At 47.9% G+C, this 71,257-nt stretch overlaps 1 protein-coding gene and 1 long non-coding RNA gene across 8 annotated transcripts; one reads left to right on the top strand and one right to left on the bottom strand.

Moving 5' to 3' along the window:
• Nucleotides 1-18,471: 18,471 nt before the first annotated feature.
• On the bottom strand, nt 18,472-29,933 carry LOC308548458. 6 transcript variants are annotated; one of them, XR_013997607.1, is made up of 6 exons: nt 29,589-29,933; nt 27,298-27,465; nt 25,981-26,127; nt 25,133-25,220; nt 24,527-24,592; nt 18,472-19,953 (listed from the first exon to the last, which is right to left on the bottom strand). It is a non-coding gene; the product is annotated as an uncharacterized lncRNA (long non-coding RNA). The 6 variants fall into 6 exon arrangements; XR_013997608.1 differs by having other exon boundaries at nt 25,981-26,104; XR_013997609.1 differs by having other exon boundaries at nt 25,126-25,220; nt 25,981-26,104; nt 27,298-27,346; nt 29,589-29,930.
• Nucleotides 29,934-31,560: 1,627 nt separating this feature from the next.
• On the top strand, nt 31,561-50,523 carry IRX5 (iroquois homeobox 5). 2 transcript variants are annotated; one of them, XM_081119982.1, is made up of 4 exons: nt 31,561-32,276; nt 33,332-33,737; nt 33,948-34,727; nt 50,412-50,523. In XM_081119982.1, the coding sequence occupies exons 1-4, from the start codon at nt 32,028-32,030 to the stop codon at nt 50,474-50,476; spliced, it is 1,500 nt and encodes a 499-aa protein (XP_080976108.1). In that variant the 5' UTR covers nt 31,561-32,027; the 3' UTR covers nt 50,477-50,523. The 2 variants fall into 2 exon arrangements, with proteins under 2 accessions (XP_080976108.1, XP_080976109.1); XM_081119983.1 differs by lacking the exon at nt 50,412-50,523 and having other exon boundaries at nt 33,948-34,999.
• The last annotated feature ends 20,734 nt before the right edge of the window (nt 50,524-71,257 follow it).

Below are 71,257 nucleotides of genomic sequence, written 5' to 3'. Positions count from 1 at the left end.
CTTCAGCTGTGAGAATTTCATGGCCCTGGTGGCAAACAGGAGCGAGAGGCCCAGAGTGGGCCATGGGCAATATCTGGAGAGCACTGAATGGCAATGGGCTCTGTTAGCAGGACTGGGACTAGGTGAGGCACCCAGAATGCAAAATTCAGGAAGGCACTCTCTCCGAGTCCCCTCAGGCCTGCGGACCCCGGAGTGAGTGTCCCCTCAGGGCCTCCCTCGGCTCACCCGGGAGCAGCCTGGCTGTGACATCCACTCTCACCCACAGGTCCAGGGGCTGTCGCCGCACTGTTTGCCGCTGAGAATCGCTCGCCAAACAGAAGGGGAATGTACCTGGGGGAGGCTCACTGCTTGAGGGCTGGAGCAGAGGGAGAAACAGCAAGACAAACGTGAAACAGTGCCAGGCTCTCCTGACACTGGGAAGGAAAGGGAATCGCCAGGCACCCGGGCTGGGAGGCTAACCCAGGAAGGCGTCCTCCTGGAATCAAGGAACAGTGAAGGCCGATTCTCATCCACTGAAGGCAAACTCCACCAGGAAGATTCAGCAAAACCAAGCCTCCACTCCATGAAAAAACAAAGCATCGAAATATATAAACAAATTCTTGACAATACAAAAGAACTTCTGCAAACCACAGCTCTCAGAGGCTGGCAGGCGAGGTATATGAAAAGAAGAATGCAGAGTATTGGAAAACACAGTTAGCAAGTTTGATTTAACAACTAGACCTAAGATACTTTTCCTAAGGAGGGAATGCACTTTCTTTTTAAATATACATGGCATGTTTACAAAAATTAACAGTGACTACAAAGGAAATCTCAGCATATTACTCAAGGTGGAAATCATACAGGCGCCATTCTTTAGCTATGTATAAAACAAACAAAAGAAATGTAAACTGAGTCAAACATTCCTCTGAGAAAGCAAATGGGTGAGAACTTAAAATTTCTTCAAAAAAAGACTTAATAGATATCAAAATATACTATAAAAATTTCTGCAGTCACAATTCTGCAGAGGATCTCCTTCCCTCCACAAGAAAAAACCTGACTACTGTTCAGGGTTATAACCTATCGGGACTGGACCTGGTCGATGGGGGTCTACAGAGGGTCGCAGAAATTGGGAGATTTTTACTTTTCACCTTTGAAGTAGTTTTCTATTGCTGCTGTAATAAATTGCCATAAACTTGGCAGTTTAAACAACACAAAATTATCTTACAGTTCTGGAGGTCAGAAGCCCAAATTGGGTCTCACTGGACAAAAATCAGGGTGTCGGCAGAGCTTCGTTCTTTCTGAGGCCGCAGAGGAGAATCTGTTTCTTGCCTTGTCCGGTGACTGGTGGTGACCTGCGGTCCCTGGCTCACGCCTCCATTCCTCAGCTGCAAAGCCAGCAAACAGCAAGGCTCAGTGGACTCTTTCTGATTGACTCTCCTGCCTCTCTCTTGCACATTTAAAAACTTTTGTGATTACACTGGGCCTAGCTGGGTAATCCAGGGTCATCTCCCTATTTTAAGGTCAACTGATTAGTGACTTTAATTCCACCTGCAACCTGACTTCCCTGTGCCATGCCAAGGACCATATTCACAGGAATTAGGATGTGAACATCTTTGCTTACTACAACTTGATATATTTCTACACTGTTTGTATTCGTTAACATAAATTGTATTACTTTTTATAATTTAACATTAAGAGTATTTGGTAGATATTTTTTAAAATTTGAAAGATTTAAACTTACATTTATGTTATAATGCTAACAAGTGTGACATTGTAGGATTAGACAAATGGAATAGTCTAAAGAACTGGCATGGATAGGTGGGGTATCACATTAGACAAAAATTACATTTCAAACCATAGAGGCGAAAAAACAGACAATATACAAAATAAACCTGTGGGCGTTACTAGAAAATAAAAGATTTGAACTTGTTCTCACACCACACACCCAAGTAAATCCCACATGGGTTAAAGACGAAAACTTTTTAAAAAGTTGAAAGCAGAAGAAAATGTCGGAAAACAGACTTGCGATGTTCGGGTGCTTCATTATGCTTAAATCCATAAAGCAAAACTTGGGTATATTAAAATCAAACAAAGTAAAAAGGTAAGCAACAAAAAATAAAACTATATCTATATTTAACTGTCACCCAAGGAGACGCTTAAGAGAGGAAGGGAGAGAGAGAGACACCTCGATGTCAGACTGAACCCCAACCAGGCACGTGCCACGCCCGGGAACTGAACCAGCCGCCTTTCCGGGCACAAGACGATGCTCAGCCAACTGAGCCATTCTGGTTGGGCTGGAAAAAGTATTTGATGAAGTATGAGAAAGGGAAAACTTTCTCCCAGGCCCACTCCGCTGGTTACGAGCCCAGACTGCTGTGCCGAGCCTCCCGAGCTGGAAGCCGGGCTCTGCTGACTATGCTCTGTGGCCTTGGGCAAGTCACCTAACCTCTCTGTGCCTCAACTTCCCTATGTGTAAAGTGGGGATTAGCAGGATTTCAACTCTTTCCTGCAAAGATGTAATGGGTGAATATATGTAAAGTGCTTTGAACATTGCCTGGAACAAAGGAATCGCTCGGTAAGTGTCAGTTCCATGTTTTAGTATGACGTGCACACACATGCACACACATGCCAAACACACACGCACTTAGGCACGCTCAGAAGTTCCTTGTGACATTAGTTGCCATAGCAAAATGCTAGAGATGACTTTAAATCACAGGCGTAGGCAATAGATAAATTAATTTTTTACCCCCAAAGTTTGGGATGACGATTAGTGGTGATGGCCAGAGGGACGGGGGGTGGGGACTGGATAAAGGGGTGGGTGGGAAATGAGGACATCTGGAATAGGGTCAACAATAGAAATAAAGTTAAAAAAAGAAGCTGGAATATAAAGAAAATGGGTGAGAAAGATCTGGGAGATTCTGTGATAAATCAAGTGAGAGAAAAAAGCAGCCCCGGGCTCCTACAGAATCATCCAAAGTCGGACCTTTAAATACGCTACATGCATTTAATATGTACACATACATAGCTGCATGTGCACGTGTATAATATGCACAAAAAGTGTTATGAATGTTTGGTTTGTCACCAAATTGCTAGCAAAGGCACCAAAGGGGAGGGGAGTGGGATGCGGACGAGAGTGGAAGGGAGAGTTTATCAGATAAACATCTGTTTTGTTTTCTTTTCTCTTTTAATATAGGCGTGTATTGTTCTAAAAATTACAAAATAGAAAAGAAATCTTGATCAGTTAGAACAAATTCCCCCAAAACTGACACGGAGACAATGAAGCAAAAGATAATTACGAAGCCAATTTGCTCTGCGAGCGCTTTTTTCCGAGGGAAGGTAGAATGACTGGGGAAGGGGTTCATCTAGTTATGCTGGAAGGATGTCTGTTTAGCTATGGTTTTGGTTTTCAGATACTTTGCAGGCTAAAAATGTCAAAGTCATACGTCTTTCAGGGGCAAAGATGACAATAAATAGCCTCCGTTAATTGTTCTCATTGTCCGTATTATTTTGTAAATTTTACGTCCCCAGGAAAAGAGTGTTTTAAAAATTCAAATCATGGACCTTCAATATTACTTAGATACATAAACAAATTAAAATAAGGCCAACCTAAGCCTGTTGTGTTGACCAACCTGATGCCCTCTGAAAACAAGAAATAAACTCTGATACCCTTTAATACTATTTATTAGTGGGGTAATAGAATACATTTGGACAAGCTGAACAGTCGTAAGAGGCGGCTGTTACAGCCTCTGCAGGGCTGTTTAGAATGAAAACAGGAGTGAGAGACAGCTCTGTAACTGGGCTTTAAGAACAGCTCGGCCATCAACTATATCCTAACCGAGTACTTTCATCCAGTTAATTTACGTAGGGAATCCCTTAGGGTCCACAGCCGTCTACCACTGCAGCTCATTAGAGCCCAATATCCAACTTTTCTCATTGTAACACTGAAAGCATTTATGCTGAAAATGTAATTAAACTTAAAACAAACAAGAACTTTATTCTCTGACAGTCCCGCTATTTTTAAATTGACAAAGGCATGAACTTATATAGGATTATTTAGAAAGCACTATACATTTCAGCCACTTAAGGCAAGACATTTGCCCAACTGTTCATCCTGCATGCAATTAGAAATCTAAATACTTGGGTAACGGGTTTCTATTGGGAATTAAACTTGCAGATCTCTTACAAACGAGTAATGTGGTAAGACTTGCTGTCCAATGAGGTGTCTTATTGAAATATCCCAGGCCGTTTCACTTGTCACAGCTGTCGTTTCAGCCGCTTGCACTCACAGTGTATAGCTTTCATTACGAAAATAGAAATTTGTGTCCTAAGTGCTGTTACATTACTAATGCTAAATATTTAATTCCCTGGGGTTCCAATTATGGTTGAGCACTGGCAACACTGATTCTACTTTTTAATAACAACTGTAAAAGCAATCTGAGCATTTTTCAATTAACTAAATACATAGTGAACGACTAACCTCTTGTCATTTTGCCCTCCAGGACCTGAGCTAATTGGTGTAGAATAAAATGTTTTGAAAATTAACTGATATTCCGGTCTGCATGCTGTTAGGCCATTAAATTACAGTTTGCGAAATGAAGTTTGTCTTCGAATAGTTATCCTCAATATAGCTTGCAGATGTGAGAAAGTACCTGTGTTTTATGTACTTAACGGTGCTTCTAATTAGAGCAGAGTTGAAAGTCGAGAGCAGTTTCTCTGAACACCGGTCAGGATCAATAATACCCTGCATTGTTCACAGATAAACGCCACAGATTTCAACAGAGGAAGGTTTCCCAGGTTTCGCTCACTACACGTGTTCACAATTTAGCTTAAACATTTTAAAAGTTTGCCATAAGAATTCCTATTGTTAATTATGTTCACGTAAAAAGTTCAAAACTAAATTTTTCGACTTCTTTCGCAACAGAAAGTTACACATCAAACATCTGGGCAAGTCCTCCCTTTGGAAACACTCTGCTGCAGTTTCTCCCTCCACCCCAGAACGGTGTCATAAATAAGCTCCAAATTGGCTCTCCCCCTTAAAAGCATGGTGAGGATGAATCATAAAAGCAGATGCCGTTTTACCCACATTTTAAAACGAATCTTTTTCTGGAGTGCAATGAAATCTGATGAAAGAGACCATCTCCCTGCAGAAAAACGCCTCTGACAGGTGTTCTTCAGCTCCGCCGTGACTGGCCATGATCTAAACTCCACGCTGGAAGGCAACGCCTTTCGGCAGCTGTCTGCCCAACGGGATGAGCCCCGACCGGGCTTCACTGCATTAGGGGCTCGGGAGCAGGACACGGGGGCTGAAACGAATCACTCTGGGAGAGGGGAAACAATAGAGAAAATGTAATTATCTCCCTACCAATGTTAGGGTTTAAATCTTCAGTATTTCTAAGGTTTTAGTAACATCTTTGAGAAATGACTTCTAATTGGAGGATTAATTTGATAATACCCGCCTGTTAATATAAGTAAATCAGCCTCAATTTCTGATTTTTAAAAGCCAAACTGAACAATGAGGACCTTTGAGAATCAGAGGATGGGTTGGCTTCTCAGGAAGCAGTCTCCAGCCCATCAACAAATACACACATACAGACACACACACACACACATAAATAAAAAAGAAAAATATAAATTTGTTTAAGGTTTATTTAAATATTATTCTACATGGGATGTAACATTTTAATAGGCTTTCAAAATCATTGGCTTAATATAACCTCATCGATAAAAATTCTTAACACAAAAAGCCATGAAATAGCTAAAGGAAATGTTAAATCCAGTCATGCAAATTATTTTTGCCAAAGACTATTTTTTTCCCAGCCCAAAGAACAGTTGTATCCTAAAATCTAAAAGTAAAAATAAAGGCAACCTATGCTTTGGATACATGTGGTACAGATATTGTTTGTATTAAGAAATAAATCCTAATTTATGCCAAAACAGTAGGTTTACGGTTGTGAGTATGCGAAACACAGAGTTTATTCTTGCATTATTACTTATTAATTATTGCATTATTTTCCATACAAGTGACTGTAGACCTACTGTCCCCCCCCCCCCCTTATATTCTAATAAGCTCTGTTACCTGGTCTCCAAGTCCACAGAAGCATAAAAGCAGCAATTTGAAGGGCAGAGGCAAGGCTACAGGTGGGGCCCGTGAGAATATAGCTGACAGAAACTGAAGAAACAGAACTGTTTTAAGAAATGCCAACAAAAACTTTAAAAAACAACCAACTAAAACAAAACACCTAAGTCCTTTAATGAGAGCTGAGTTAGAGCCAGTTCTTACGGGTGACCGTGAGTTATTATCAAAGTTCAGTGCGATGCCTATTATTTTCAAGATAAAAGGAGAGTTATGATTCATTTTAAATAGGTTTCCATCACAAATAGTTAGTTATTCTTAAAAACTTGGCTATCTTGAACAACCCACTCCCCGAGGGTTCCAGACTATCGTGGTTTTTCTGCAGTTAGATAGTTTTATGGTTAATGTACCGCGGTATAAATAAATATAGCTTAGCCTAAGCGTCTCCACTGAAAATATGTACATCATAAAACGACAAATAAATTACGTCAATAACCAAACCCATAGTAAATAATTCAAGTATAAAAGTATACAACGTTAGAATAAACTAAAACTAGCCCTCTTCAAAACTGATGACCAACTTACTCAAAATGGACCTGCAAAATAAAAGCTAAATGTCCAAAGGTAAATGGTGAGAAAAGAGGTTTAAAATGGCTAACTTAAACCCTCCGGATAAAACCTAACTAATTACATACTCCATTCATCAGAAGAGGCTATAGGAAAACAAACCCAGCTTATGCATCTGTGTGATGACCAAGGAATATTCTACCCCACTCTTATTTGATCCTATATCACATAGACATAGTAGGTGCTCAACAAACTGTGATGACCTGAAAGATAATTTATAAGCGGTCTGGATGTCATATAAATAAGAGATGGGAAATAACACAACTTTAGACATGTAAGACTTAAGGAAAGGGAAAGAGAAGTAACCTGGAGGGTACAATGTAAGTGAAATAAGCCCGTCGGAGAAAGACAGTGTCACATGATCTCACTCATACGTGGAATCTAAAAAAGTGTTTGAGATTTTAAAGGAAAGCGCTCCACCGATGGCCATGAAGCACACATCGACTTTGGCTGCATCTGGGGCAAAAGCTGCCGGATGGAAAATGTCCAGCTCCGGTCAGCTTACAGAGTAGGAGGCTGTGGCTAATCTGAAGATACTCAACACAGCATCAGGCGACACGGACAAAGTCAGAGCCCCGGCCTCACAGTTCCCCCGGCGCCAGCCTCACTACTACTAGGTGGTCCCGTTCAGTCAGGCTGACAAAAGATGTCCTGATTTGTGGCTTTGGGGAAACAGGGTGGCAGGGTGACCTCCATGGAGCCCTTGGGAGCAGAGGGAGGTGACAAAGTCTCTACGTATTATTAGCAGGCCTTCTTCACCTTCCCTGGTGCCGATTATGTCAGGGGTTTTGGAACCCCATCGTTTTAGATTTTAATTTACATGGCTATTCAGTTTGTGCATTTTATAGAGTATATGTTCACAGAAGCAGGCAAGTTTGCCCTGAATTTATGCATTTCTAAACTGCCTACCACTCTATTGACTCAAAGATATTAGTAACCTTTGCCGTTTTTCCCCCTGGGCTGTGAATTCTAGACAGTACACCTGATCAAGGACATTGGTAGGTATCTTCTAGGCCCCCAGCCTTACTCAAGTTTATGAAAAGCTTAACTCCACTCTCCGCATCCAAACTTCACACAGCCCACCCAAACACAGGCGGACACTGCTGGAACTACAGATTCTCTTTATGGCAAGGATTCAGTCCTAAAATAGTTTCAGAGCAAGGCTCTCATCTGTCTGTCTCATAAAGACCTGGGCTATGTACTAATTTCACAAACACCTACCCCATGCTCGGTGGATGCCATGCATCTCTCCCTCCACGTTTCATGTCTCTGCAACTGATTGGCAAGTAGGGGCGGATTACTCATTGTTTATGCTGTTTTAGAGGGAAAAAAATCCAGGGATTTAGAAACTCTAAAGGTAAACTTAGCAAGGCCTCTGAAGGGCTATTTAGAGACAGGGCAGAAGAAGGGACACAGTCTCTCTCCCCTGAGCAGGGTTTGGCAAACTACAGCCCGTGGGCTAAATCCAGCCTGCAGCCTGCTTTCCTGAAAGTTTTTGGAACACTTTGGTAAAAGTGTCATTGGAACACAGCCACACCCACTTGTCTGTGTCTGCTTTTGAGTTGCAATGACATTGTCTGGCCCACAAAGCCTAAAATACTCACTACATGGCCTTTGGAGAGAAAGCTTGCCAAGCCCTGCTGGGGGGTCTCTCTCTGCGAAGGATGGGAAGCCCAGGAATCTGCCTCTACCCTGGAAAGCTACCTCCCCCCACCCCAACCTCGCTCTCCCCGTCCCGAGATGTCCAGATGTGACTTTCGTGTGACTTTACTGCTCCCACCTACAGGCCCCAAAGGCACCCCCTTTCTGGCTGCGAGATGCCCAGCGAAGGCGCAGGGCCGTGGAGCTCTCGGGTGTGGCTGGAGGTCAGCTCCCCGCTGGCTCCGCACACAGCACCGACTGGGCACCTGGGCCGCCCCACTGTGCACTTGGCGTCAACTCCGGGAAAGCCGCCAGGGAGGCGATGTTAGAGCACGCGTGGGGTTTCACCAGAAGGGGGGGGGGCTTCCCAACAGAAGAGGCAGGAGATGCATGGGTAGGGGGTGGCCGTGCGCGCTGGGGTCTCCAGGAAAGGCGACTGCCGTCAGAGCGGGGTGCAGGGGCTGGGGTGCTAGAGAATGAAGCTGGGGGAGTCCCCTGGGCAGGGGGTGAGTGGCCTAGTGAACGGCGCTGAGAAGCTGAGAAGTGTTAGGCAGAAGGGTGTCTCTAAAGGATTTAAGCAAGGGTGTGACACGACCAGATCCATTTTAGGAAGATCATTCTGGCAGCAGGGGTGGAGATGTCTATGCTATCCCAAATGCTGCTGTGGCCTTCCCGCCAAGTCTACCCTGAAACCCCTAACCATCCCTCCCTATGCACTCCTGGCAGCTTGGCCTTCTTCTCGGGGGAACTCAGGGCAATTTCTGGAAAACTACAAAAATGGTATACTTCCTACCCGAAATCCTCATTTTCTTGACTGCCTCCTAGTCCCATGCTTCTCCATCCACCTGAAGTGAAGGGCCAATTGTTTGTTGCTTTGATTTGTTTCTAAATTCCAATTTCTGTGAACTAATATTTTTGTAAAATACAAATTCATGTACCTGGATGTCATGGAAACATCAAAGTGCTACAGGAGTTTTTAAATGTTTTCTCTTATTTTTGGTATTTATCTTGACACGGGCTGATAAAAAAAAAAGTTTGTGGACTTCTGGTTTCTGGTCTGACAGGTAAGGAGCTTGGAGGTCACCAGCCACTCCACCCTACCAACAAGTAAACCGGTGAGCAAACTGGAAAATCAACAAGCCCCTCACATTCGCAAGAGCAGTGAGGTCACAGGGCAACCCGCTGCCCCCCAAATTGGAGACACAGACAGGTGAGTACAGAGAATCACCAACTCCACAGCATGGAGACCGATCCGTGGGTCAGAGAACATTTACTGTAACTGATGAATTGCTGGGGGCTCAGTGTACACAACCCCAGGGGATGCAGGCAGAGGGGGTTCCCACACCCTTGTGAGTTTTCCCTCCAGGAGTGCAACCAGCTTCTCACAGTGAATAGCAGAGAAAAATTCCCCTGAGCTTCAGGCAGGTGAAGAGGAAAAAAGTGTCAGAGCATTCTGTTCTTAACAAGATATATTCTCAGGAGAAGCTATTTTAATAGCGCCTAACCTGCTGGGGTTTTGTCAGAACCTAAATGACCCGGGGGGGGGGGGGGAGAAATACCCATTCCCAGCTGGCTCTAGCCTTCCACATAGAAGAAGGGAGCATGCAACTCCAGCCCATTTCAGCCATCCTGTCCCACCTAAGCGGGGTAGTGATGGAGGAGCACATTTGAAGTTCAGGCAAGAGGCACAGGGTCACTAAAAGACTGAGACTCAATAATAGGGCTAATGAATGCATCCCCACCCACTCTGCCTTATCACCATTTTACTAAAGGCCTACTTACGACAGTTCCTTTTACAAGGTACATCCTGTCTGGCTACCAAGAAAAAATTATAAGACATACTAAAAGACAAAAAACAGAGTTTGAAGAGACTCAGACATGAAAGGGATATTGGAATTCTCAGGCCAGAAATTTAAAACAACTATGGTTAAATGATAAGAAGTCTAATAGATAAAGTAGACAGCATGCAAGAATAGATGGGTGATATAAGTAGAGAGATGGAAATTCTAAGAAAAATAAAAAAAGAAATGCTAGAGATCAAAAACACTATAATAGAAATTAAGGATGCCTTTGATGGGCTTATTAGCAGACTGGACACTGGCTGAGGAAAGAATCTTTGAACTTGAGGACATCCCCGTAGAAACCTCTGAAACTCCGAGAAAAAAGACTGAAGGGGAAAAAACACAAAAACAACCAGAACAGAACATCTAAGAACTGTGGGTAAGTACAAAAGGTGTACAAATGCATAATGAGGATACCAGGAGTAGAAGAAAGGAACAGAAGAAATATTTGAAGCAATAATGACAGAAGTTCCCCAAATTAATGTCAGATACCAAACCACAGGTTCAGGAAACTGAGACCAACAAGCAGAGTAAATGCAAAAAAAGAAAGAAAAAAAAAAGGCACAAAAACTACACATAGGCATATCATACTTAAGTTGCAGAAAAGCAGAGATTAAAAAAAAAATCCTGAAAGAAACCAGAGGAAAACCACCTTACCTATAGAGGAATAAAGATAAAAATTACATCTGACTTCTTAGAATCATGCAAGCAGGACGGAGTAAAATACTTAAGAGTTGAGAGAAAAAAATGCACCAATCTAGAATTCTGTACCCTAAAAAATTATCCTTCAAAAATGAAGGAGAAATAAAGACTTTCTTAGAAAAACAAAAATTGAGAGAATTTGTTGACAGGAGACCTATCTTGCAAGAAATGTTAAAAGTTCTTTACAGAGAAGAAAAATGATACAGTTCAGAAACTCATCTGCATAAAGAAAGAATGAGCCCAGGTAAAGGAATAACTAACTGACAGCTTAAGTGATAAATCCACAATCACAGTGGCAGATTCTAACACCTCTCTCAACTGACAAAAAGAAACAAAGATATAAGTAATTATGTACATTGAATATCTGAACAACAAAGCCTATATGATCCACCGATCTATCAAGCTCCTTGGTTTTTAGCCAAATGTGTTGAAAACAATTGTCCATACAAAAACCTGTTTATAACAGCTTTGTTTATAATTGCCAAGACTTGGAAGCAACCTAGATGTCCATCATTAGGTGAATGTATAAACGGTGGTACATCCAGACAATGGAATATTATTTAGCCCTAAGAAGAAACAGACTATCAAGCCCATGAAAAGACAGGGAAGAACCTTAAATGCATGTTACTAAGTGAAAGAATCCAATCTGAAAAAGGCTCCATACTGTGTGATTCCAATTATATGACATTCTAGAAAAGGCAACACTATGGAGAAGAAAGAAGAAAGAAAGAAAGAAAGAAAGAAAGAGAGAGAGAGGGAGGGAGGGAGGGAGGGAGGGAGGGAGGGAGGGAGGGAAGGAAGGAAGGAAGGAAGGAAGGAAGGAAGAAAGAAAGAAAGAAAGAAAGAAAGAAAGAAAGAAAGAAAGAAAGAAAGAAAGAAAGAAAGAAAGAAAGAAGGAAAGAAAGGAGGGAGGAAAGAAAGGAGGGAGGGAGGGAGGGAGGGAGGGAGGGAGAGAGAGAGAGAGAGAGAGAGAAAGAAGAAAGAAAGAAAGAAAGAAAGAAAGAAAGAAAGAAAGAGAGAGAGAGGGAGGGAGGGAGGGAGGGAGGGAGGGAGGGAGGGAGGGAGGGAAGGAAGGAAGGAAGGAAGGAAGGAAGGAAGGAAGGAAGGAAGGAAGAAAGAAAGAAAGAAAGAAAGAAAGAAAGAAAGAAAGAAAGAAAGAAAGAAAGAAAGAAAGAAAGAAAGAAAGAAAGAAAGAAAGAAGGAAAGAAAGGAGGGAGGAAAGAAAGGAGGGAGGGAGGGAGGGAGGGAGGGAGGGAGGGAGGGAGAGAGAGAGAGAGAGAGAAAGAAAAAGAAAGAAAGAAAGAAAGAAAGAAAGAAAGAAAGAAAGAAAGAAAGAAAGAAAGAAAGAAAGAAAGAAAGAAAGAAAGAAAGAAAGAAAGAAAGAATCACTGGTGGCCGGGGTTAGTGGGGAGGGAGGAATGAACAGGCAGAGAACAGGGCTTTTAGAGCCGTGAAATATTCCTTATGATCCTATAGTGGTGGATACATGTCATCAGACATTTGTCCAAACCCCTGGGATGCACCCCAAGAGCGAATCCCAATGCAGACTGTGGACTCTGGGGGACAGCCCGTCAGCGCAGGCTCGTTCCCTCCGCAGCAGCAGGTAACCATGTGCCACTCTGGGTGGGGCTGCTGGCAGTGGGGGGTTATGCGTGTGGGGGGCAGGAGGTATGTGGAAAACCTCTGTACTTTCCACTAGATTCTACTGCGAACCCAAAACTGCTTCGAAAATAAAGACTAGCTTTTAAGTCCGTGGTCGGTCACAGTCCGCAGACCACACTTGTTGCTGCACTGAGGACGGCGGCCTTTCAGGTACAAAGATCTTGATTCCTCGGTCGTGTGTCCCCAGGTATCTCTCATAGTGGGAACGGGCTAAGGTGTGAGATTTGGGGGAGTTTAGGAGGTAGAACTGAACCAACCTGAGGGACGCTCTGAGAGTCACACTGACCCGATTTGGTAACTAGGGCAAGATCGACGCCATGAGCAAAACGCTGAGGAGGGCAAAAGAAAGAAGGAGGGGCGAGCGGTGCACAGCTGGGAATCCCGATCAGGGCTCAGGCGAGGGAGCAACACCGAAGCGAAGGGCAGTGCCCCGAGAGCAGCAGCCTTCGAGGGGTTCACCGAGGGAGGTGGCCAGCAAAAGCAAGGCTTGAGGGCCAAGGGATCCAGGGACGGCAGCACCTCGGGGGCCACGAACGCTGGGACCCACAGAGGCTGAGTAAGCAGAGCTGCAGACCGCCCGAGTCGGCAGCGGGGCCCTCAGGGCGGCAGGGGAGGGGAGCGAACCCCGACACGCGGCTCCCAACGCGTCTTCCCACAGGCCGCGCAGCCGGGGCGGGGGATGCTCAGCGAAGCTCAGCGGGAGGGGCTGGGCCTAGACGGGAGGTGCCGGGACCGGAGCAGCTCCGGAAAAGAAACTGCGCGAACAGAAGGGATTTTAAGATAAAGAGGAGGCAAGAAATCAGGAGAAAACGGAAAAGAGAAAACAAGTTAGGCGGACAGAAGGGATGCCCGGTCCCCTGGCGGGCGAGGGACAGTGGGAAAAGTATGGAAATAACGTGCCGTATTTGCTCAAAAAATAATCTCATTTGGTTTTAAAATTTTAAATCTGCATTAGTTCAGCTTCTCAGCGGATGGCAAGTTTTCAAAGTAAAAATTCCAAAGAATTACCAGGTTCTCATTTCCCTCTAACTGTAAAACCTGTGTGTTTGATCTCAACCTTTCTCCCTGCCCTCTGAGCAGGCAAGTCCTCGTCGCTGAGCCCGTCGGGGCAGCCAGGAGCCGCTGTCCCCGTGGGCCGGCCCCTGCGTGGAGGAGCGGCCACCACACCGCCGCGACGGCGGAGGCCAGGTAACTGCTCAGTTAGGGAACCTGAGAGTCACAGTTGTCCTCACCCTGTGTCGAGCGTACTAAGCAGACACCGACGGGAACATCACGAAGACCCACCTTCAGGGTTCCTCATCAGTCGGCTGGACCATAAGCTCCATGCGGGAAGGGTCACGCCTACGGGCACGGTGGCCCCTACCCGATGGCCAGCCTGGCCAGTACCCGGTATTGAGGGGGTGGTGGGTGAGTGCTTGAGCGATGAATGTTTGGGGTAATAAGATCTGGGTAACATGACATACGAATTACTTAAGCGTACCTTATAATTCAAACTCATCAAATTCCTAAAAGCAAAAATATTCTCCGGTGCTTTTTCTCTTGGAAATGTTCTGTCCCGCTCTATCTTTAAGTTCCTGTGCACAACTGAAATTTAGTCCACTTAATTCACTGCAATGTTCAGAGGACAACTACAGCGAGGACCACTCTTCACTTCCCTTAGTTTACATATGTCTGAACCCCATCTTTTTAAAAAGAAACAATGACCAATAATATTGACTAGTGGGTTTCAGGCATGCTTTATACAGGACCATTACAGCCATATCGCACAATAAAAAAAATTAATAATGAAAGAAAACATGTTTTAGAAATTTGCCCTTTAAGAGAATAAAATTTATGCCAGTATGAAAGAATGGATTATGTCCCTGACTGCCACTAAATTGTGAGTTCCAAACTCCTTGGACAGTCTTCTAGCACCTCCCAACCAATGGCTTGGCCCACCCACACCGTATCATTTCTCCCCACTAGGCCTGATTCTCTTGGGTTCCCTGTCTCCAGACACCCCCACCACGACCTGACTGTCGAAGCCTCTGGACACCCCCATCGACATGCTTTTCCTTCAGCCTCACCTGTAACCAGTCACCAAGTCCTTTTACTTCTAGCACCTTAGCATCTCCCATCAGCTCACTGACAGCTCTCCTTCCCCAGCCACTCTCTTAGCTCAGGCAACTCTTCTCTCTCACCCGGACAGTTGCATAGAAAAATCACCTTCCTAGTCTCTCACCATCTAATCTTGCTGGCCTCCAATGCACTTCCCACGCCACCACCAACAGTGGTATCCCTAAAACTCACACCTGATCAGGTGAAGGTAAAATACAGTGCAAGCTTCTCAGGCATGTGAAATGTCCTTCGCAGCTTGGCCCCCGCTTTCTTTTTCATCTCTGCACACACCCCTCCTTCTCTTCTCAAACTACTTGCAGACTCCCAACGAAGTGTGCCCCCCCCCCCTTGTCTTTGCTTCCCCTGCCTGGAGCTCTCCTCCTTCAGGGCTCAACCCCCATGGCCCTCTCCTCCAGGAAGCCTACCTTGACCTTTCCCACCCTCTGTCAGCCTTGGTTAGCGGTGGCCCCCTGTGGTCCCCCAGAACCCGGCCTTTCCCTCTTACCAAGCAGTGTGGGTCTGTTTATACCTCTCTCCCCAGTAGATGCTAAACTCCAAGCTCCACAAGAGCAAACGCCGCGTTCTGTTCACCATTTTCTCTCCAGACCTGAGCCCAACACTACACTGTTAAATTCAGGGCATATGTCATATCCATATTTGATTCCCCTGATTTAACACAACGTTAAAACACAGTAGGTATGCATAAATGGTAACGAATAAATGGCACGTCCTATTGGTTAAAATTCAGCTCTGAGATTCACGCACTTTAATTGGCTACTTGTACCCACGTTCAGTGGCAAAATGCTTACATGATATGTGGAGTTGACAGCAGGCATTTATTTCTACCACATGTAGAATAAAATATTACTAGGGTTGTAATACAAGTATCTATAAATTGAGTTTCCAGGATTGGGGACATGCATCTTCAAGTTGGCAGCATGTGCTTTGGAGTCAAAAGATCCTCATTATCACTTACTAGCAGGTCACTTCATCTTCCAGGGGCTCACTCAGCTTCTTCATTGAAAAACAAGTCTTCTCCAGCTTCAAAAGCCTGCAGGCGCGAGTGGCCTGCTATTTTTATGCATTGAGTTTGGAAGGTGTTTTAAATAAGACGGTTCCTGGAAAAAAATACAACAGTCTACTAACGTGTCTTGCAACCGACACTGCGGTACACTCATGTGTAAAGTTTAAAGATGACGCGTGGGTGAAGGAAACGTAGCGATAAGTTGTTCTAAAAACGTTTTGTGGAGAAAATATATGTAAACAATTACAGACAAAATTATAAAGTGCCTGGCATTTTACAAGAATATACAGAGAGTACAGCAATCACGGCAGAGTCAGGAAGTCTGGTGGTAACCAACCTACGATTTGCAATATTTGCAAATTTTTTTTTAAAACTGTCTAAAATTGCACCAGTTCCTTTTTATTTTTTTAAACTGCTCGATACACAGTATTACAAGATGATTCCACATGCTTGGTTATTACATATGCTCAGAACTTTTAAGTCACCGACCTAGTGTAGCTCTTTCACAAGACACAACTCATTTTGACCTCTGTGCTGGCAATGCTATATAGTTGGGGATACTGGAATCGATACTATTACATAGAGAATCCTGAGTACCTTAACTTTACTGTCTTTATTACCAGTTTGACCACTCTGTAATTTATAAAAATGTAAAGAAAGTGTAATAGACCCTATGTCTCTTTCTTTTTCCAAGTTCCCAAGTATGAGGGGCCTCAGTCATATTACAGCTTCCTATTTTAGCCACCTAAAATTAGATGCGTATTTAGAAAAGGCTCTTCTTAGCTCTCTTACTACCTGGAACAGTAATAATGCACAGAAATACTTGTACTTTCTTAGGTTGCTCAAAATAGTTTTTTAGTAAGGCCATCAGCTCTATATATAATCTTACAAATGTATGCTTTATGTAACTTTTTATCTGTAAGTGATCTTGCAGTTTTAACTGAAGTTTTTCAAAAGAACTTTAAGTTCTTCTATTATGTTAAGCCTAAAGTAAACTAAAATTTTATAAAGTATTATAGTCTTACAGATTATGTATTTAAGATACTACAAAAGTATAAAATATTATATTGCTTATTAAACATAAAAAGAGGAAAATAATATTTTGTTTTATACACACACACACACAGATTGAGCCCCATAACCTAAAGGATACTTCCAAGCCCTACTTTTAGGAGAAAGAGCATCCATTTGTTTTCTCACTCAGACCCACATACTTAAATTCAAGTATTACTCTTCAAAACAACAACAAAAAAGCATGCCAAAAAAAAGGCATGCCTCATTTCTGGTCAGTTCCCTAAAATATAGGAAGCTGTTTAAAATTACCCTGGGGCAGTGACATATATTTTTGACGCCCAGATTTCACCCCACTTCCAACAAGCCACTGGGGCTCACCTCCCTCTCCCTACCCGATGTTCTCCATGTCACACAGATGCCACTCTCCGTGAGGCCTGCTCCCGCAGTGTCAGCTCTCCTAGGCTCTCTCCTGAATTCTGAAGGCTCTTGGTTTCTAGCAATGCACAACCGTGTTGTCTCTGTCTCAGTTTCTCTTTACTTTCCTGACCCCACTGCACGCTGAGTGCTGTGAGGCCCGCGCTAAGAGAACAGTGGCGGGGCTGCTGCTCTTCTTGACTGCGGGTCCCCGCGCCTGCAGTGCCAGCCGATGCGGCGCTTCAACCGCTGCTAATGACAAACGACTCCCGGCAAATAAAGATTCCTGTGTACGTTCTACCCTTTACCAGGTCGTTCCTAAGGGCAAGGATTTCTTTTACATCTTATGTCATTTATATTACTATGGTCATGACTATAATGGGCTAAAGATGAAACAATATTTAGAAGCATTGAAAGATGGGGGTCCCTTGAGCCTAGGGCCTCACTCGGACAAGTTAAAGATTTATAATATTAACTTTTATTAGAAGGATCATTGTAACCAGTTAACCACGTCCAATGTTTCTTTTTTTAAAATGGAGTTACATCTTCCATGAGAGTTCTAAAGTCAGTATGTATGGTGAAAAATCAGAGTAAAATTATCCTTGAATATCCTATCCTTTCAGTGGGTCTCCCCTAAAAGAGAGCACACATGATTTTGTCCATAGCTCACTATGTCTTAATAAGTATAATGTAACAGTATCATTTCCACCAGGATTTGGAAGAGAGCTGTTTATTCCACTAAGCATCCTGTAAAGTAGTTGCATTTTTAGGGGCCATGTACTAGGAAACAATGCTTAAATTTTTTTTCTTTTTCCTACTAAGTGCATATAGTTGAATTAAATGAGTATTAACTGCAACAGCACTGAACACAAATGGTAAAGATAATGAATTCATTCTACATATGAAAACTGTAGGGAAGATGACAGCAACCAAAGCAGGAGCCCATCAACTCAGAAACTCACAACATACCCTTGAATGTTTTTATTAACACTTGGGAAATTCCCAGTTTCTCCAAGCAACCTGTCCACTTTGCAACACCTTTTCTATAGTATATATCTCCTTTTACTTCCTTACATAGGAATTGTTTACCTCCAAAGAAGAAACAATTTTTAAAGAAGTATGTTTATTAAAAAAATAGACTGTTGAAAATTTTTTCTGATGCTGGCTATAAGTTATTTATGAGAGTCTGCATGTTTTAAAATCCTAAGCAAATCCAGTTAAAGCAAAAACACTGCAAAAATGTAGATGTCCTCCATCTTCCCTTCCACACACAAAACATTAATTCTAGTCTTAAAAAGAAATACTCTATGTAATTATCATATGAACCACAATTGCACTCCTGGGCATTTATCCCAGAAAAATGAAAACTTACGTTCACACAAAAACCTGTACACAAATGTTTATAGCAGTTTTATTCATAATAGTCAAAAACTGGAAGCAATCCTGCCCCAACTGGTGAATGGCTACAAAACACAGGCCAGTCACTCATAGGATACCACCCAAATATCAAAAAGAACAAACTATTGATATGTGCAAAATAAATCTCTGGAAAATTATGCTGAGTGAGAAAAGTCAATCCTAAAAGATTACATACTATATGATTCCACTTATGTAACATTCTTGAAAAGACAAAATTATAGAACTGGAGAAGAGGCTAGTTGTTGTTAGGGTTAGGTAGAGGGGTTGAAAATGAGTGAGTATGAATATAAAAGGGCGATATGAGGAATTCTTGTGATGAAAGAAATGTTCTGTATCTGTGTCAATGTCGATGTCCAGGTTGGGATACTGTCCTATATATTGTAAGATGTTACTATTGGGGGAAACTGGGTAAAGGGTACAAGGCATCTCTCCATTATTTTGTACAACTGCATGTGAAATCTATAATTATCTCAAAATACAGAGTTTAATTAAATATAAAAATAAAAAAAAATACTCTAGCCTAATAAAACCACTTTGTCATATTACGATCTGAGCTTAGTAATTCATCATAGCGCTGTGATTCTTTGTAAGAACTACAGAAGTGGATGGAGCAGTCTCCAGAAGCGGCACCCGCATCTGTGAACGTCCCCAGGCCCCGAGCTGAGGGCTGTCTCTGGTCACACTCACTCCTTCTCAGTGTTCACACCAGAAGCCAGAGGCCTGCCTGCCACAGAGGAATCCTTCCGCGTCCCCACAGCCACCGCAAAGGCCACAAGAAGGAATCTCCCAGTGGCGAGGCAACTCGCCATGTTCAGTCTACTTAAATGTAAGAACTCTGTGAAAACTGGATGTCATCCTTCTTTACACAAATCAAATATTTAAACCTATAACGAATGCTCTGCCAATTAAGGCGATTGTTTCTTGTGTGTGAGTTGAGCTAATAGATTTATTGAGGAGAAAATGTTCTATTCCAGAGGTAGTGAATGTAGAGAATTAAAATACATACATATATACATGTCAAGTCTTTCCTCTCCCCCAAATATAACACGGTCACATTAAAGAGTGATTTTAAACTTAGTTCTAATCATTGGATTGCCAGAAGAATTTCTTTGAAGGAGAAAGGGATTTTTCTGGAGACTACTTTTTCAGGTATAAACATTCATTCAACCCAATAAAGACATTTTAGAAAAAAAGTCAACATATAGAATTGATCTTTTCCTTTACTTGGATTACAACAGAAAATGTGTGGAAATACTCTACAAAACTAAGCATTTAAAACTAATAATCAAGAAGCGCATAACCTTCTTCTGAAGGACAACTGAGAATTTTAATCGGAAAATACTATAGTCTATAAATAGGAACATCCAAAACATATTTAAAGCACTTGAGCACTTGATTTTTCCATGTCCTTTGCATCTAGATTGAACAGACCACAGGAAATTTCAGACCGATAGCTGAATCTAAAAGAAAAAAAAATCCATTTAGTTGTCGTGATCATTGTCACCATCAAACCCTAATATCTTACCCTTCACCACTGCACTTAACTCTGCCATGCTGCTCTATGCTTAGGAGAAGACAAATCACTAATCAATTATGTACACTAATTAAAAATGTTACCTTTAGGAGGCATTTTAATAACTTAGTACCAGGGTGAGTATTTCTTCTAACTGCTGACTTTAACACGTATTTGATAACACATTAGCCAGGATGCCCTGAGCATTTGCAAACACTTAATGCTGCAGTCTACATAAACTATCACATTGCCCCCCATAGTGTAATTCTGCAACTGGTTGAGGTCACATGGAAAATAGAATTATATGCTAATTTGTTCCTATATTAAGTTATTATAGAAGGTCCGACCAAACACAGTAAAATGAATTCTGGAAAGAAAAATTAAGTAAGTAGATTGGTATGTACCATAGCAAAGTAAACTGTTTATCTTAATAGATCCAAATACAAGAAAGATTTTTCAAATGAGGGCATTTTCTCTTTTTCAAACAGTAGGTGTTTTAACCAACCAAAGGCAATGGCTTGTAGGATTTTAAAGCACTTCCCAGAGGTCCCCCTAAAGGAGAGCGACACGGCGGGCTTGCCTGGTTTTACCCAAGGGGAGAAAAGAAGTGGAGAGTGGCCTGGTGCCCAAAAGGGAGTAACTTGCCCGGGAAAAGCTTTACTGCTTCTCCATGCTTATTACATCTAATGCACACAAATAGTTCCACGCAAATGCTGCAAAATGAGCACACGGGTTCCAAGGAAACGGCGGGGTCAAGAGGGACTGACGGTAATACATTGACTACTTTATTCCGAAATAAACTAAACAGCAATACAGATGTTTTCCTTAGCACAGATCTGTCTAAAGAAACTATGCTTATTTAAAAAAAACAAAAAACTATTAAAAAATCTATATCCATTTTTTTCCTGGAAGGCGTATCTGCACACATGCCTCATCCACAGATAAGTTTTACGTCAACTTAAAAACTATAAACCAAATGAATGGGTGAAGAATTTGAACTACTAGTTTTATATATGATGGTGGTACACCCCTCATATTTCTATTTTCAAAGGCTCTTTTATAGAAAAAGGGAAAGAATTTGAGGGCAGGGTGATGGAGAAATGAAATCTTACAGCATTTAAAACCACAGAACCAGTATTTTATAAAGCATCTAGTTTATTGCAAGATATAACTAAGATGAGTGACAGAGACCATCTGTGTCCCACCCTTAGGCAAATACTTGGGGGGGGGGGAATGATAAATTTTTGTTCTAGAGTCTATCCCTTCTTCCATTAAAAGATCTGTTTCTATTTTTCATTTTATTGCTATATTTCCAATGCCAGTGGTACACGAGAACACTCACAAAGGGCCATCTGAATGTTCTTGAAATCATAACTCATTTTTAATTTCTAAAGGGACTTTACCTATTGCTTTTAATAAGACTTTATTATTATTAGTTATTATAAAATATGCTAGGTTCCCATGAAATATCAGTTTGACACCTTGTTCAAATACTTACTTTCCTGCTATATATATTACCAGCATTGTTTACCCTATTTTCTCCTTACCAAGTTAGATATGGAGATACTTATTCAGGCATAAAATCTTCAGGCTCCCTGATGGACTATAAAATAAAGGTATATATTTCTTTGCTATCATTCCTATTTGAAGGACTTTATGTATTGAGATCTTAATCCATAAAAAGGTGAGAATTACATTTTAAAAAGGGGGAGAAGGCTGACAAAAATGAAAACATGCACTGATGCCCACAATATCAGGACTTAAGTAAATTAATCTTCATTCCCACTGAAAGCAATCTGATGTCCAGGGACTGGGAATTATTCTACCATAAAATACGGCACATTAAATACTACAATAACCCATTTGAAATGTCTAAAGGTAATTATTATGTCATCTACAAATGATTATACATATAGTTATATTTTAATATTCATTACCAGAGGTTCTAATGCAAAATATGTTGAAATCGTAAAAATATTAAGTAGGTGAAAGATCAGATCGAGCAAATCAGTAGCCATCCTATGACTAAAAGGAAGACTCCAAATAAGATTTGAAAAAGACACGATAAAAGCAAGGACGAAATATTTGGACCCTGGTTCTCATAACCAACACTCACTCCTGAAGGTTTGCATATAAAACTCCTTATCTCCACTAGCTAGTTGAAAAGAATGAAAAGCTTCTTACAACCAGCTAAAAAGAAAGTCTTTACCATGCTCCTTGAAAAAGCTCATTTTCACATTACTCAGGCTTCATTATGCTAAATCAATATTCGTTTAGTCACTGGGGTTATTGACATATTTTAAAATAAAAGTATACCCTTCAGCTACTGCACTCATTACAGGTAATTTGTCTTGTCAGAGAGCAGGGAATATTATCCTAGTCTTTCAGGGGCTGACAGCCCATGGAAATACCTCCCCATGGTTACAACTGTAAATAATTTTAAGGTAAAATATTGAAAAATCAATGACTGTTTCCTGCAATCTGTCACAAACAAATCAATCATAATCTGCACGGCCAGAGAGTATGATGTGAAGGAGATGGGAGCAGATGTAACTCTTGGCTGGAATCTCTCATTTCAAAATCACTTCGCATAATGGTGTCATCATTTAAACACTTAACAGTCGGTGCAACTGCCACCGTAACATCCAGCTGGACAAAACCACCACGAGGAGGAGAAAATGCCACCACTGCTACGTTAACAAACATTTCATTTAAATGGCTGCTGCATCAGGAAATTCAGCTGAAAACTGTTTTACCTGCCCCTCTCAGAACTCTAAATCAAACATGCTGTTTTTCTATGTACTAATTCTTAATATGTTGGCCCGTGACTCAAAATTTTACTCTCTAGAGCACATACGCCTTTTATTTTAAAAGTCCATTATAGCGAATAAAATTTGGAATTAATAAATAAAACATTTGGAATGTAGAATAGCCCTAATTCTATCTACATAACAAAGACAAAAAATAGTGTCATAGATGTCAAGATTATACTTTTAAAGTAGGTTTAAAGGTCTCAGTTGCCCAGATATTAAATTTTATATTTTCCTTCTATTAATAAATATTACATTTTAACTTTGTAATATTGTAGAATATTTTAAGATCACCGGTAAGGCCTATTAGTCAATTCAAAAGGACCCTTGCATTCCATATACAGGTATTCCATAGACTGATATTTTACAAACTGGAGTAATAACCCAAGTATATGAAGTGTAAAAGTTGGTCAAGGTCACAATACTGAATTGTTTTGCAAATGTAAACTGCTTTCCAAGTAATCACTTTGATATCACCATTTTTTCTAGGCTATATTTCAATGGCTCCCTCAGCTGTTTACTACCTAGGAATGAATAAAGAATCTGAGATTAGTATATGTCCCCCTCCCTGTTGTGTTAACCAAAAACATCATTTGATTTCAAGATTAAAGGGACTTTTCCTGAATGTTTTTGTTTTAAATGTATACTAGTTCCTTTAACGGAAGAAATTAATTTTAGTTACCACATTGCTTACCAATTTCCTCATTATATCATCAGACATCACGGAGCCCTTTACTGTTCTACCAATATCCCTCCACAGATATGGTTTTGGGAGGAGATATTTTTGATGACTAGAAAAGTATATCATTTTTCTTAAAAATGAAAAAAAGATATAAAGACCATTACACAATTTAAGCCTGTATAAACATTTTCAGATGTAGTAACGAGTCCTTTATGAAAGGCTTTCACGGTTTTAATTGAACCTGCATAGCGTGGGAAGACAGCAGCTTTTCTTTGAGAATCTTAGATTCATTCTTTAACACCAATGTTAGGTTTTTGAAAATGAAACAGCACATGAATAAATTATCAAAAATATCATCCAGAGTAATACAGAGTCCTCCATTCCATGTGAATCCCTGCAACAGCTGCAAAGTAAGCAGCAAGCCAACCTAATGAGAGGAAAAGGAAAGTATTACCCGTAGCCTAGGATTATGCAAAATATGGAAAGGGACCTAAAGCTGTGAACTAGGGGAACCCATGTGTGCGAGCGCCTGGTCTGCAGCGCACAGAGCAGCGAGGCTGGGCCCAGCTAACTCCCTGGCAGAGCTCTGGAACCAGTTGTCAAACACCAAGTCTCCCACTCAGAGTGTGGTTGTGTGGAATAAATTGCCCTGCAGAGAGAGCATTCCCCCAGAGAAGGCAACAGAGACTGGGAGGTAAATGAGGACAGCTAGGCAACCTGCTAAATGCATCCACATCAACGGCAAACTAAAATGACATCTACTAGAACTGTGCAGGCCACCATCACAGATCGAATTCTCAGAAAGACGCTATTTTAAGGGTGCTGAGTATGCCTAGATGAGATTTCTCAGCTCTCCCAACACAACCCATAGCCCTGGGAGAAGCCGCTCAAAACCTCAGCACAGGAAAATCAGATCATTTTCATATCTCAAATATAAAGAAATTGCTGTCTACTAGATTAAGTTCTTATATGTAATAAAGGCTTAGGATTATAGAGGAAAGGATTCTTTAAAAAAAAGATAATACTACCTCTCTATCTTCAGGATCTCCTCCTTCCAATAGTCAGTACGGTAGCTCCATTATGAACTGGAGATTCTTAAAAAGAAAAAACAGCAATAGTTAGCTTCATCTTTTCTACTACTACTTCCTTCCTTCATGGAATTACAATTTAATTACCAATACGTCAATTGATTTTATTCCTGAATGATACATTTCTCAAAGAGTACACTCCAGCTATTTCCACTAGAGAACATTTAGTACAACCTTCTCAATTAATCAACCATAACCTATTACTGCTGAAGGGACGTGTTTTCTTCACATTCTCAAAACAGTGGGGAACCTTCCTCCCACCACACACACACATACCAATTTTATGTAAAAGGAGTCTTAGTTTTAATATGTTCGAATACCATTAATATACATGACATATGAAACAATATATTTTAGCTGACAAGAGGTATAAAACTCAGCCAATTCACATCCATGTTTAGATTTTTCCTATATTTATCCTTAGGAGGAAAAAACAACAACAATCCTCTTATCTTTCAAATTCAACAACTCCACACATGTTAAAAAAATACGGAAAAAAGTAAGCTTAAAGACAAACAAAGAGAAATCAGAATGCTCACCACTCGCCGTTTTCTTTATACTTGTGTTATGCATTTCCTAACTTGCCGTAATGCTCCAGCTCTTGGTCATACACGAAACCCCCTCTCCGTAAGACCTAATCAGCGATGGGGGAACACAAGTGTGTTATTTAAGTACAATTATATATTACTTTGTATTACGTTAAAAATCACTTTCATGCCTTTGAAAGTATTCACAGAGAAGCATTTGTTCTATTGCAGGCTCCACTAACTACAGAAGCCTTCTGTAAAATTAGCTTTTTTTGGTCACACAACCATCTCTTTTTACTTAACAAAATATTCCCTATCACTAATCCAGTTGCTTGCTCTCCTCACTACACAACACAAATATTTTGCAAAATATTTTTTTCTCATAGCTTTTCTCATCTGCTTGTATTCAGCAGCCCCTATTTTGATGAAAAAATGACAAGATTTACACACAACTGTGTACTCTTTGTCATTTAAAGAGTTTGGTACTCATGACTCGAGCTGATACTCCCACTAGATTTATTCTGAAAAGAACTGGTAATGTCATATAAACAGATCACTTCCTTTAAATAATAATTCTATTTTTGTAAAATATAACCTTGGTCTTAACTTTTATGAAAAGCACTGAGTTTATAAATTTCACTATCCAATGGTGTCATTAAAAATAAATTATTCAGAGTCCTTCCATAAATCAAAAATTTTCCTACTTACTGAACCTTTGTCAAATGCACTAGTAAAATTATATAATCAAAGGCCTCCAAGTGACATTCTGTACTTAGTCTCTATTAGCAATATAAATACTTTGGTAAAACCAACACTGACGCTATCTGGGGTTTAGTCCACACACAAGCACACTGTGCACTCACTCACTTGCAGATGAGCCTGGAGATGTGCAAGGACAAAGTTCAGCCAACATGTGGAGGAACCCCACGGCTCAGAAGTCAAACGTAGCTGAAAACATCCAAATGTATTATGGAAGCATCATACTTATCACCTGCACAGGAAATGGAAATGATTCTGTTTAAGGAAACACAGAAGACAAGTCAAATACTTTTGGGATATTAAATATGAACATCTAATTTAATTTTCTCCAAGGTATCACCCTATATTATGGCAAATAAACAAATAAAGGCCCTATCAAGATGTGGAATATCATTAGCCTGAGAAAAGGCTAGAAAAATGAATTACGCAAATGACAACTGCAGGAGAAAATTCTATTCCCTTCTCCTGAACAAATGTTAAGTGCATCCTTACTAATAAAGACTTAAATTCAAACTACATTAGAATATACTGGTTTTCAATTTTGAAGCATCTAAGTTAATTTGCCAAGTTAAATTGGTGGTTAGGTTTACTCTGGCTATAAAAATACTGCAGATTTATGCAGAAATAAGGCGTTGAATCATACTTCAGAATGCGATAAAAGCAAATCAGGGTCATTACTGAATAATAAAAAAATAATTACAAGATTTTTACATAGTCTTAGAGTTGCATCAACCGCTATTCTGTTTAGAACAATTATTCTCTGTAAAACAGCTAATAATCATAATAACAGAAAGATGTTAAAAATACAGAGGTCAACACAAGGCAAAAGTTGAAGGGAAATATACAAAGATATTGAGATATTACCACACAAAACAGGCTTTGCTATCTCAGAGTTAAAACATTATTTCAAAATATAATACTGTTTTCATAACCTCTAATTCACTCAGGATTACATGATTTCATTTACTAAAGAACATTTAAATTTTTCCTAAGATTTCTATAATGTAAAAACATATTAACAATTATTTGTGTTATTAATTAAAATAAATGAGGTATTTAGTTCATATTCCTATTTCACTCCTTTTAACACAGCATATCAAATGTTAAAATAATACGTGAAAAACAGCATGAGGATGCTGATCTTAGCTGCCAGAAAAAAAAAAAAAATTCTGATGGGGGAGTTGGGGGGTAAGTAAAGCAATTACCCTCAAAATTAATGCTCTTGTTTTAATTTCAGCAAGCAAATCTAAATAAGTCTGTCTTTGATTTTAGTTTACCATGTAATTCTAGCCAGCTAATTATCCTCGGAGTCACGAATGAGCTGTGACTCTACACCTGGCTTCTCGGATCACATATGCCTATGGCCTCCTCCACTTTCACTTCCTCTTTCTACAGTGAGTTTTAATATTGAAGAAAAACACTCACACGTCTTACACACACACCGATGGACAGCCAGCTTCCAGGAAATCATGATCTACAGAGAGGGGGAAATCTTAATGCCATACTATATGTTAAAGGGTATTGGGTGCTGGGTAAGCCAAGGGTAATATCATCAACAGCATCCGTCTTGCCATTGTTTTTGCATTCAGAGATCTGAAGTCAAGGACAGTAACATTCATTTAGTGGTCACCCAGGTTACGATTCAGATCCTTAAACTATTAAGAGGCTAAAAGCACTATCTTCATTTGCTCATCGACTCAAACTTACAGAACAACATTTTGGAAAAAATAAACCTGTATTTTTTCTGGTTTTGGAAATAAAAACAAGGCATTCCATAAGCAATGTAGTTAAGTACCTGATGGCATGAAAAAAGAAATTGTTTTAGATCATTAAAACATTCTAGGAGAACATTTTCCAAATAATGAAGTGGCATAAATGTCTCGTATATTTCCTTTTTATCTCTGTTTCTGCACATCAAGCATGCCTTCCTCTACAGATTTATTCCAAACACTAATAAACATTTGCTTAATATACTGCTCTACGCTCTTCTTTCTAAATTAGTAACCATTATTCGACAAAGATAAAGCACAAAGGAAGCCGACAAAGGCATTGCCAAAAAGCCACAAGTAGCATTAGTACATGCCAGGACACTTAACATTAAACTATCATTTCTCTCTAAAACTTCTGTTGCCAAAGTGCTCACAAAATCTGGAAGCTCAAAGACGGGCTTCAAGTGCAATTAAATTCTCCAAAAGCAAAACTGTACAAAAATATGCCGCCCTTCTTATGTCCCCATTTCATAGACAACATTTTCCCAGGATCTTAATTAAGATAACGATGCACACCTGTGTCAACACTCTCCGGTTGGACAGCCTTATCAATCATAATCCTTTAAGCACACTCCAAAACAGCAAAGTGATATGACAGAAGCAATCTGTTGCCTTTCCTAGTGTCGGTGTTGTGCCTTTCCCACAAGAATGATGAGACTTTCAAAATACAGACCTACTTTTACGAGTCTTTAAAGTTTTAACTGTAAGCACTTATTACACTAAATAAACAGGAATAGCCTCTTTTGCACTTGATTTACACAATGACAGCTCTACAGCCAAAGAGCCCCAGGAGCGAGCTCCAGGGCCGCGCCTTAGCAATCCAATCGTGGATCTCACTGTAAAGCTTTAAGCGTGAAGAGTTAGGCACAACCGCATGGGTGCAGGCACGGCAAACCAGTAAATCCTCGGGAAGCTTTAAAAGTAGACAATGTAAAAGTCCGACATGAAAAACAACCAGGCCAGGTCTATCCCTACTCTAAGGTAAAATGTTCAGAAAGATAAATTGCAATAGTAAGCGCCCCCCCCCAGACACCTCCCCCAAAAAACAAGAGTCGTCCTGGTAACCTGAAAGAAGAGGGAGGCAGCTCCCACCTCTGCTGGGGGGGAAGCCACAGTAACAACAGCGCAGGGAAACTACTGCTAAAAAGTCAGCAGGCTCCCCAGAGGACAAGCTGGTAAATAAAGGGGGGGAGGGGGGGGACGGGGACGGGAGGGGCGAGGGAGGGAGGGTAACGTATAGTCACCACTACCGAGATAAAAAGTTAAAACCTCGTGTTTACCGGCAAAAACGTGAAAGCTTTCCCAGGAAAACGGAGAAAACCGCCAGAGGCTACCCGAGTCCCGCTCCTCCCGCGCGCGCTGAACGCGAGCCTCGGACGCCGCGCACGGAGCCACCGGGGTGCAAATAAAGCAGAAAATAGAGACATCCTTAAGAAATGAGTCTTAAATTTGACGTGGAGCGGAGGTGACAACCACGGCAACAGAACCATAAACTCCAAATGCTTCCATAGCCTTCAGGATTCTCTCCAGTCCCTGACACCAGAAGGACGACAGTAAAGGAAGAGGGGTGCGGGTGGGGGCGGGGGGCGGCCGAGCCGCCCGGGGTGGCCGGATGATGTAACGAGGGCGTCTGTGTGACAGGCTCGGGTTCCCGGCGGCGCAGACCTCCACGGCTCCATTTCGGAAATCAGCATCCTGCACGCGAGCGGAGAGGGTGAAGCCGCCGCGCGTGGATGGAGGGGACACGCTCGCGCGCGCGCCCGCCCGCCCGGGGCCGTGACACCAGGAGAGACCCGCCCCAAACTCGCGCGGCCCCTGCCCACGGGGCGCTCGGCGGCGCGGGGCCGCGTCTATCCGCTTCGCGAGGGGACACGGCCGCGGCTCGAGGAGCGGAAAGCCCGGGCACGACGGGGTGGGGACCCCGCGGGATCGGGGCGCAGGGCTCACCTCTCAGTCGCGACGCGGGAGCGCGGGCCGCGGACGCTCCCTCGTGGCCGACCCGAGCCCCGGGCGGGCGGCGCGCAGGCCGCTAACGGCCGTTACCGCAAGGGGCTGAGCGGCGGCGGGCGGAGCCGGGGGCGGTCGCTCAGCGGCGGAGGGGCCGCGAGAGGCGGGAGCGGAGGGAGCGGGGCGGGGACGCGGCGGGGCGCTCCCTGCGACCACCCGGGCCCGGGCGCGCCCGGAGGACACCACCCCTTGGCTGCCTGAGAGGCGGCGGCTGGCGGGTCCCGCGCTCCCTCCTCGCCGGGCTGTCCCGGCCGCTCGGCCTCGCCTCCGTCCCCGCTGGCTCGCAGCCACCTCGGCCCGGCAGTGCCCGCCGCCGCTGCCACCGGCTTCCCGTCTCCATGACAATAGCGCGCTGACGCCCCGCCCCGCCCCGCCCCCTCGGCGCCTGACTCGGAGGGAGGCGGGCCCAAGACCTCCGGGGACGCAGCCAGTGGAGTGCAGCGTCCAATCAGAGGACAAGGCCGGGAGAGACGGGGCCGCGGGGATCCAAAGGGTCCCCGAGAACGTCCGCTTGAGGGGCGGAGCCTAAGGGGGCTGACGGCCGGGAGGAGCCAGCGCGCGTGCGCGAAGTCGAGCGGCCGAGCCCGTCCGAGGGGGCAGAGAGGGTTCGAGTGCCCGGCCCGAGATCAGGAAATAAGTGTATCTCGCGCGTCAAAGTCCTTGCGGGACACTTGGTGTACAGTCGTGCTTCGGCGTGCTTGTGGCCCCGTTATAAAAGGTCGCACATTCCCTGATATACTGCGCTCCAGCGGAGTGCCCAACAGTGTGCGGGCCCCGGTCCTGTTCACCAGCGCCCCTGCCTGTCCCGGAGATGGAGCGCGCGTGTGGCTGGCGGCGGCCCCGGGCGGACAGATCAGCAGACAGTCTGCTTTGTACTCTAATTGCGTGGCCGTCGTGGGCAAGGGGCTCTGCCTGTGACTCAGTTTTGTGTGTTTGCCTTGCCAGCGCCTCGCTGAACAAACAGTGTTTGGGTTGGGCAGTGCTCTGCGGAGTTTTCACGGTGGAGCGTGGGCGGGCGTGAGAACGCGCGCGACAGGGAAGGGGCCCCGCAGCCTCCGCCACCACCATCGGCCTCGCCGGGACGAGCTGCGGTAGGAAAACGCCCAGACCGAAGCTGCGAGGAACGGGGCTGGCGGGGAGGGGGAGAGAGGCCCGGGGACCTGCTCCGGGGTCGCTGCTTCTCCGTCCGGCGGCTCTTGCTCACTGCCTCCCCTCTGGAGAAAGGCTACCCCCACACGCCGCCCCTCTGTCTCCTCCCTCCAAGTCTGGCCGGGAGTTGGAAGAAAGACCGGGTCCGATACGTGCAGATGTCCAAGGCCTGCCTCTTGCCCACCTGCTGCTGGTGCTGCTGCTGCTGCTGCTGCTGCCGCCGGCGGAGGGGGACAGTCACCCCGGACTCCCTCCGCCCCGGACGGGGGCATTCATGGGGCTCTCCCAGGGACCTTCCTTCCGGATCGTCTACTCGTTCTCGGGTCCCCTGCCTTATGGGAGAAGCCAGGGGCGGCTGGGCGGCGATCCGCCTCGGAGCCCAGCCTCCAGGCGAACAAGAAATCCGCTAACTCGGCGATTTACTGTGGCCAGGAGAGAGCAGAGCACTCGCCGACGCGCAGCCCTCCGCCCCGTTCCCTTTGTGCTTCGGAGCGGCCAGACCCGCCACCAGGGCCCGAGGTGCGTCGGAATCGCCGCTCCACCCGGACTTAGCCGAGCAGGAAAGTTGGAAGAGAGATCGGCGCGCCTGGGATGTGGTCGTCGTCCTGGGGCCGGCGCTGGAGAGTCTGAGAGAGAGGGAGGGAGAGACAGGGGAAAGGGAGGGGGGAGAAAAAGAGGAGGGGGGAGAGGAGGGCCGCGGTGGAGAGGCGGGCGCGAGGGAGGGGCGAGGGGAGCGCCAGCGAGCGGGAGAGGGAGCCGGGGAGGAAGAGGGAGAGGGCGAGGCGCGCCGGGCGGCCGGGTTGGCTGCGGCCGCCCAGAGGCTCCTGCCAGTCCAACCACCGACTACACCCCGGGAAGGAGGAGCTTCAGGCGCGCACAAGGCGTCAGAATCCTCAATTTCCAACTTAGCATCTTGGCAGGACCTTTGCGAAGCCAAAAGCAGAGCCCCCCAGTGCAAAGAGCGAGGGGGGAAAAGAGAAAAGCAGCCCGGGAGGGGGGGGAACACAGCCGGGGCGAGCGAGGCGCGCAGAGGAGCGGGCTCGGCGGTCGCAGCCGGAGGCGCGCGGGAAGCCAGCGAGGAGGTGCTGTGAGCCGGAGCCCGGGAGCCGGGGCTCGAGGAGCCGCGGCCCGGGGCAGCCGGAGGCCAGGTGCCTGCCCGCTCGCCCTCGCAGGGCGCCGCGCGGCTCGTTGGCGGCCGCGGCGCGGCGCGCCCCATGCCCGAGTGTGGCCATGTCCTACCCTCAGGGCTACTTGTACCAGCCGTCCGCCTCGCTGGCGCTTTACTCGTGCCCCGCGTACAGCACCAGCGTCATCTCGGGGCCCCGCACGGATGAGCTCGGCCGCTCGTCGTCGGGCTCCGCGTTCTCGCCCTACGCCGGCTCCACTGCCTTCACGGCGCCCTCGCCGGGCTACAACTCGCACCTCCAGTACGGCGCCGACCCCGCCGCGGCCGCCGCGGCCGCCTTCTCGTCGTACGTGGTGAGTGAGCCGGGCCCGCGGCGGGCGAGGGCAGCGGGGCCGCGGCGGGCGGGCGGGCGGGCGGGGGCCGCGGGGGCCAGGGCCTCGGCGCCACCGCGGGCCGCCCCCGCCGAGCTCCAGGGCCCCTGCAAACTTGGGCGATTGTGTCTGTCGGCTTCGCCCGGGGCCTCGGGCTCCGGAGTTGCTGGGGGGAGAGAACTGCGTCTCGCTCGGATCGCTGAGCCCGCGGAAAGTGTTTTGGGAGGAGAGGTCGCTGCAATTAAAGAGCAGTATCTGGTTCAAACGTGAGCTCCAGGCCGCCCTGCAATTTTTATTATTTTTTTTTTTTTTAAGTTTTGCAATTTCGGAAAACTAGTTCAAAAGAAATAGACCCGAAATCTGAGCGGAAGCATGCTGAATTTATGTAAATGTGTTTGGCCTCGCCTTTAATTAGTCCCCCAAAATGTTGCAAACCCGTAATCCTATCTTTGCAATCCGATTTGGAGGTATTAAATTTCTGAAAAGTCGGCCGAGCTGCGGTGCATCCGGGATTTTTCGGCCGGGTGCACTTTCTGGAAAAGCGCCGTAGCTTCGGTTTGGGGGTAGCATTTTTGGGGGGTCGGGAGTGCCCGAGCAAGGCTTCGCTTTTCGTTTGTCTTTCTTTGGAGGGGGGGAAACGCCTTCACCTCCGTTGCTCTCCCCCCTTGCGCCTGACGTGCAGCCGCCCGGGCTCTGAGCGCAGAGCCGCCGCCGCCGCCGGGGCCTCTCTCCGGGCGGAGGGCCTGGCGCGGTGGTGGGATCTGCGCACCCGGGACCAGCCTGATCGGGCAGACAGGGGCCTGCGGGGAAGGGCGCCCCCGAAGAACTGGACTCCCGAGTTGGCTCTCCCGCTGCGTTCCGAGGAGGAGGAGGGGGGTGCCCTTGGGTCTGAGCCCTCCAGCCCTACCCCAGCGGAAGCCCGAGTTCGGGCCTTGCCGCCCACAGACCCCGCGTCGCAGGACACTGTGCTTCGGTCGCCCAGGTGGCAGCGGGGGGCCATGGTCCACGCTCACCTTCTTTCTGCCTGTTCCCTGCAGGGTTCTCCCTACGACCATGCGCCCGGCATGGCGGGCTCCTTGGGGTACCACCCCTACGCCGCGCCCCTGGGCTCCTACCCTTACGGGGACCCCGCGTACCGCAAGAACGCCACGCGAGACGCCACCGCCACGCTCAAGGCCTGGCTCAACGAGCACCGCAAGAACCCCTACCCCACCAAGGGCGAGAAGATCATGCTGGCCATCATCACCAAGATGACCCTCACCCAGGTGTCCACCTGGTTCGCCAACGCGCGCCGGCGCCTCAAGAAGGAGAACAAGATGACGTGGACTCCGAGGAACCGCAGCGAGGACGAAGAGGAGGAGGAGAACATTGACCTGGAGAGGAACGACGAGGAGGAGCCGCAGAAGCCGGAGCGCAAGGGCGACGCCGAGGGCCCCGAAGCAGGTCGGTGCGCGCGGGGAAGGGTGTGCCAGCGAGGGAGAGCTGGAAAAGACGGGGTGGGGGCCTGGAGAAGGGGCGCGCGGGGCCTGGAGAAGGGGCGCGCGAGGCCTGGAGGTTGGGGTCGGAGTCTCAGCCTTTTCGGGCGGGGGCCCGGCGCGCGCCCCCCTCCCCTCGCGGCCTTCGCACGTCTGACGGCCTGGGTTTTGCCCGCAGGAGGAGCCGAGCAGAAAGCGGCTTCGGGCTGCGAACGGCTGCAGGGGCCGTCCACTCCCGCCGGCAAGGAGACCGAGGGCAGCCTCAGCGACTCGGATTTTAAGGAGCCGCCGTCCGAGGGACGCCTGGACACACTGCCCGGGCCCACCCGAGCCAGCGGGCCCTCCCCGGCGGGGCAAGCGGCGGCGCGGCTGGCGGAGGACCAGGGTCCTCACTACGCTTCGGGAGCACCGGCTTCGGGCCCGCACCCAGCCGCCGGGGAGCTGCCCCCCGGCCCCTGCGGGCCCTCGGTCATACACTCGCCGCCTCCGCCACCGCCACAAGCGGTGCTCGCCAAGCCCAAACTGTGGTCTCTGGCAGAGATCGCTACATCCTCGGACAAGGTCAAGGACGGGGGCGGCGGGAACGAGGGCTCTCCGTGCCCCCCTTGCCCCGGGCCCGTGGCCGGGCAGGCCCTCGGAGGCAGCCGCGCCTCGCCGGCCCCCGCGCCCTCGCGCTCGCCCTCCGCGCAGTGTCCCTTTCCGGGAGGGACGGTGCTGTCCCGGCCTCTCTACTACACGGCGCCCTTCTATCCAGGCTACACGAACTATGGCTCCTTCGGACACCTCCACGGCCACCCTGGGCCCGGGCCAGGCCCCACAACGGGTCCGGGCTCGCATTTCAATGGATTAAACCAGACGGTGTTGAACCGAGCGGACGCTTTGGCTAAAGACCCGAAAATGTTGCGGAGCCAGTCCCAGCTAGACCTGTGCAAAGACTCTCCCTATGAACTGAAGAAAGGTATGTCCGACATTTAACGCGGGCTGCGTCGGTCCCGGACTTTCCTAATTTATTAAAAAAAACACACACACACAAAAAAAACACATGGCCTTGGCAGTTATTTTTCCATCAACAAGAGAGAGAGAGAGAGAGAGAGAGAGAAAACTACCCCTCCTATTAAGAAGTTTATAGTTCATGGAGATGGATGGCATAAAAATGTAAACATCTCCACACACAAAAATGTCTTAACCAACCGAAAAGAAAAATTAAAAAAGGATTTGTATGAAATCTTATTCTGTATATTTAATGTAGCATTTTGTATTTAAATTGATAATTCAATATCTTTGAAGTAAATTATGAAATTAAGACACCTGTACAGGCATTTAATGTTTGTTTCTTTTGTAATATAAGTATATACATTTGTGTTCCCCCCCAAAAAAACTGTTTCATAGTTTAAAAATACAAGTTTAATTTAATTTTTTACACCTATTGATTTTTCTGGGTATGAGCTAAAGTATTATTACAGAAAGGAAACAGGTTATACTCTTAGATTTAAAAAGTATAAGAAACTGCAGCCGCCTTTGTAAAATGCAAATATTTAATTAAAAGAGATTTTAACATAATCAGAGCCACTCATTACTCTTTAGAAGCCTCACTAAACTGTCCATCGCCTTGGACAAAAGGTGCAAACTGCCACTTCTTTCCCACGTGGGGAAGGAAAGGTTCCCTAGAGCCTCAGTGTGCCAGGAGTTCCTGAGCAGGCTGCCGGCCCCGGGGGACACACACGGTCCTGCCCCGCGTGCAGGTCTGGATCCCCGATGCCAGGCTGCTTGGGGGAGACTGGACCCTGGAGGAAATAGGAGAGAGACCCAAGTGTGTGCCCAGAAGGGAGAAAAGCTGGCAGAGCCAGCTAGAGACCGCACCACCGCAGCTCCGCCGCTTAACCTAATTACTTCCAATCAGTGTCGTGTTTTATGCAAAGCAATCAGCTGGTGAACTTTGCTAATGAGTTCGATTTTATGCCGGATTTAGCCCTTACTGCTATTTCAAAGGTGCCGTGGGCTAATGCGGGCGGGAAGCGTTAGGGGGTGCCAAGGAGAAGGCCCTCCCAAGTCAAGGTCTTCTCTCCCCCTTCAAAATTGGCCATTGACCCTCTTCGTTGGATTCGATTAAATTAGTTTCGTGTCCTACTCGCGACGGTGCGGAAAGTAGGCGGCCGGGTAAGATCCCCGCGCGGCTCCCGGGGCTGGGGCCGCGGGACCCGCGAGGGGACGGTTCCCCCCTTTCACAGGTAGGTGTCACACTTGTCCTGAATTTCAAGCCTGCACTTGGCAGAGTCGGAGATTGGAGAGAGCGGGCGGAAGTGGGGGAGGGAGCGCCACGGGAGCTGGAGCGCGGAGAGGGGAGCCCCGACCCGGCCTGCGGCGCGCGCCCCCCCCCCCCAGCAGCCCGCAGCCCTGCGCCCCGCCGCCAGCCCCGTTTTGGACAAGTGGCCTTCAAAAGTTTCGGGGAAATTTGCCTCGACAGGGAGGCCTCCGTGCGCTCGGTCGAGCTTGTCGTCTCAGCACTATTCCAAATCTTGGACTCGAGTCCGAAGAGCTGCAAAAGTTTTTTTGTGTTTTTGGGTTTTTTTGGAGGTTTTATATTCTCGTTTTCAATCCCGCGTATTTCATCTCGAAAATGAAAGGTCAGGGTGCGCCTCAGTCCCCAATGAGGAGACACGGCCCTGCGCCCGAAACCCGCGCGCAGCCCGCGTCTCCATTTTGCGCGGAAGACGTGGAACCGCGGACGTGTTTTTACTTCGTGGGAAATTTTCGGTGGTCGGGGGAGGGGAGGGTTTTACTGAAGAAGAAGAAAAAAAAAATACGCCAGCGAGGGGAATTGACTTGCTCTATTAAACTCAAGCCCGAGTGCAGGGAGAATGTGTTTGCCCGTAAGACCGGGTTCATTAGGCGAAACCCAAATGGTCTTATTTGCATTTCTCCTCAAGATCACTTGAACCCTACTTTCTCTTTAAAACGTACCCCAAACTTGCATCGGAGTTTTTATTTTTTTATTTTTGCTGTTCTTTTTAAGCAGCAACCGAGCCCCTTTGGTGTATTCGAATTTGAACGAGTTTGAGAGCATTGTCCAGATGTTCCCCCCGCCCCCCAACAGCAGCCAACTTCAGATTCTAAATTAGCGAGAAAATTCACGCAGGGAAACTGGTTGCAAAGCTGGAAGTGTGGATGATTAAATATGCATGAGACGATCGTATTTTATTTTGCCCTTTTAAGTATAGATGATTTTTTTTTTAAACAATCGAATTCCAGAGACGACTCGGCCTCCCCCCCTCGCGCCCCAGCCCCCTGCCCCCCGCCCCCGCCAGCGCGGTTCACAATCAGCTGCTTCCCCTTGTTGAGTTTGCAGCCCCGGGAGTCACCTTGTCTTCTAAAAAAAGTCCTAAGAAGAGGCCAGTCCCCTTCTCCTAAGAGGGAGTTTAAGGACGACATCAACTCTGCGGGGTGTTTGGAAGCCCTGGCCCTAAACCCTGCCCCAAGATTTTAAAGAGAAAATTACAGGCCTCCCGGTGCCCCCGGGAATATGGAATTGGCGCGGCGCGGGCCTCCCCAGCCTGGTCACAGGGACGCGGGACGCGAGGCGAACGCCCGCGGGGCTGCCTGGGAACGGGCGCCGCGCACCCCGGGGAGCCTGCGGCGTTTCTCAACCGGGGGCTCGCGGCTGGCGAGCAAAACCGCCAGGGGCTGGAAGGCCGGTGCCGAGTCGCTGCCTCCGCCCCGCATCCCTCCTGCCCTTGGCCTCTGCGGCGTCTACGCTTTTCTTCGCGTACTTGGTCTTCAATTAAAGTTCAGGGTTTTCTCCTTTGCAGAGCTGGGTTTTCGGTGGCCGGTGGTTTCTCTGATGTCTGGAGTCTGTCCAGTTTGGGGCGGCCTGCCGGGCAGATTTGAGGTTCGGGCATTTAGGAGATGTCTCCGGCGTTTAATCCCAGAAGTAGTTGCGCTTCTGTACCGTCCCAAGACTCCTCGAGCCCCCACTTGGCCGTGCCTTGGGCCGTGCCTTGGGCCGCGTCAAAGGCGATGCGCCTCGGAGGAGCTAGAGGATGGGGTTTGTTCGCAGGCTTGGGCAGGGGCGCGGGAGTGGAGCGAGGCAGGGCCTAGGACACTTCCGTGCTGGGCTGCGCGGGCATTTGCCACCTGCACTCGGCTGCACTGGTACCAGCCCCCGAGGAGAGCCTAGGTTGGCACTTAGGAACTAGGAGGCGCTGAATCCCTGGCAATAGAAGCCGCGGGATCACTGAGTGGGGTCTATGCAGTCAGCCCCCAGAGGCAGCGCCAAACGGGGGACGGAGTGGGTTCCTTCCTTTACCCCAGGAGGAATCCGTTTTCGGCACTTGGCGGCGAGGAGCGAACAGCCCAGTCAATCCCGAGGGCGCCTAAGCGGGCACTGAGGAGAGGCTGTGGACGGGGGCCTTTCCTTCCCAAGCTCCTGGGCTCGGAGTGCCAGGGCCTGAAATGTTCCCTGGCCTGGGTGCTGGGCCTGCATTGAGGCCTCCTAGTTTGCAAAGCCCTCGGGGGGCCTCTCATTCCCCGGCATGCGCGCAGCTCTCGGAGCGTGGAAACCCGGAGCGGGGGGACGGGGCGGGAGGGTCGTCTTGCGTGCGATGTCAAAACAGGCGGTGTCTTTCAGCTCACTCCCCCCTCCCCTCCCGCAACTAGCTGCCAACTCGGCGGAGGCACAGAAGAGCGCTTTGCAAAGCGCCCAAAGTGAAAGGAACGTGATTGCGCTCCCCAGAGAGAGCCGGACGCGGCTGCGGTTTAGGAAGGGCGCCGCCTGCCGGCCCCGAGCGCCGCGCGGTGCGCAGCGAGGAGTTACGCAGCGCCAGGCTCTGCCCCCCACCCACAGCTGTTCCTTAGCTCTGAATTCCAAGCGGGTCAAACTTTAACTGCTCCACCACCCAACTCGCTGCTGCCGGGGACCCGGGACCCACTTAGCGTTGGGGATTTGGAGAGCAGAACCCGCGAATAGGACGATTTTAATCCTACGGATTCCCGCTTTGCTTGGGCGCAGCCTGCAAAACCAGGCGACAGGCTGTTGAGAAATAGGACCGCGGCTGAAATAGCCTGCGGGCGGGGGCGGGGGCGCGGGGGGCGGCGCGGCTGTGCGCGTCCCCGGCGGCGCCCCGGTGCTCGCGCAGCGCTTCAGGTGCCTGCGCTGGCGTTGCTGCTGGCCAGGGCTCTGGGCCGCGCGCAGTTTTGTTTCAGGGGCGGTTCGGCATATCTGGGGTCCACCGTGCAGCCTCGCCCCTAGAGGCCGTCTCTGCCTTTCGGCCGGTGGGTTTGGACACCCGTAGGTAAAAGAAAAACAAACAAAATAAAACTGCCCTCCGATGCTTCAAACCTTCCTCTTTCCAAAGAACTTTTAATGAGGTCGACGCGGCAGGGCAGGAGGCGCTCACTTGGGCATCTCCCTTCACCCTTCCAAAAGCGCTAACGGGTATTATCAACTGACCTCCCCCTGGTGCAGGGATATTGGGGGGAAAGGCGGGGCGGCCCTGGCCTGGCTCTTCCACCCCTCGCCAAGCGGCCGCCAAACAGGAGGAAAATCGGGCCTGACTAGTACCTTGCCTCCTGCACTTCCCCCTAAACTGTCTAAAGCCGCGGGACTGTCCCTAGACCCACGCCGCGGGTCTCCCTTTGTGACCAGGCTAGAGCTGGTCTCCTTTTCGTTTAAGCGCTAAATCCGACTTGGGTCCCGAGCAAAAGGCGTTGGCCCAGGTCGTCGACTAACAGGGGATTGCCTGGCGGGCGGGGGGGGGGGGGGGAGGCCTTGCTGCAGCTCTGGCCGCACCCCTTACTCTGGCCTGCCCCTCAGGGCTCTTGGGGTCTCTGGCCTCGCGTCCGCCGCAGGCCCCAGCCCTAGATCCCCAAGGCCGAGGGCCGGCCCGCGCTCGTTTCCAGAGCCCGGAGGATCCCGGCGGGCCCAGACGCCACTTTTCCCAGTGAAATCTGCTTTTATTTGCTCCAAGCAAACCCCGGGCTCTCAGCGCTCCCGCCTGATGGATGCAAATGTAAATGTGCACTTATTTAATTGGATCAGGCCCCAAGATAAAAGAGATAAACGGCTCCCCGTTTGCTAACTTATTTCCGAGGCATGCAGCGCCGCGTGGAGGGGAAGCCAGTGAAGGCGGCGCGCGGCGCTCGGCGCCCCGGCTCTCCGCCGCCACCGCGCCGGCCGGCCCGCTCGGCTGGAGCTAGGGCTCCTCGTCCGCTCCTTTTCATGCGCCCTGGCCGCCGGGTAGGGTCCCCTCGGCCCTTCCGTGCACCGGGACGGGAAAGTGAGAAGGCGCGGCGTCGGCTTCGCGCTTGCAAGCCCCTCGGTCGTAACCGCAGCGTTCCCCGGCTGGGTCCCATCTCCTTTCCTGCCCAGCTCCCCACGCGGGAGTCACGCGGGCCGGGCCCACCCATAGGAGGCCCCAGGCGTCGTCTTTCACTCCAGGTGGCCTTTGGAAGAGAAAGACGCGAGGGCCACGAAGAAGGCTGGGCGCCACCTCCCGCTGGCCACCTCGGGGGCCCGCGAAGCCGCCCTTTAGACGGAAGGGTCCCTTCTCTGTTCCCCGACGGCCCTCCTTTGGCGCCTGGGATTTCTTTCAGGATCGGCAGAATACGATGGATTATGCCCTACCCCCGACGATGTGCACGCTCAATACACGCAGCCCGTCAGTAATTTCAAGGGGTGGCCGAACCCCGGCCTCCAGACGCTTTCCTTCCCGGGGCTGGAGTTCACAGCTTCAGCGCCAGGGCGTCCCCCTCGGCCACCCTCAAGTTTGGTCCCCAATTCTGGGCCTCGGTTTTCCCCGCAGAGTTTCTCTTCTGCTCAGAAGAGCGTGGCAGGAGGACGGTGTGGGCGAGGGCAAGAGGCCGGAGGAGACAGCCCGAGGATGGGTGCAAAGGAGCCGGGCAAAGGGGGCACCCTCGGCGGGGACCCTGGCGCAGTCGCCGGGCGGCGGGCGGGGCGGGCGGGGCTGGTGAGGCCCCGGGGCAGGGCGGCCCGGCCGCGCCCCGTCCCCAAGGCGCTGATGGATTGGCTTGTCAGGAGAGCTCTGTGCGCCGAGCCCATCAGAAAGCACTTACCTCGCTAAACTGAAATTACTGTCTTTTCAGGGGCTAATTTGTGTAACTCCCATGGAGGGGCTTGGAGGGGGTTTGATGAGGCATAAAATGATGATTAATGAATTTATTGGCCGCTGCTCATCAAACAAGGGCTGGAGAGCTCCGGTTCGCACCAGCGGCCTGGCGGCGGCGCTCGACGCAGCTGGGGTTTGGCCTCCCGGGGCTCGGCGCCCGCAAGGGTTTCCCCTAGAGCCTGACCATGGCCCTAGGCCCTCTCTATGACCTTAGCTGCTTTCTGCTGGCAGGCCTGGGATTGGGGCGCAGGTTCTAGCTGTGCCACCATCGCCCCCTGCAGGCTGGCTGCTCAGGCCTGGGGGAGGCCAGGGCTCCCGCGGTTGCAGGCCCAGGAGAAGGGGGGGGGGGGGCGGTGGCCTCTTTGGCAGCCTCAGCCTCATGGAAAACAGGACTCCGAGTGTGATCAGGGCACCCTGACGGTGTGGAGATGGAGACATGAGCACGGGATGGGTGCTTGGGCCCTGGTGGCTCAGTCCTACCTCTGCAACTTACTAAGCTGTGTGTTTTGCTCCCTGGGGCTTGGTGGGGGGACACCCGGGAGCCTGGAAAGGCAGTTAGAACCAACTCGGGAACGACTGGACCTGACTTGGGGTAGAATCGAATTTCAGTTTAGTTCCCAGGACAATTCAGAGCTCATCCTACTTATAACCCACCCTTTGTCTGCAGGCTTCTGTCTTTTGACATCTGTCCACAAGGGCCTTTTAGCTGGTCAAGAACCTGCAGCCTTATGAACTTATAAATTTAGCTGGGATTCTTTACCTACCCTGCTTACCTCACACACACACACACACAGACCCACCCCCACCCCACCCAGCCCCGCTCATAGGCCCACCCAGATCTCCCAACAATTGCTCTACCTTTGACTCCCTGGCACATGCTGTCCTGATGAAACAGAGCAAAGGAAAGACCTTGGTATTTACCCCTCCAGTGGAATGCTGAGCCTGGCTTCCATTTAGTGCAGTTCCACTTAAACTGTTCCTTTCCCTGCTTCCAACATACACTAATTGAGCACCTACGATATCCCAGATGCCCGATTCTGCACGCCCATGATGCAGGGATGAAAGAAACAAAGTCCCTGCCCTCCTGAAGCTTACGTATGGAGGAGAGACAGAGGCAAACAAAGGAGTGTGACAATGGCTTATCATAATGTCCAGGTGAAGAGCGTTAGGGGAAAAATTAAAGAGGGTGAGGACATGGAAGGAAGTGTGCTCGTTTTTCGAGGGCAGTCTGGGAAGGGCCCCTTAAGAGGTAGCATCTGACCACAGACCTAAAAAAGGGACTAGGCCATGAAGATATCTGGGGAGAGAGCGTTCTGGGCAGAAGGAACAGCAAATGCAAAGATCCTGAGGTGGGAGCAGGCTCAGACAACAGCCAGGAGACCTTTGTGGAAGGAGATAAGGCCAAGGCAAGGCCAGGTTCAGGTTATAGGTCCTGGTTGGTCCTGGGGAGGTCTTTGGGTTTATGATGAGAGACAGGGAAGAAGAGAGGGAGAGTTTTGAGGGGAGTGGCAGCATCTAATTTATGGTTTAAAGTCAAGTGTGAGGAGCTAAGACTTTGGGAGGGCAAGAGTAGACTCGGGGACCAGTTAGGAGGCTGGTGGGGAACCCAGGGGCAGGTAATGCTGCCTTGGACCAGAGAGGCAGCCAGAGAGGTGGAAAGAAGTGGCCAGATTTGAGCTGTATGCTGGAGGTAGAGCCAACAAGCTTTGCTGATGGGTTGGGTGTGCGGGAGGAGAGGAGGGGCATACTGGATGCCTCCTAGGATTGGGCCTGAGCACCCCGGGGCTTGCGGAGAGGGGGTTGGTATTCGCTGAGCTGTCAAAAAGTGGCAAAGTTCACAGGGTCCAGGGCAAACCCTACAGCAAACGCATCCTCCCTGCTGACTCCAGAGATCTCAGAGCCCTCTGACCACCATGGCTTCCATTTTATATCTGTCTGTCTTTTTCTGTTCCCTCAGCGGAGAAACTGAGGCTCAGGAAGTGAAAATGACCTGCCCAAGCTCCCACAGCGAGTTTATAGGCAGAAGCGAGCCGGAACCCCAGGCCTCCTGACTCCTAGGCTTGCTCCCTCTGCCTCCCCAACCTAAGTTCTCTGCGATATCTCTATTTTAGCAGAGAACTCCTGGAAACAAAACGCCTTAACAGAGAGGAATGAATTTATAATGGTGGAGCCTCAGACACTGTGACAGGCTGTCAAGGGAGATATTTTTAGGCCAGGCTGAGAAACATCTTAGGCCTCCAGCAGCGCTGCTGAAGCGTGGCTGCCTCCTCGGGACTCCGTGTGCAAAGCACAGAGGAGGGAGAGGCTAGGAAGGTGCCATGTCTCCCAGACACCCAACAGCAAGGAGGGGCAGGGACTGTCACCCCTGCCAGGGAGGGTGTCCTCCCCTAAATAATTGCTCTCGGAACAGATTTGCTCGTTTCTCCTGTTGGAAGTGATTCTCCGCCTGCCCACAATTGTCTTGCGTGATGCAAGCAAAAATTAATGTTCCCTTGCAGCTCCTTTCAAACAAAGATTTGAGTTGGGGGCAAGTTCCCGAATGATGGGTTTTTCATGCATTTATTTGAATTTCTTTTCTTTCTTTTTTTTTTTTTATGTCTCAGCTTGACTGTTTTTTCTTCAACCCTTTTCTTGACTGCTTGTGTTGTTTCTATGGTCGTCAGCTTGGGGAATTTTTTTCCTGTGAAACTATCAGTGGCTTCGTCCCCCAGGGAACCCACAGGCCCTTCGGAACAGCGCCTTGACATCTTTCAAGCAGAGTGAGACATCTGTTAGCCCTCGGTTGCGGACACCCTCTCAGTTCCAGAGCGCCCAGACACCTTCCCGGCTAACGCGGTCTGACATCAGACTAACCACACAGTTGTCATTTCTGAGACTTATAATATTTTAAATCCAAACCGCAAGGGTGTTTTTTTTTGTTTGTTTGTTAGTTTTGTTTGCCCTCTATTTGTAGCCAGCATCTAAATCCAAACCCTGTGGCTCTTTTTCCAGAGACTCATACGTGCAGATGTTCTCTGGTCGTTGAAGGCCTATTTTCCTGGATGACATAGGAGAGTGGATTAGCGGCAACTTAGAGAAAAGGGCTCATTTGGAATGAACACCACCTCTTTGCTCTCATGAAGAGTGTGGTAGAAAAATCGTCAGCCTGGCTTATTTTGGTTGGTGGAGTTGTTTTTCTGTCCAGATTTTTTTTTTTCTTTCTTACTCTCTTTTTTCTTTTTAACTTTCCCTTTCAATCTGGGAAATGCCTGACAGATCGTAGAGCAGCAGGGATGTGTGAGAAGGCTCCAGAGAACTGCAGACTGCAAGGAGCGGGCCCTTACTTTGCTCAGCGCCCCTCAAACTTGACTCATCCGAGCCCCACCCTCCAGATACTTGTCTTAGCCTCCAACTGTTGAAACTACCACTTACAGAATAATTTCCTTCACATTTTGTCACCATATACCTATTTTGAAAGGAATATTTATACCTCAACTGTAACCGAGAAACTAGTATCACTTGCCATTGACAGAAGACAATCATAAAAAATACAAATTAATTAGATGAAGGGCTTGACCTCCTGGGCTTTGAAAGCATCTCAACATCTCTGGTTGTTCCTGGAGGTCTCCCAACCCCCTTCCTTCTGTGCTGCACGCTTCCCTCAAAGTCCTGTGGGCCCCATGAGCACCTCCTCACCCCCCACCTAAAATTATCACAGGTCCCGCCAGAGATGTGCTCACCAAACTTTGGAAAACTGTAGCTGCTTGTTTCCCATATGTGGCAACTGAGGCTCTGAAAGGTAAAGTAACTTGCTGAAGATCATACAGCTGGTTGGTGACAAAGCCAGGGATGGCTGCTTCCCTGTCCCCACCCTGCTCCCTGCATGCTTCTGGGGGGGGGGAGCACCTCACAAACCTGTGGTGATGGAGGTGAGCTTAGCCTCTCTGAAATTCAGTGCCTTTATCTATAAAACAGGAATAGTAATAGTATCTACCGCAGAAGTTGAGGAGTAGATGAGATCCTGTAAGCAAAGGCCACCCAAGCACACGGGTCCCTCTCCATAGGTGAAAGCTCTTACCGTCAGGACTCAATAAATACGGTCTCATCGTATCGGAAATGACTCCATCTGAGAATTCCCAAAATTGTGTAGTGTGTTTTCCCCGGTCCTTAACTACTTTACATCTTTTTGCTGACCAGCAATGGTTAAGATGTCTAGGGTTTAAAAAAAAAAAAAAAAAAAAAAAAAAAGCTTATTTTAAGAATCACTCCTTGGAACATTATTTCATTACTTAAACTTTCTGCTGACTCATCTGTTCCTTGGTAACTGAGTCTTTCTTTACCAATAACTTTAATTACATCAATCACTCATTCCAAAATCTGCTGAATAAGGAAAACTCCTGGAGGTGACACCATGGACTTTTGTCGCACAAGCAGGGGCTTGTGGAGGGAAAACAGGTTTTTCTTCCATTTTCTTTCTTGCTTTCTTTTTTTAAAATAGCAATCAGTACTTCAAACAGGGAAGATATGTTTAGCTTTCATGATTTACTATCTGTCCATCTATCTCCCTATCAATTTATAATTAACAATCTCCATAGCAGGAGGAATGACAATCCGTAACTTCTTGAATTGCATTAAATGAAATTTGTTTCATCTGGTATTTCGGAATCAAAAGGCTCATGTCTTGCCCTAGCCGGTTTGGCTCAGTGGTTAGAGTGTCAACCCAGGGACCGAAGGGTCTCGGGTTCATTTCCAGCCAAGGGCATGTACCTGGGTTGCAGGCTCCATCCCTGGCCCTGGTCAGGGCACATGCAGGAGGCGACCAATCGATGTGTCTCTCTCACAGCGATGTTTCTCACTCCCTCTGTCTCTCCCTTCCACTCTCTCTGAAAAGCAATGGAAAAAACATCCTCAGGTGAAGATTAATAAAAAAGAAAAAAAGGAAAAGCTGATGTCTACACCTTTGGGGTAAAATAAATGATGTTTGAGAATTCTAGCACCAAGTCCTTTGCTAAAAGCTTCTAATCGTATAGGTCAAGGGTTAACATATTAACCTAAATAATTATTTTGTTGTCAATAATAATAGCTATCCTATTGAGCTCTTAGAATAGGCCAGTTATAGTATTAAAGGCTTTACAGACATGATCTCGGTACAGCCTCATCAAACCTATGGAGTAGGTGCTATTATTAGCCCCATTTTACAGATGAGGAAAGTAAGGCACTGAAAGGTTTACTTGCGTAAGTAGATGTGAAAGTGGGGTATGAACCTAGGAGCATCTGACTTTCATTTTCTGGGCCTAGATGGAGCCCACAGAGAGTTGCTGGTTGCTCTTTGTTTTAGGCATTAACTGTTTTTCTGGCTTTTCGTGGCTCAGTTCTACTGTGAGTAGATTAAGATGCCAGCTATGTTTTGAGCTTGAAATATTATCCAATGCTGCAGGGAAGCAGTGATCCCCCATATAGTGAGAGGAGTAGGATGCGGGGTGGGTGCGGTGGGTGCATTTCATAAAACCCTGCCTCAAAGTGCATGCTTCTCCCCCCCCCTCCCCTGCAGGCCCTGTCCTCCCTTCCTCTTAGACTGTGACCTAAGCCTCCTGATAGGCCTCTCTGTCTCCCGGCTCTCCCTGCATCTTTCCATCTACATACTCTTACTAGCCAGGAGACTGGCCAGAGGAGCCACAGGACATTAGAGAACAGGAGAATGACAGAATCAAAGCTGAACTTCAAAAAGATTCAAGTCCCAATTCCTCTCTATGTCATCTGAAGCTCTTCATCTGTCTGACCCCACTCTCCTGTGTGGCCCCATCTCCCAAGACCCTTCATGGGTATTGTGCTGTGGTCACACTGGTTAAACAGTTACTCCTCAAGCCCTTTCCCCAGGCTGGTTCCTCTGCCTCAGAGCAACCCACCCCAGCCACCTGTCTAAATCCCTTCATACTTCAGAGGTTGAACTCAAGTGCTTCTAGAGGTTTCCAGGGCTTTTCAATGGCTGCTGCTCACACAGCTTCCTCTCCATGGGGGCCGCTGCTGAGGGAGAAACAGCAGAGTGCCAGGCTCTGGGGTCAGGGAAAACTGTGTTTGCATCCCACCTCTGCCAAGTACCAGCTGTGTCACCTTGGGTAAGTGGCTTAACCTCTCAGAGCCTCAGTTTCACCACAGTAAAGTAACGATGATAATATCTGTGTCCTGGGAGCATGTCTGCAAGTGCTTTAGGAGTCATTCATTCTAGCACCATCTACAAAGCCAGTGTGTTCATTGGTGACATTTTGAGTGACTATGTATAGGACTGGAACCAAGATGCTTCCAAAAAGCACACACTTTTATGAGCTCTGAACTGGTCTTTCATCTTTATTTATGGTTCCATAAACACATGGATCTGGTTCTGAGCTCTTGTGGTCTACTTGGCTTGAGCCAGTACCATACTGTTTGTCTTACCAGGGATTTGCAATGTGTCTTAAACTGCCAGGGAAGGCAGTTCTTAACTTTTTTATTTTCTTTATTAAAACTAATTAACTGGGCATTTATTCTCTCACACAAGATTTTAGATGAGTTTATTAAGTGTTTAAATCATCCATCTTTGTAGGCTTTATGAAGAGTATAAACCATAGTGTGCCAGGCACAGAGTCTAAGCCTCAAGGTAATGGGGGTGAGAGCATCCAGGAAATGCTCTGAGGATACAGGTTGAGAAAGTAATAAAGTACATACCAGGGTTCTATCAGGTTTTTATCAGGGTTCTATTAGAATCCTTGTAGTCAGTGCTTCGGTGAACCCGAGGCCCAGGTGGAAGAGAGGCGCAGAGGCCTGTGTGGCTCCGAGGCAGTGAGAGAGAGGAGCCAGAGAGAAGCACCTGTGCTCAGTGTTCTCTGTAGGGTGCAGAGCTGGCTCCAATGGACCCACACCCAACAAGGGAGGTTCTTCACTTTGATCTGAGCTTCTTCAATAGCCCAGGTCTGGTCCTGAGTCCTGACTCTTCCCTACGAATGGCAAGTACAGGGATTCAGATGTTGTGATTAAGTGCAGGCTTGGGAACCAAGCTGTCTGCACTCCTGTCCCTTCATGCTCTTCCCCACCTGCCCCACCTTAGCAAATGACACCACCATCTAGAAACCTGAGAGTCAGTCTCAGCCTTTCCCATCTTCTACGAATTGTCACCTCTGGTTACCAAATCTGGATGAGCTTTGGTGGGTTCAACTTCCTCAATTCCCACTTCCTTTCATTTGTCCTGCCATCACTGTGATCCAGACCACTGTCATCTCTCACCCCCTCAGTGACCTCCCAGTGCTAGTCCTGCTCCCTGCAGTTGGCTAATGTTCCCCACTGAAGATAGACTGCATTCCCCAGCCTGAAATATTTAATGGCTCCCTGTTGCCCTCATACAAGGCCTAGGCTCCAAAGTATGATGTTTCTTCAAACTTTATACTCTAAACCTGTGAAACGGTGCCCCCTCTTTGCACTATTTTGTCTCTGGCTGTTGCACATGCTATTGCCCGGGTTTTCACACTCTCCCTCCACCTTTCTACAGTCAATGCCTCCATAGCAAAAGGTCTGTGCTTAGTGAAAGCTCCCTCCTGCCTCAGTGCTCTGCTCCTCTCTGCTGAAGGTATAAAGTAGGGGATAAGCAAAATTTACCAGTTGTGTGACCTTGGGTACTTAATTCACCTCTGAGGTTCAATTTCTCCATCTGTAAAATGGGACAAAACCATGGTGTCCATTCCAGTGGACATTTTAAAAGTCAGTGTATGATTCAGATCCCTCATAGGATTGTTGTGAGGAGATCATTGCAGGCACACTTTATAGACCATTAGAGGAAAAAACAAAGGCATAAGGTCCAGTCCTAGTCTTAAGGAACTTTCCATGAGATCAGATTCATTCCACCATGGCTGACAGCTCTTTGAGAGCCAATGCCTTCCTTCTTTTTTCATAAAGGAACTCCAACTTCATTTAGGATGGGAATGTGCCTAGCCCTAGGGGATTAACCATTTATACCTAGGCCAGTAGAGATACTCCTATCCCGCTTTGCTAGATGCTCATTTTCCCAGCTTCCCTTGCAGCTAGGTGGTCATGTGACCAGTTATGGCCAATGAGATGTAAGGAGACACCTACTTCTTTCTGAATCTCAATCTCTACTTTTGTAAAATGAGGAAGTGGGATCAAAGAACAGTGATGTTTAATACCCCACACTTTTTAAAAGCAGAGGATCTCAATTATTTTTTAGTTCCAAAGAAATCTTACATGGAAGCCTAATATATAAGGTGTCCCAAAAAAAATGTATACATGCACTTTGAATAATTATAAAGGCAGTGTTTATTAAAATATATTTCATTTTCTTATTTCTTATTTATTTATTTATTTAGTGATTTCAGAGAGAGGAAGGGAGAAGGAGAGAGAGATAGAAACATCAATGATGAGAGAGAGTCATTGATCGGCTGCCTCCTGCACACCTCCTGCTGGGGATCAAGCCCGCAACCGCAGCATGTGCCCTGATTGGGAATTGAACCTTGATCTCCTGGATCATAGGCCGATGCTCAACTGCTAAGCCATGCCAGCCGGGCAAAATACATTTTATTTTCAAAATTGAGCTGGCAGCTGTTAAAGTGTGTATACATTTTGAGGGGATACCCAGTATATAACAAGTAAAGCACAATTACTCAAATTGAAAGGGAGATTGGAGAGTGCAGGAACCCTATCCTAGCCTTCGCAGGCAGCTCCTGAAGCACACTTACAAAACACTTGGAAAACCAATGGGTTGGAGCATCTCTATATCCTGAAGTAGGCATGTGTGATTTTATTTGTGCATATTTTTGGACACTTATTCTAGTCTAGTATTCTTAATTTTTCTCAGGAACCAAATCTCCCTTCTCCTGGGTCCATATGCTTTGGATGAAGATAATTCGATTCTGATTCTAGAGCTAGACATATTATTTAGGCCTGACCAACCGTCTATCCCTCTGGATACAGTGATTGGTTCAAGAATGTGTACATGACCCAGTTTGGTTCAGTTAGGTTGAGATCTAAGATGCTATTAAAATTGAAGAGAGGTAGAGACCTTCTATTCCCATTGAACTTGAACCCTGGGACTATGAAACCTGAGAACAAAGCCCACATGGATGGGGTCAGAGCTGAGAGATGGAAAGAGGCCAGACCTTAGAGACTTTGAGCCTTTGGATTAAGCTTTGCCTGAAGACAGACAGAGCTACCACTGGATTTTTGGTTTTGTGAGGCAATAAATTCCCTTCAGTTTAAGTAGTTTGAGTTTTACCTTCTATTTTTGCAACCTAAAGAGCCCCAATTAGTACAGATCCTTTCCAGACCCAGAATCCTGGGACCTTATGAGAGGTAGCTATGAAGGCAGTTCACAGACTTTCCAGTTGTCTTCCTCCTGGGCATGTGGTAGGGTTGTAATTCCCACTCGTGAGTAAGGCATGGCATGACTTCCTGTGATGATAAAGTGTGAGAAGTGATATGTGTCACTACTGGGCGGGTTCTTTAAAAGTCACTGCATGATTCACCACTCTTTCTCTCCCCCCCCCCCAATGATATTACAGATGGTGGAGGTTCCATCAGCCTGGGTCCCAGACTGAGGACAACGTGGAGCAGAGACCCCTGCTGACCCTCGATGGAAATGTACCGTGAGCAAGAAATAAACCTTGTTGATTTAAGCCATTGAGATTTTGGGTCCTTTGTTATACCTTAGTCCATCCTGAATAATTTACCAGAAGCCTTCTCCTCTTCCCACCCCTCCTCCTCCTCCTTCCCCCACCGCCCATTGCTGCCCTGTTCTGCAGAGCAATCACATATAACTCTACTTCTTAACTTATCTTCTGTCAACAGACTGTTAAAATGCATCCATGATTGTTCATCTCCTGCCATCCCAGTGATATCCAAGTGGACACTGGCAGAGATACCCACCCTCCCCCTACAAAGCCATGCCCCTGGCATCACCACTGGTGCCAATCAATTACAGCTGTCAGTCAGTCATCCTTCCCAGCACTGGCCTCAGCAGGCCAACTTCTTAATCATATTACTGGACTCACAGGGCTCTAAGTTCTGAAATAAAACCTTCTCCAGGAATTCCCACTCATTATCTTAGAAAAATGGACAAGATCCTGAAGGTTATGCTATGGTATTCATAACATAGTGCTATGCCAAGACACACACACAAAATGGATCATTAAAAAAAGTTAGATTGGCCTTCATTGTTAATAAGCATTTTCTAGAGCTGATCAGTTAATTAGGCCAATGCCTGAGATTCTGCAGCTGGGGTGGAGGCTTGGCAATGACTAAGTTCTTTGGAAAGCAGAAAAGTAGAAGCGAAACATTCCTGAAGCTTGAATGTGATCATCAGCATTAACATACAGGATACTTGTATGGTTCAGGTGTCTCAAACTTACCTGCTGAAAAGGGCCAGGCAAACCAGGTCAACAGGCACACAGCAGGCCTCATGGGAGTGGCGGAGCCACAGGGAGCTTCACAGTGATACCTCACCTACATTCAGCTCTAGCTGACAGTCACCATACAGGAATGCAGGCCCAGTGTTGCTAGTTCTTTCAAATATTTTTTCAAGAAAAATTAAAATCCATAGAAATCGTCACCTATATCACATTTCACCTAAAACACTGTAGCATCCAAACTTAGTGAGCGACCACAGGCAGAATGTTTGATAGTATGTAGCAGGGTCACCGTTATTATCTCTTCGCATGCTGCATTATCTCCATTTCACAGATGAGGAAACCAAGGCTCAGAAAGGCGAAGTGACTCAGAAACTCAAGTCCATACCCTCAGACTCCAACTCTACTCCTATATCCCAGCTGTGTCCTCACGGCTCAAGTACGTGGCAGAGGTCCACCCAAAATTCCTGCTTCCACTTCTGTAGGATAGGTTTTCCATAGGAAGCAGCTGCCAGGACTACATTTCCCAGCCTCCCCTCCAGCTGAAGTCATGTGACTAGTTCTTGCCAATGGAATCTGATAAATCAATACGTGTTATCTCCAGGCGCCAGCAGTTAAAAAATCGGTGTGTCTTCCCTACTCTCTTTCTCCTTCCACCATTTATTCAAGTTGCACACAGCAACCTTGGCAACTGTTGTTGAAGATGAAAGGAACATAAGGCAATAAATCTGGGTTTCCGAATCATCATTTGGAGGAAATCCACCTCCCATCAGGAGCATTCATTTTGGAGTTGACGTCAGGGAAAAATAAATTTCCATTGCATTTGAGCCATTAGACATTTTTGGTTTTATTTGTTACAGCAGCTAGCATTCCCTTGGTCATAGACATATTAATGAATTTTTAAAAATCTTTCCTTTCCCCCCTTCTATTTCAGTGGGAGGAGTTTGTACTGGACAGGGTCATCTACCTGAGTCCAATGGGACCTGGGTGAGAAAATGACTCATTAATTTTGGTTACTCGGGATGGGGGTTGAGTGGCCCTGAGTGTCACTGCATCTTGTCCCCCACCCCCCTCCCAAAACCTGGCTTTGAAGAAGGACTTGTTCATATTTCAGCTGGAGATGAACATATCATCACTGAGCCCTCCTGGAAGAATACAAAAGACAAAACAAGCATTTGGCCTGTCTGGGCCACACACCCTCAACTAAGATAGGAGTCAACTTGTTTGGGAACATCAAAGACAGTGTGATATCTTAAGCATAAGGAGATTAACATTTACAAAGGTTTGCCCTTCGGCCTGTTCCCAGGAATCCAGCAGACAGAGCCAGAAGGGACAATTAACTGCACTGGGGTCTTCTGGCATCTTCTATTTGAACTTTCTGCTAGATTTGGGATGGAGGAGGCAAAGTCTGGTCTCATATTTGAACGAGAACACTCCACACACAAGGGGCATATGAAAATGCGCTGGGACATGAGAGCATGGGCACCAAGTCCTGGGAGAGAATTCTGCCCCCACAAATACCAAGCCACAAGCCACTGAGTGAGAGAGAGAGAGAGAGGGAGAGAGAGAGAGCACCTTTACCCACCTTCTTATAGTCAGAAGCAGTTAGTGGCCTCTGAAGCCAGCCGGTCCGTACAGAAGCAGGGCTGAGACAGCCCCGAGAATGGAGCAGGGCGAGGCACCGCTTTGCCTCTTTGAAGCAAGAGGCCCAGAGTATCTCAACCCGCTCCGAGTACCAGCAACAGCAGGCAACGGATGGGGACCCAAAGCCCTGACAGCTGCTGGAAACCATACCCTATTCAGAGATAATTGGCAATTAGTTAAACAACTCCTGTTTAAAACACTCCTCCTCCCCACTCTCCAAGACAGCTGTGTTGAAAAAGGGGCGGGGAGAGGCTTCTGAGGAAATGTGGAAACCTAATCTTCACGTCAATAAAACAAAACAGGAGCAAATGAGTTAGAGAACTTAAAACTATGGAACATCTCTCAAAAATCCACTGTTCCATTTTCCTCTTGCAGCATGATATATACGGTGGTCAGTTTGGGGGTCAGAAAGGCCTGGGTCTGAGACCTGCTCTGCCATTTTCCAGATGTGTGAACTTGGTAAGTTTCTGAAACTTGCTAAGCCTCAGTCTTCTCATCTGTAAAATGGGGATGATAGTGATTGTATTGCGGGGGTTGAGATGGTACATGGAGCCTGGCACATAGTAAACTCTTAGCGTTAGCCCTTAGACATACATGCTTCTTAAAATCCAAATTCCTTAGCTTGACATTCAAGGTTCTCCACAATTTGTCACCAGCCTACTCTTCCACACTCTTGCCCATTTTTATGTCCCCTATGAACTAGCAGGCAAAGGAAGTAAGTCCCCTAGGCCTTAGTTTCCTAATTTGTGAAATGAAATAGATGCACTGGATTCTCTCTAAGGTTCCTAACAATCCTTTCTTCCCATCAAGTCCTCAAGATCAGGCTCAATGGCCACCATGAAGCTTTCCCTGAGAAGGAGGTGATTTTTTCCTGTAGAGCTCAAACTGGTGTTGCAAACTGGTGGCCCTTAGCCCTTTTGATGGACCTGCACTATATTTTTAAAAATCAGAAAATATTGCAAAATAAATAAATAAATGGATTTCCAGCTTCTCTAAAAGAAGAAGACTTGGCAATTCTGGCCCCACATTCCTCGACAAAAGCAGTGTCTGGAGATGGGTCACTGCTGCCCCCTGCAGGTGGGGCAGGCAATTTTTATTTCTCTGCCTCTGATGCTTCCCTGAGGGACTTTGCCTGCCTGAGCCCTGAGATCATCACCATCCTTCCTCTGACCCTCCTCTTCTCCCCCTCCTCCTCCCCCCACTTCCTTTTTTTTTTCTTGTAGGGACTGTTGATTGCTTTCTACCTTATGTTGGAATTATTCATGTTTATAGACATCTTGATCTCCTCTGCTCCAGACTATGAAACCCTTGGGGAGGAGGGGCCTCTCCTTTACTCATCTGTGAAGCCCAAAGGCCCTGGCCCAGTGTCTGGTTACGGAGAGGAAATGAACAGGGACCCTGCATACATGTGAATGGCACCCCCCCCCCCGGAGTTGTGCAAACCAGCCTTGTGATTGAGTGCAAGGAGTGACGGGATGAGTGAATGATAAAGGTGTGCACTTCTAGAGTGCCTGCTCTGTGTCAGACCCTGCACTAAGTACTTGACAGGTGCCAACTTATTCTTCACACAAATGAATTTATGAATGGCTGTCGAATGGATGGGTCCCTCGGCTTGGTTCTCAGCTCAGGGCTGCACACGCCTCCTCTCTGGAAGACTCGCTCTGAGACTGGTAGGTTTGGGGACTCTGTCCAAGTGCCAGTTCTTGGTCTTATCAAAATCTACTCACATCACTGGAATGGAGATCAGGGAGACTGTGATTGTTCCCATTCTAAAAACCTCGCTCATTGTTCAAAAAGCTGCCCTGGGCCTCAGTTGGATCCCAAGACGAATGACAGAGGTCACTGCAGCTGCAGAGCTAGACTAGCTTCTTAGTTTCCCCTCCAGTGTCACCTGGAGCGTGTGTTAGAGTCTTATTCCCTGGGGTGAGAGTAAAACACTCTTCACATTGGCACAACTATATTTCACCAATCTGTTTCACATGTATGATGTTTTATAGCTTTGAAATAGTTCCTCATTCATTATCTTTTTCGATCTTGAAGAATGACCCCCTGTCTTTCCCGCCTCCCCATCTCCAATATGAGGTACGTAGAGCATGCATTATCTTATACCCATTTTACAGATGAGGAAACTGAGGTCAAAGTGGAGGAAAGGATTTGCTCTGGGTCATATTGCAAGGTGGAGATTATAACTTGGACCTCTGGTTCAAATCTTTTTCTATTTTTCATTGCAAAAATATAGTAGGCAGAGAAAACATACTGATCTATTAGCCACCGTTGTCATATCAACAGAACGAAGGGCACGGTGGTTATGTGGACTGGGGGTGGGGGAAAGAAGGTGCCTGCCTAGTGTGTAGCTGGGGAAGATCCTGAGGACAGGGGCTGGGGAAGTGAGCATGATAGCAGGGGAGGCAAGAGTACGAAGTCCATGGGAACAGACTCTAAGAGAATCAAAGAGGAAGCCAGCAGGAAGGGGCCTTGGGAACCTCAAAGGGAGCAGGCCAGAGTGACTAGGAGCATAGGCTCTGGAGATGGACAGGCCTGGGTTCAAGTTCCTTTCACTTCTAGCTGTGTAATATTGGGCGACTGACATAACTTCTCTGCCCTCAGTTTGCTCATCTGCAAATGGGGCTTGTGATTGTCCCCAGGTTGTTGGGAAGATGAACTGAGACAGTCATAATGAGTGCTCCATAACTGGTAGCTGTTGCAAATATCAGCTACTTTGATCTCCTGGCTATGCCTCCAAGAGAAAGGAACGGCTGGCGGGTTGGGGAATAATTGGGGTGAACCTCTCTTTCCCTGGGGCCCAAAATGATAGCAGAGGTTCTTGCACAGTAGATGCGGGACAGAGACTGGGCCTCCTGCCTTCCACTGCTCTTCTAACACATCATTCAGCATTCTGGGCGGGTGGTCTGAAGGCTCCTGCTTGAGAAAAGCCCACTCCCCACCACGCTGCTGCTATGCCCACTGTCTTCACTACCTCCGGCTTGCCCCAGCCTTCGCAACATCCGGTTGGCCAAAAAGCCAGGGTGGGGAGATCCAGCAAGAGATGACCTTTTATGCCACCTCCAATCTGTCTCTTCTATCCCAGAAATATGTTCCTTCTTCCCAGGCTGAGAGGGAGGGCTCTGATCCAACCCCACCCACTGAGAAGGCCCCAGGGCCCCAGGGAGATCTCAGCCCTGCCTAGGTCCAGCCCCAGCCCGCTCCTCTCTCCTCCATTCACCCCAGCAGCCGCTGCCACCCTCTCCCCCATTATAGCACCTCTTCCCGAGCCTGCCACCTGGGCCGTGTCCTTACGAAAGTTCAACTGCCCCCTGCCTCGGAGGCTGAGAAGAGAACCATCGCAGAGCCATTGATGACTGCAATAGAAATGAGCCAGAGCCAGAGAGAGGGGCAGATTCATAATTTATGGTATGGCCGAGTGTGAGTGACAGCGAGCAGCAGGAGGCCTCAGCGCCTTATCGATCCCTTCAAAAAACCTGAGAAAGGGCTCCGTGCTGAGGGCCAGGGGAGGCATGGAAGGTGCAGGCGGGGGCAAGGCCATTAAGGACGCACTGCGACCAGGCCGGCTGCCAGGGTGGGCAGGGGGTTCCGGCAGGTGGGGCACACACGCGTGCTTCCGGTCGATGACACCATGTCAAAACATAAAATGCATGCTTGGGCTCTTAAGCCAAATGTGCGTGAGATTTTTTAAAAGCATTGATCCAGGATGGATCAATAGAAATTGAGGCATATATTTTTTTTTTTCCGTGTGCAAAAAGGGGGTAATAACACTTTGCAGAGAGGCATCCGGCAGGGGTGACAAGAATAAATGTCCTATGAGAAGTGCCTTCTCCTCCGACGGCCGCCAGAGAGCCCTGGGAGGAAGGTGGAGGTGTCTGCCTGGGCTGGCCCTCCTGCAGTGGAGGTGCTCACAGTAGCTGGGGGGGGGGGGGGTGTTTTCCCATCCCCATGCAAGGATTACACTCTCTCCAGTCCCTGAGCAAATCCAACCAGCTCACCAGCAAAACACACCCAGCATCCCCCAGTTTTACCATTTGCCCGCTTCCACCTGGCCTACCTGTCCCCCGGACTACTTGCCTCAGTGTCCAGCTCTCACACAGCCGCCAGACACCTCCCATCTCGCCCAGAGGACGTGTGGGTGGGGCGGGATCGGACCGTCCTCTCGCCCTGACCTCACCCCTCCCGCTCTTCCGTGTGCTCACAGAGCCCCTCAGAGACACCTTCCCCGGCTGTCCCACCTGCCGGCACCCTGCCCGCCCCACCCCACCTCCCCATTCCATGCCCCGTGTACATTTTTTTCATAGTGCTCAGCACTATGTAGTATTGCTGTTTGTGGTTGGTTTGTGTATCATCTGTAATTTTTTAATAGAATGAGTTACATGAGGGCAGGGGCCTTGCTTGTCTTCTTCACTGATACAGTCCCAGAGCTTAGGGTTTGGCACAGAGTAGGTGCTCAGTAAATGTTTGTTGAAATAAGGGAAATGGGAAGGAAGGGAAGGAGGGAGGGAGGGAGGGAGGGAGGGAGGGAGGGAGGGAGGGAGGGAGGGAGCCACACCCAAGTAGGAGACCACAACTCAATGGTGCTGCCGTTAGCACTGTTTCTGTAAAACACAAAAACAAAGAGAAAACTCACCAATCATGACCTGCGGAGGCTTCCATAGGGGCTGTTCACCTCTAGCCAGGCGCTCTAACCAGAAACTGAATTTAGGATTTAAAATCATAGAGAAAAGTATTTAGCAAAAGTTGCTCTTTTGGGGGACAAGCTCATCCTTCTGTCTGAATCAATGAAATTCAAGCAGCACCTGGAGCCTACCCTACTGTTTTGGGGTGGGGGCATAATTGGGGTGAACCTCTCTTTCCCTGGGGCCCAAAATGGTAGCAGAGGCTCGTGCCCTAAACCTGTGGACAAAAGGCTGCAGGTTTTGCTGGCATCTCAAAGGAGCCCCGGCCTTCCTGTCACCCTGGGTGCCGGCATCCGGGCTCTCACTTGAGGATGGAGGCTGGAGGTCTGCTTTGATTTCTCTGGTGCCCTTTCTGGAGACACGTGTCATTTTTCACTGTCGTGAGCACTTACCTGGCCAGGACAGTCAGACACGATGATGAGATGAAATGAATCTTCAGCACTCGAGAGAGACTGAGAGGTAATTCCACCAGCAGGCCGGTGGCCTGGTCCCCTGCCCTTCCCCCACGACCCCACCCGTCTTGGGAAGGGAAGGCTGGAGAGAATCATTTTACGTGCTCACAAAGACAATTATTTCATTATTTCCCTAAATCATCTTCCAAGGCCTCAGTCTCATTCTATTTGTCATTTACAGGATAGCTTAATCACCAACTTTGGGGGGGAGGGGAGCGGGGGTGGGCGAGGGACCTGGCAGGGAGGGAGATTAAAAAGTGCTCGCTCAAAATTATTCGCTCTCCTCTCACTTTTTTCCAATTGCTTCAATATGTCTCTCTCCTCTTTTCCCTTCTCAATCTCACCCGCTCCCCCCACCCCGTCTGCTTCTCTTTCTGTTTTAATACCCCCCCATCCTCCCACTCCCCCTGCCTTGGCCTCCAGCCAGGCTCACAGACAAACGTGACCCCTAATCGCTTCTGACAGTGAGATCACCCCTGTGCAGAGCAACGAGCCCACCTTCCCCATCAGCACCATCTTTTATTGGGCACACCCTGTGGGTTTCCATCAGGGGAGCCTCAGACCCAAGCGTCTCATTCGCAGGTCCTGGCTGTTCTGGCTGAGGGTGCCTCCCCACCCCTGACCTGGTCTCCATCAGGAGGCCTTCAGCCATTCATTTGGTGCTGCTCGGAGTCAGGGAGGCCAGTGTTCCCCAGATACCTTCTCCCACTACTAAGTGCTGTGTCTGCACAGTGTTCAGTGCCCCTGAGGCCTAAGGAGGGCCCCTGTCTAGGAAACAAGGCAGAAAAGCAAATGGGTTCTAGAGCCAGATTGTGCCACTGACCAGCTGTGTGATCTTGGGCAAGTTACCTAACCTCTCCTCATATGTCTAATGAGGGTAAGTTATATCTCCTTTATCGGATTTATGTAAGGATCTGTTAATGCTTGCAAAGCACTTGCTGACACATTATAAGTACACATTCAATGTTAGTTATCATCAGTGTCTGTCATCTCGGGTGTTCTTCCTGGTGGTGGATGCGCGGCAGGGGCTGGACCCAAATAGGACAGGCCTGTGAGCTGGCTGTAACAAGGCTGAAACCATGGGCAAATCACCTTTTCCTCCTTAAATCTATTTTCCTAGCTCCACAGTGCAGGTGCTGATAGTACTTTGTCACAAGAATGTTGGGAAGCTAAGTGAGCTATTGCGTTTTAGGAGCAGTTTCTAAAGCCAGGCCTTGTGTGCGCGAATCCAGGCTCTACCGCTTATTAGCTACATGACCTCGGACAAGTTACTCCCTGTGCCTCAGATACCCCACCCGCCTATAATACAGTCCCCTTGCCCCCTGCTAACCACAGCTTTGTAGCTCACTAGCTGCATTAAATCCCTCCTGCTGGGCTCCTGGAGGCGGCTTCGTTTCCTGGGTGCTCCCTGAGCCAAATGCTGCCCCGCAGACATGCAGGCCCAGCGTCACCTGATCTTCTGACCCTCAGGCAAAGCCAGATACCTGGTTTTCTATGTGATGTTAGCAACTAATTCAAGTTTTAAGCTTTTACTCTGAAGTCAGAATTAAGCAAGTCCGCAGGCCCCAGTCTGCAGCTCTGCTCTCTGTCAGGACTCAGTGTTCCTGCTACGCCTCCTCCTCTCGGGGTTTCCCGGGTTAGACTCTAAGGAAGGGAACAGGACTGGCCAGCTCATGTCTTTATGCCAAGCCGCTGACAGCTCAATGGATTTGCAGCTTTTGGATCGGGTGCCCTCCTTTGGCCAAGGGAGCCAGGTTGTGGTCAGGAGTGGTCACCTGGGACACAAGCAAGTCGACCGAGGAATATGAGGCTGGATTTCTGAACGGGTAGGAGTCCATTTGGCAAAATGGCTTGAATCTCAGTCCAGTGCTCTTCCCACTTTGCCAGTTAATCAGCACTTTTTTTGGTTTTGTTTTGTTCATGTTCAAACCCAGGTATCCTCTAACCCGGTGTCCAGACTTGGATGAGTGTATTCTGCTCTTAGGGCTTTAGCTTAGTTTTCTGAAAGAGGAGAGGCTTGTCCTAACCTTGGGGCTCGCCCAAGACAGGAAGGATGACACTTGCCTGGGGCAGAGGGCTGAGTCCTACACGAGGGTTTCCCTCGGTCCTTGTCTAGGGTCTTCAGGCCATGAAAACTCCGTAGAGTCTTGGCTTAAATCCTCAGAGGCCATCCCTACAACTGGAGTAAGACAAGGTCTCTTTTACATAGTCTTTCCCTTCACATCTTTGATCACAAGGGCAACTGCTCTGTTATTTGCATGATTATGACCCTCTCCCCCTGGCAGTCCCTAAGTCCCAGGATGTCAGAGGCCATATCTGATTTGCTCCTATTTGTACCCTAACACCATGCCCGGCACATAGTTGTCACCCACTCGGTGTTGATGGATGGATGGACGCATGATGGAGCTGAGATCCCAAACCAGCCCATGTTCTTTCTACCACCTTCATTCCAAGACCGCCCGCTGGTTGGAAAAGCTGATCATATCTGACTAGAGATGCTCCTTGTCCAAGTCAAGGCCAAGATCAGTGGGAAAGGATCGGGTCAAAGCAAAGGATCCAGATGTGCAAATTCCCTTCGATGAGGCAGACGTGACCCAGTGATTCCATGGCAGGCGTAACAGTTGCATCTGTTTCCTTATTTCCATTAAAGGAATTGTAGCAGGTGCAAAAACCAGAGATTATCCCAAGAATTAAGATATGAAAAGCATGTTAGATCACTAAACTCCAATTAGGGAAATTAAATTGTGCACACTTCCCTCCTGACGCAATATCGGGAGCTTGCATTAGCTCTGGGCTCCGGTTCTAATAAAATTAGAGAATAACACTTTAATTGAATTGTGCTTAAAAGGATCATGCTGACAAATGTGATTGTATCTGGCTGGGATGCACACCTTCTCCGGCAATCATTAAATCCAATGAAATGCCAGTCTCTAGATCTTGACAGTTTTCTGAAACAGTCTGTGAACCGTGCTGTATCTTGGAGTATCTAATCAATTTAGAGCCGCCTCATTAGGACTTGGCTGCTAACGGATACTTAAAAATCAAAGCAAATTACTGCACTCCATGGATAACTAGCTAATCATATCGATACAACATGGATGGATTGTGTTGCAACAATTCATTTCCTCTTTAAGAAGCTTCTGTCACCCATAATTTAGGGATTGAGATTCATAAGGCTGACACAGATAGCTCTGAAATCAAAGATTTTCCTGGGCTCAGCACCAAGGGGTGCATGCTACCCCAACTAGATGGAGTGAGCCAAAGCCAGCCCCTTGACTCCTTTTATTTATATTCAACCTACTCCTCAAGCTCATTCCCAGATATTGAGCCCAAGACTTTAATTGTACAAAAGAGGAATTGCAAGCTCAGAGACAGACAGCATCTTTCCTAAGATCACACAGCAATTATAGGCAGAGCCAAGATCTGGCTGTCCCTTCCTGCATTACATCAAATCTTCTAATATCATTTTAATAGCAATTTTAAATGGTGACTATTCCTTCACTGATAGGTTACTTGGGTACTATTTTAATATTCTTACTAATAATGAACATCACCATCATCATTGTCATTACAATAAGAACAGCCTATAGTTACATAGACCTTATTACATGCTATTCACCAAGTATTTCCAGCTCTGTGCCTCCAGGACACGTGTTGGAACTGCATTTCCTGGCCCCTGAGGTTGAATGGATTGGGAGACTAATTCTGACCAATGAGTATGGACAGAAAGGACATAAGTTATTTATAGGCCAGAGCATGATTCCTGGTTCAAGATCTCCATAGTTATTTTCCCCTCTAGTTCATCAACCAACAACTCTTGAGTTGGCAGCTGCTCTGAATTCAATGAGCAAACACTTCTAGCCGACCCACAGTAGCCTTGCAGCATGGGGAGAAATTAACTGGTATTGTTAGAAGCCACTGAGCTCTGGGGGTTGTTTGTTACTGCAGGATATCCTAGCTCATCCGGATTAGTAGAATCATCACCCCATTTTACAGACGAGGGAGCTGAAGCACAGGGAGGAAGGAGCTAACGCTGTGTCCCATTCAGGCACTCTCAGCAGATTTCTCTACGGCCCAGAAGCCTCCCTGGCTCCCAGCCTCTTCAGTGGCAACTCCCTGATATCAGTTTCTGGGCTTTAGGGTCACAGTGAGTGGTGGGTGCCAAGAGCTGCTTTTCAAGACTGAGGGCAAGCCTGTTCGGAACGTTCACCCCCTGGCACCCAGCTCATGAGTACACAAATATACTATTTAATATGCTCCTTTTTTAGGCATCTGCAGAAGTTCCCAGAGATAAACATTGTCTTTGGTGTTCCCAGAGATAAACATTGTCAAGCAGGTACTTGAGGAGAGCCATGATTTACCAAAGGACTGGGTCTGATGGAAAAAATTCCTGGCACAGTGATGGTCCTGCAGGGACCATTTGATGGGGACCTTTCTGCACCATGCACTCCCCCGCCCCCCTGGCACCCAGCCTAACTAAGTTGGCAGCCGTGGATGTGAGTTATGAGTGAGGAAGGCTCAGCGGCGATGTTCCCCTTAGTATGCCTCACCAGGGACCTTGCAGAAGAATTTGAGGGGTAGGACTGGGAGAAGAGGGCCTGAGCCCCAGCCCTCAAATAGGGAGAGGCAGAGAAAGTTTGCAGAAATTGTACACAGCTTCACAAAATGTATGCCCTTTGTGAGCCCTATCTGCCTCGGTTAAGACGGTAATTGCAGACTGTCCCTGACTCAGAGAAAGCAGGATGGCAGGGCCTGCTATTATCATGTTCTCAGGCACAGCGGCTTGTTTACAGGATGGCTGTGGACTGCAGGGCCATTGTCTGGTGGCTCCAGGGGCAAAGGCCTGCCCCCACCCCCTGCTTGCCCTTGGGCCTATGTCCAGCAGTCCTAAGGCTCAGTCCTCGGGTGCCCCTCGCCAGGATGCTTGGAAAAGTGGCTGCTGGGGCGCAGATGTTTAGCTAGAGTCCGTTACCAGTCCCCTGTTCATGTCTCAAGTCCTCTCCACCTGCCAAGGCCCAGAGAAGGCCAGCACTGCCCCAGCTGGGCTGCTTCGTCGGAAGGCACGTGGAGACTGAAGAAGAGACATCTGGGTCCTGGCCTGGAGTTTGTTACTCACCCACCGTGGGACCCTGGCAGGTTCCTTCCCCGTTTACATCCTCGGATTTTCCATTTGGCAATAAGAGTCCCACTAGATTAGTGCTTATCAAAGTTAGATTATGTGCCCAACTCTTTCGGAAGGGGGTACTTCCTGTGGATGCTGAGGTTTGGCACGGGTTATTTTTATTTTAATATTACTTCAATATTTATATGTGTTGCAAACAACAGAAAACAATGGTGTCTACTATAAGAAGAAAACATATTCAAGAAAGGCTATAAAGAGGCTAACAGGCTCTCCCTAAAATGAGAGAACAAGCGTGGAGGCCCCACAACATCAAATCGAATGACAGAAGGGGTCCTGCGGAGCCTGATGTTGGGCCACTGCTGGCAGGGAGGCCAGAGTTGTCCCAGACACCGCCCATGGTCTACCCGAGAGTAGCAGCCCCCGCAGCCCCCGCCCTCCCCTGAAAGGTTTCCAGAGTCTCTCTCCTTTTTCCATCATCACCTTCTGGTCACATTTGATTGGACCTATGTCATGTGATTTTTGTTTTCTAGATGCAAAGGAAGCTAAGAAAGCGAAGTAGACCCTGATTCATAAAATGGGGATTCTGCTGTCATAGGAAGAGGTTTCTAATGTTGAGTGACAAAAAGGTCAGCATGTGTCCCTGGCAAAATATAAGTATAAAACTAGCTTATAGCCCTTATACAACTATATAGTGCAAACACACTGATGCATTAAATATAAACTTAGCTAAAAAATAGTAACATTTAAATTTTAAAATACTGCTATTCAAATGTTAAGATCCAACTATTTAAGATGAAGAATAAGATTGTTTTACCAAAACCAAATCATTACTTAAGACAAGCATACGGTGCTGACTGCTACTCGAATGCTCTCTTGAGTTCTGGAAACAGCCCACAATGCATTTGCCAATTGCTTCTCATTTTCACCAATGCATCTTTTCATATTAAGTTTATCTCTATTCTTCTTCTCCATGTGTCTCAACGATCACAGCTGGACTTCTTGACACCGGTGTGATTATAAACACAAAAGTAGACATGACATGGGAATGTGTAGCCGTTCTCGCTTCTAAGGTGGCCATTCCAGTGGCCAGACTAGTCTCCCCTCCCCTGCCTCCCAGACACACAGAGGAATTGTACTTCCCCCTCTCTTTGAAGTTAGATGTGGTTTGTGACTCGCTCAGGACAATGAATGTGTCGCTCCCGGGTGAAAGTGCTTCAGAGTTAATTCACAATTGGTCACTTGACCCTCACCCTGTCATGACAGCCAGTGATCATCCAGGTGGTGCCTCTGCCAGCCTCTGTGGAGGAAGACGGCGTGGAGCAGAGCCCTGTGCCAATGTTTAATGGGCATGTAGTATGAACGGGCAAATTAATCTCTGTTGTTTCCAACCACTGAAATTTTGAAGTTGTTTGTTATGCAGCGTGACCCAGCCTGTCCTGACTGATACACGTAGCAAGGTAGGAATTACAATTGCTGTTGTCTCCTTTTTACACAACAAAGAACTCTGGCGCAGAGAGTTTGAGGGCCTTGTTCAATGTCAGACAGCTAGAAAAATTCAAATGTAAGACTCAAATCCCAGTCTAGTCATCCCAAATCCCATGCTTCCCCCAGTGACTCACACAGCGGAGGAGACAGAGGCTCTGTAACTAGCAAGCAAGGCTGATCGAAAACATGACATGTCTCGGTGGCTGGAGTACAAGTTGTCAGAGCCACCAAAGTAAGAGATTGTTCTGAGTGCCAAGTGCATTTCCACTTCAGAGTTTCCCCACTTGAACAGTGAAGCATTCTGAATATTTAAATTGAAAAAGTCACAGTTCTCAAATTCCTGCCAACAGCCAGGGAGGTCGACAAGATGATAGATGTGTTGGGAGCTGTTGAGCTTCCATTCCAAGAAGCAGTCTCAGGCTGTAAACCTGTTCACAAGAGCAATGTGTGTCCCCATGTCTGTGTGTGGCCACGCAGTTCGCAGGAGACGGACTCTATTCTCTGTCCGGTGGGCTCCGCCCACCTTCACTTGAGAAGCACCATCTCATCTGGAAGCAGGTAATGTGGCTTGTGAGACAGGTGGCTCAGAAAACACCAGGGTGTGGTACGAGATTCACACTTGCTCCGTACAGGATGGTATTAGGGAGATGTGCCTGGAAGTAGGCAGAGGTTGCATAACCAATATTTTTTCCAAATAAAGCAGCATTCAGTGGGGATTCCAAGCTCAATTCTAGACTCACATTTGAGAAACAAGTGCTTCCTAGAGGTTCCTGAACATTTCCAACTTGGGGCTCTTTGCCAAGACATCTGGACTGAAATCAGGTATATTAGTATACATATATATCATTGTATATACTAATACTATACATACTAGTGTATATCTATATCTATATCTATGTCTATGTCTATGTCTATGTCTATGTCTATGTCTATGTCTATATCTATATCTATCATCTATGTATATCTATATCTATATCATCTGTATCTGTATCCATCTATATTTATTTATTTATATCTATCTATATCCTTGTTTCAAGAAGATTGATCTATCTATTTATCTATCTATCTATCTATCTATCTATCTATCTATCTATCTATCCACAGAGAGCTTTATTTTAAGGAATTGGCTCACATAATTGTGGGGGCTGTCAAGTCTCAAACTTGTAAGGTAAGCTGGTAGGCTGGAGATTCAGGTAAGAGCTGATGTTTCAGTCTTGAATTCAAAGGCTGAAAACACAGACAGAATTTCTATGCTGCATAAGGGAGGCAGAGTTCATTTCTCTTAGGAACCTCAGTCTTTGTAGTTAAGGTCTTCAACTGATTTGATGAGGCCCATCCACATTATGAAGAGTAATTTGCTTTACTTAAAGTCAATTGAGTGTAAATGTTAATCACATCTAAAAAATATCTTTACAGCAACAATTAGACTAGTGTTTGACCAAACAACTGGTCATCAGAGTCTAGCCAAAATGACACATAAAATTAACTATCGCACCAGGATTAATCTCAAGAACATGCACCGGGGAGAGACATATCTATGAACAATAAAGAAAGGTCCTATGTGCCATGACCACACACAAAGATTCTACTTCTGATGTCTCCAAGCTTCCAGCTCCCTTAACAACTGAAAGTCCCCAGAGGGAGAGGGAAAGCCCTATGATATGTGGCACTCTTCTCAGGAGCCTCACACCCATCCTGGGAGAGAGGCAGGGCAAGGATTAGTTCCATTTCGCACCTAAGGAAACCGAGACCCACAGAGGGGGCTGGCTCTCAGACACTGAAGGTCACACAGCTAGAAACGGTGGAGCTGAGAATGCAAACCCAGGTCTGTTTGATCCTAAAATCTGTGCTCTTAACCACTGTGTCTTGTTTCCACGCAACTATTCCTTGAGGCAAACGGGATATTAACAGGGCAGAGAGTAACACCTGGTCCATTTGGTAAGCGATGCAACTGAGACTGAGAAGTGAAATGACTTGGGGTAAATATGGGTTCAGAATCTGATCCTGGACATCTTTTCCCTGGTTCATCTTTATATAATCCAACTGAGTGCACTTTCCTAGCTAGAAAGTTCCTTGAACATCTGTTCTAGCTTTCTGCTTTGTGAGGGGGGAAAAAGGCAGGGAAGATTACTAGGTGGTTTTGGTTCCTAAAATGCTCTCTGAACCTTTATTCATAGAAGCATAAGGGAGGCAAAAACCTGGGCCAAAGCGGGCAGCATCTGCCTTGCAGGGTTCAGGCCTGGGCCCTGGATGGGCTGGAGCTGCGGAGCTGGCACAGGAGGCTCCTCTGGGGCCGCTGAAAGGTCAAGGTCGCAGAGGTTTCTGCTCAGAGGGCCCTGCCCAGGACTTGCTAAGGCAAAGCAAGGGCAGGACAGGGAGGCGTCTGGGGTGTGGAAGACAGGGCTTTAGATTCAGGCAGGCCTGGGTCAAATCCTGCCTCTGCCACTTATCAAATGTGTGACTTTGAGCATTACATGTGTGACATCTCTCTGGGCTTCAGTTTCTTCATCTGTAGGATGGAGTTAATAACCTCAACCTCATGGGGACCCCAGTCCAACCTACCTTGCACTCAACCATGCCCCATACCACTTTCTCCATTGACAAATGTCATATGGGCCTGGGTAGTCACTAAGGACTTCCATGAAGGGTGGAAAAGCCTTGGGGCCATCTCATTTTTTCTTCACACCTTTTCCTCTCTCTGATAACAAACTTCCTTCACTTCTGCAAGATGGCTGCCACTTGTCACAGCTGGCAAGTCAACTGTCAAGGGTGTCTGCTCACAAAGGGTAAGCAGGTCCAGAGAGAAGGCAGAGAGCACTGAAGCCAGGCCTACACTGGGCATTGCCCCTCCCCGAGCCTGAGCTGGGCTCTTCCCTGATAATGCCGCTCAGGTTGGGGCCCAGCCATCTTATTTATTTCCATGTCCCAGAGAAAATGCACCAGAGAGAAGACCGAGGTCTGCCCTTCTGTTGAGCTGGCTTTGCCCCTGCTTGCGTCACCCCAGCCCTTGTTTTCAACTCCTGCAGGCCCTGGTCCTGTGGGAATCCTCTGTAAACTTTACCTCTCGTCAATAGTCCCCGTTCAGGAAAATTGGCTCCTTTGACACCGTTTTAGACAAACCATAATGTGTGTGGAGCTGAAAGAGGTTCTATTTACAAGTCTTCAGGAAATAGCCCTGGGCAGAGGATGGTAATTGTAGGGTGAAGGTTCACCAGGGGCTCAGAGGGGAGAGAGGACCGCCCTGGGGACAGGGTGCTGTGATGGGTGACAGAGAGGGCAGGGGCTGCCTCAGCCCCCAGGACCTGTGGGGGCAGACGGGTGGAGGAAGGGTGCGGAGGTCTTTCCTTCTCTCTCCTCCAAGCACGCTGTCCCCTCAACACTCTGCACCCCACACCCTCTCCTGGATACTCTCCCCCAGGTATTTGAATGGCTCAGACTCTCACTTCCTTGGCATCCTGGTTCAAATATGACCCTCCTGGATCACCACTCCCAGCCCCCTGCACAGCATCTCACACACGCATGCACACACAAACACAGATGCAACACGCAGATGCACATACACATATACACACAGACAGACATGCACACACACACACACCTACAGAGCACACTTCCTGTTTCTTTCACCCTGCTATATCCATCTTCATGGTGCCCAACATCCCCAACCACACAGCTTCATTTATTCCTGGGTGTTCATCTGTTCCCCCTACACAGTAGGTTCCATGAGCATGGGGGGCTTTGGTTTGTCCCCACTGGATGGCCAACGCCTGGAAGAATGCCTAGAGGTAAATTGTGCACCCTCAAGAAGTGTTTAGGGAATGACTGAGCAAAGGGATGAGTGAGTGAACAAATGAATGACTAGATCCCAACATTAAGGGCCTCTTAGCTCCCCTCCCCTGACGTGCCCTATCTTCTCCAGTAGACGTGGGCTCACTCATGCAGTAGACTTTGATCTTCAAGCTGAATAAACCACAGAGGCTGTTCAGTTGGAGCATCATCTGGTAGAAGCCACAGGGAGTCACCCAGATAGCTGTTTGCAAGGTGGGCAGAGCCAAAGACCTGAGGTCCAGAAGCTGGGTAATCTGCCTGAGATCACCCAAAATCAAGGTGTGATGGAAGGTTTAGAAGAGTCCTCCTGACCCTGGTCCCCTGAGCCTACCCACTTAACAGATGAGAAAACAGAGAACAGAGAGAGACCACAGATGGCCGGGGTCCTCACTTCCACCATCCTGGAGGCGGTGGCCTTGGCTTATGGGATTTCGATGTGTGGAGGAGGGGCAGAGGTGGGAAGGGCTGGCGGCGTGTGGGGAGGTGGTGTCACCACCCATATTTCTCCCAAAGAGTATCCTGAAAGGAGGCCACACTGACTGGCTGGTCTTTGCTTCACCTAGAGCTGCTTCTCAACATCCTTGACATCTGCCCTTCACCTATCAACAGCGTGACCTTGGCAGGTCACTTAGCCCCCTGGAACCTGCCAACTAATGGTGGCCATGACAAACATTAGCCAAACGAAAGAGCTTGTGGGTGGGTTTCAGCCCTCAGCAGCCTGTCCCCGGAGGCAAAGATGAGGCCCTCCTCACCCAGGAAGAGAGGCCAGGCCCAGGAGGGTAGAGGCCAGTCACCTCAGTCCGGCCTCAGTATTTTTAGCATCTTCCCTCCTTTCCTCCTTCCCACAAGCCACTAGCCCACTCCTTGCCCAAATAACAGTCACCAAAATAGCCCTGGCAGTTGACTGAGGGGTACTGGGAGGGTCCCCTCCCTCCCTCCTGCCCTCCCTCCCTCCCTCCTGCTGGTCAGCCAGGCATGAGCAGGGGCCCTGGGGCTGGGCAAGGCCCAAGCGGAGGCTGTTAATTGTACCTTTGGTCCGAATAAAAAACTAGTTCTCCTCAGGGCTGATTGCAGCCGTGGTTCCGAGGAGCCAGGTGCCTGCCTCTCACTGGCCCCTGGGCTCGCCAGGGACCAACGCCTTGGGGTCTGGAGTCAGACTGTCCCCCAGAAGGCAGCAACTAGGTGGGCAAAGTGACCAGAGAGACATCTCGCTCAGGTCTCCCTGACACATGTCATACAGTGGGGAGACCGAGGGCCAGAGAGGACATGTGTGCTCAGATGTCACCTGCTCAGAGACCTTCACTGACCACCCTGCCCCGTCACCAGCCCCTTAGCTGCTACGTATTTCTTCATAGCACCGCCCCTCACTGTGCGGCAAGACACTACGTATTTCTTGCCCCCCCCAGAAGTCAGCTCTCCAGGCAGGGTCCTGGTCTGTCTGTCCCCACCATGTCCTCCGCACCTAAACCCATACCTGGAGCTCGGGAAGTCCAGCGGCAGCAAACAACTATGTGAAGAAGGAAACCACAACGTGCAGTGGATCTGGCCAGTTTTTGACGTCTGCTGGTGGTGAAAAGCCAGAAGAGGGACAGCAAAAAGCAAGACCCCCCCCCCGGCCCCCCGGTCACCAACTAGTCTCTGACAGCAGTGAGAACAGCCCTCCGTGTGCCCAGCTATGTGCTGATTTCAGAACCCATAGCTGAGAGGTCCCTGTTAACAACCAGAACTAAGCCCTCTCCGGCTGCTTCATTCACGTAACTAACACAGGCGACTCTGGCAGAAATCCTAAAAAGCAAGTCCCATTATTATCTCTATTTTAGAGGTGATGAAACTGAGACCCTGAGAAATGAAGCAACTTGGCCCAAACTGCATGGCCCCTGGGGCTCAGTGCTGGGATTCGAACCCAGGCAGCCTGGCTCCGGTGGCCCTGTCTTAATCTCTGCACATGCAGTCTGCTGTCTGATGAGCTCCCTGATGCTCAGATAGGTCACGACCATCCCTTAGTCAGACTGGACTCACACTGCCCTACTGTGTCACTAATTTCATGGCCAATGCCTGCACATCCGTTAAAGAGCTTCATGCATGTCACCTCATTGGCTCAACAACTGAGAGGCTGCATTGTCATCACTCCATCCACCCCCAATTTTTAGAGGTGACAACAGAGGCCCGAGAGGCCTCTTCATGTGGAGCCTCCTGCCTTCCTCTGCTTCCACAGAGCCTCCCTTCCCCCCGCTCTGTGCCTCTCCCCGGTTCTGACTTGGGCCCAGACTAACATGTTTGCAGCCACTTGGCCTCTTGGCCCCGTAGGCAGCCCTGGCAGGAGTCCTCGTTACCACTGGGTGGCTGTTAAACACCTTCTTGACTTTTTACGAGCTTTGTCACCCTGCCACGCACCAAGTTGCCTTTATGGCAGCACCATTATGGCAAATCATCAAGATTAACAAGTGAAAGTATAAAGGGCTGGACGCTGGAGAATTCCACTCAGGAGCACAGGCTGAAGACCCACGGCGCTGGGGCAGGGCGGGAACTGGAACCGCTGCCCCCTGCCTCAGGGAGCCCCCCTCCCCCGGAGGGCCCCCCAGGAGCAAGGGATCTGGGTTCTAGGGTCCCCTTCACTGACTTCTTCGTGCCTCGGATGGCTGATCTTGCCAATAGGGACAAGCACCTGTGCTTTGGGGTTCTTCTCCAGGGCTCTGGTTAGGATGACACAGGGTTTTAAGATTGTGTCTGCAAGGGGATCGTCTCCCACCCCTCCCCCAGCACAAATCTCTAAGTTTTCAAGGCCAT

This window comes from Miniopterus schreibersii (assembly GCF_964146895.1).
Source record: "Miniopterus schreibersii genome assembly, chromosome: 18".
Lineage (NCBI taxonomy): Eukaryota > Metazoa > Chordata > Mammalia > Chiroptera > Miniopteridae > Miniopterus > Miniopterus schreibersii.
This window is presented reverse-complemented; position numbering and strand designations above follow the sequence as displayed.

Excerpts from the sequence above, each read along its gene's own strand:
- IRX5 (XM_081119982.1), top strand. The coding sequence starts at position 32,028 with ATGTCCTACCCTCAGGGCTACTTGTACCAGCCGTCCGCCTCGCTGGCG. Across the intron at positions 32,277-33,331 it reads CCGCCTTCTCGTCGTACGTG|GGTTCTCCCTACGACCATGC; the intron begins GTGAGTGAGCCG and ends TGTTCCCTGCAG. Across the intron at positions 33,738-33,947 it reads CGCCGAGGGCCCCGAAGCAG|GAGGAGCCGAGCAGAAAGCG; the intron begins GTCGGTGCGCGC and ends TTTTGCCCGCAG.